The 72,089-nt window shown below is 37.4% G+C and overlaps 2 long non-coding RNA genes across 2 annotated transcripts; one reads left to right on the top strand and one right to left on the bottom strand.

Annotated features, from left to right (window-relative positions):
- Positions 1 to 18,088: 18,088 nt before the first annotated feature.
- On the bottom strand, positions 18,089 to 35,338 carry LOC103664430. The gene is made up of 4 exons (XR_569019.2): positions 35,203 to 35,338; positions 27,378 to 27,593; positions 26,736 to 26,886; positions 18,089 to 18,148 (listed from the first exon to the last, which is right to left on the bottom strand). It is a non-coding gene; the product is annotated as an uncharacterized LOC103664430 (long non-coding RNA).
- On the top strand, positions 33,495 to 35,540 carry LOC121104243. Its single transcript, XR_005836521.1, has 2 exons — positions 33,495 to 33,777; positions 35,251 to 35,540. It is a non-coding gene; the product is annotated as an uncharacterized LOC121104243 (long non-coding RNA).
- Positions 35,541 to 72,089: the final 36,549 nt, after the last annotated feature.

The following is a 72,089-nucleotide window of genomic DNA, read 5'->3' on the forward strand; positions in this document are numbered from 1 at the left end:
ACTAACATAGACATCCTTTAATAGAGACAACCTACAATCATCAAAACCACAGACACAGTCCAGTATGATTAAAAGAACCATCCAGGCATTGGAGCATTTAATTGCCTTTTTAGCTTCTACTTGATCTTGGACAGGCTGCACTTCTCAAGGCATAGGCTGCTACCACCGCAAACAGAAATGCCTCTCTTTATTTGACAAAACTATTATTAAGGAGAAATGAGTGGATGTGTTCTGTAGTGCTTGTGATTTCCTCTAGAAAGAGTCTTGATACATGTAAGGAATTTAATTTAGACTTCAATTATAAGCTTCTCATCTGAAAAGATGCATGCTCTTTTCATTGGTTCTCGTATTGAACCATCATCAGAACAAACAGATGTACGTTGGAATGTGAAGCGAGCCAGGATCCATGTGGAAGTCTGTGTGCTCATACTATCCTAACTGCAGTCTCACAGCACTTACCCCACTGCTGCTTGCTGATATCCTATGAGGGAGAACATTCCCATTGACTCTCAACGCCTGCGTGTCTCAAGATCCCCAGAGAGAAAGAAAATATAAGGAGAGGTCAGAGTATGGAAGTCAGAGTGTACTTACGAAAGCCAGTAAGGAGAAAGTCTTTCCTCAGACATAGACTGTTTACTGGTAGATAGAACAAACATTCTTCTCAGAGTTGAAAGGTTAGTTATGCTAAATTAGATGATGAAACCAACAGCGTTCTCATTGTTTGCCCATCCTGAGGTGGGTCATAGCTTAGAGAAAAATTAAAATCAGATGTGAATTGACAATTTACACTAGGTAAAGCAATAGATGCAATGTTAAAATTAGTCTGGCTAATCATACAATTGCAATTAAAAATTGAGAAATTAATTCACACAGAATGGAATTCTATGAGTTTGTTTAAGTACACAGAAATGCATATCTGAACCTAGGCAAGAAAGTGTAATGCTAATCATTATACTGAAAATAGTGTCAAGAACCTCTGGATTGTTCTTTTTCTTTTGACTGAATTGACCAATATAATAAAAAGACCACTGTTTTTTCTTATTGCAATTTCAGTATAAAAATGAAAATATAGAGACAAGATTTTTAAAAAACCTACAACTTCCCTCTCCTTAGCTCCCAAATTATGAATATTAAAATAAGCATCTACAGCAATAAAAATATTTTTTCTTAAATATAAAATATAAAATAAGCAAATTTTTAATTAGTAATATAGAGAGGGACGCTATGGGTATTTGTCCCATTTCACTAAATATTTATCCAAAAATTGGATTATAACCAAGGCAATAGGAATTTCTATATGTAGTATAGAAGGATTGGAAAGAACAAGTGTCAAAATTAACCTTTTGGCTGCCCTCATACACACTACATAACAGATCTTTAGGTATTTAATTATGAAGGTTAGCAGCATTATTTTAATGTTGAAGTGCCTGCCTATGTTTCTGCTTATCCTCAATATTACTGTTCATGAATAGCTTAAATCTTATATCCTCTTTCTTCCCTGTTCCAGTTTTTATTATTTCTTTGCTTCTCTCTTTTTTCTTTTTATTTTCTTTCTTCCTTCTTTCTCTCTTTCTTTTCTTTCTTCTCTTCCTTTCCTCTTTCTCTCTCTCTTCCTTCCTTCCTTCCTTCCTTCCTTCCTTCCTTCCTTCCTTCCTTCCCTTTCATTTCTCTATGTCCTTCTTCTTTCTTTTTCCAGAAACGCTGAGTATCATAATCCAGCCTAAAAAGGCTTCACATGTTAAAGAAACAGCATTAAGTTTGCCTATGTACCTCAAGAACCATGTTATTGGAAACTGAAATGTTTAATAACTTATATTGTATCTTTAAAATATTCAATAAAAATCTAAATAAGCTCACCCCAGGTAAAGAACACCAAAAAAATTGTTTATAATTTGCTGAGCAGCAATACGTTTAGACATATCTAATAGTTTCTATTTGATAATTTATGCTACAACAACTACTGGATAGAAACTGCTTTTGTATCCAATTTAAAAACATGAATGTTCTTCTCTTTACCCTAGAGCTTAAAGACAATTTACAGAAGTAGGCCAGTATGAAGTATTGCCACAATAAACTGTTCTCTTACTTCCCTTTTGTAGCAAAAATTAGGAAAACACTGCAATGCTGTTGAGTCATAAAATATGTTAGCAATAAAACAAATAAAAGCTATCAAGTTTATTTAATTTCTACTGTTGCCATCATTATTCAGAGACCTTTTTAAAGTCTTTCATATATTCGAAAGTAATTTATTTTGAAAAAATATATCAAAGTTGGAATAATAGATTTTTTCAAAATGCACTCTTATAAACAAAATCATCTTTTATAAAACAGAATATAAGAAAGTTCCTCTACTTGTTTCACTGCAGAAAATATTATCTGAAAATAATTTTATTTTAGAAACATAAATCCCGATGGGAATACTGTGACAACATTCTTAGTATTCTTTTTCAAACAATAGCTACTGTTATTTGTCCTCATTAGATCAAGATCAATTATATGGAGTAATCCTGTGTTAAGAAATGAAATGTATACTGTTACACTTGCCTCAATTGAAAATATTCAGTTGTTAGAATGCCAAAAATCGTCTTAATTATTATCATTTTTGTTTACTATACTATAATTTTCCTATTTTAAATACTAACATTGTGATAAAGTACATTATAGATAAACTTCGTTTTTTGTAATCGACCCAAGTTATAAGAACTGTTATTAATAGAAATGACACAAAGAGTAAAACTAGGGTGCCTGGGTGGCTTAGCCAGTTAAGCACCTGCCTTCAGCTCAGGTCATGATCCTAGGGTGCTGGGATCGAGTCCCACATCAGGCTCCCTGCTTCCCCTCTCCCTATGCCCCTCTCCCTGATTGTGTGCCCTCTCTCTCATTCTCTCTCTCTCTCTCAAATAAATACATAAAATCTTAAAAAAAAAAAAAAACAGAGTAAAACCGTAAGGGCAACAGTCTTACACATTTAAACAATTATTTTCAAATTGTTAAAATGTCATTTTTTAAAAATTAATAACACACTAATATTCTATGGGCTAGTTTCTAGTCAGCCAACAAATACTTTTTTATAATTTTACCAACGAATATATGGAGACTCTATAAATGGCATTCTGTATTGGCTTTATTTTGCTAATTTGTTTCATCAGAAATTACTTCTGAATTTCCTTGGGTAATTAAATAATTTGACAGAGGGTCTCAAATCTGTCAAATGGGATCAAGAAGAACACATACTCTTTTTTGTGAATCTATTAACAGGTGTGAATGAGATAAAATGTGCAGTGAGATAAAATGGCACTCCATTATAGGGAGACAGAAAGGGTTGGTAGGCTTTGAGTAACCTCTAGCTTCTGCAGAAATTCTCATTTTATCAAAAAACAGTCAAGATAGAACACAAACATTCATAAATAAGGTTTCTCTTAATGCAACAAAAGTCAAGAGAGAATGACTGACTGTGAAAGACAGTATGGGGTTTCCTGAAAAAATTAAAAAATTAAAAATAGAGCTACCATATGATCCAGTAATTCTACTACTGGATATTTACCCAAAGAATATGAAACCACTAATTCAAAAAGATATATACACCTCTGTGTTTTTGCAGCATTATTTACAATAGCCATATCAGCAAAGCATCCCAAGAATCTGTTGATAGATGAATGGATAAAGAAGAAGTGATATATATCTGTACGTGTGTGTGTGTGTATATCACTTTACATATATATATATACAATGGAATATTACTCAGCCATGAGAAGGAATCTAGCCATTTGCAATAAGAGGGATGGATCTAGAAGTATAATTCTAAGTGAAATAAGTCAATCAGAGAAAAACAAATGCCATATGATTTCACTCATATGTGGAATTTAAGAACGAAAATGAACAAAGAAAAAAGACAAACGAACACAGACTCAACTATAGAGAACAAACTGATGGTTACCAGAGGGGAGGTGTGTGGAGGGATGGGTGAGATAGTTGAAAGGGATTAAGAGTACATTTATCAGGATGAGCTCTGAGTAATGTATAGAATTGTTGAATCACTATATTGTACACCAGAAACTAATATAACATTGCATGTTAACTATACTGGAATCAAAAAGAAAAAAGAAAGAAAGAAAGAAAGAAAAAGAAAGAAAGAAAGAAAGAAAAAAAGAAAGAAAGAAAGAAAGAAAGGAAGATAAAGGAAAAATTGGACAGAAGAAAGGAAGAAGTCAGCTGTTTGCAAACCAGGAAAAGGGCCTTAAGCAGATACCAAGTTTGCTGGCACCTTGATCTTGATCTTGCCAGCTTCCACAACCATGAGAAATAAATTTTGTATAAGCCATCCACTGTACGGTGTTAGTTACAGCAGCCCTAACTGACTGAGACGGGTTAAGATTTTAGCTACCATGGAATATTACCTAAAAGTAATTTTATTGGGGCGCCTGGGTGGCGCAGTCGTTAAGCGTCTGCCTTCGGCTCAGGGCGTGATCCCGGCGTTATGGGATCGAGCCCCACATCAGGCTCTTCTGCTAGGAGCCTGCTTCTTCCTCTCCCACTCCCCCTGCTTGTGTCCCCTCTCTTGCTGGCTGTCTCTCTGTTAAATAAATAAATAAAATCTTAAAAAAAAAAAAAGTAATTTTATTAAGTACAAATTTCACTACTAGGTCATCATTCCGTAATCAGTATGTAAATAACAAATGCATATTATACTCAGTGACCAATTGTGTCACTCCTCTCAAAGTCTGCGGATGGTCAGTCCCCGCGCAGCTTTTACACGGCACATGCACAGACAGAGAAGTATGCAATGGTGTTGCCTTCTGGCCCACCAGTAAGAAACCAACATGACACGTTCAAAAATGAATAATCAAAAGAGGGAATTGGCCAACAAAGATGAAAGTCCAACAAAGAAATAAAGAGTGAAAGTGCTGCGAATGAAATTGGCCGTGATCAGAAGACAAGTGCCTGTGAAGATTATGACAAGCCTACTGTTCGAGACTCACTCTACAGCCCGAGGAACTGAGAGAAGGCAAACTTACCAACAAAAATGAAGAAAGGGACTGTGACTAAAAGGATGTCAATGTCTTAGAGAAAGTGACACCAGCAAATAATTTCCCATTAAAGTAATTCCTGGAAATAGTTCACAACATCAAAGGACAAAGGACAGATGTCAGAAGCCAATCCAAACTTAGGAAAGAGCATGAAATTTCCCGAGACAATGAAGGTGCTTACTCTACATTGTATTGCATATTATAATGATATATCATTGTTGAAAGAAAAGGCTTTAATTCTTAATATTTCTAATCTCTAAATTACAGTATATGACATAAACACTAGTTTTACACTTTTCCTTTCCCTATATATTTATAACCAATAATAAAAGAGTTCTTTGTGTTTTGACAAAAATTTAAAGATTAAACAACAAGGCAATTTTCCCAGTGGATATTAAGTATGCTTAGTACAGTTTCAGCCTGTACAATCATTTTTATAATTCTAAGTTATTGTGCAAAGTAAGGACTGTAGATATTCATACATTTATATATATATATAATAGATCCATTTCTATATTTCTATATTATATATTTATATAAATGGTATACATTTATATATAGTGCTGTGACAGGCTAAGTTGTTAGCAAATAAGGTAAAATGTCAGTCTCTGCACATTTCTTGACAGTATTAGTAATAAGGATGGGATGGGACATACGTGACTTTCTTTTTTTTTTTTTTTTTAAGATTTTATTTATTTATTTGACAGAGAGAGACAGCCAGCGAGAGAGGGAACACAAGCAGGGGGAGTGGGAGAGGAAGAAGCAGGCTCCCAGGAGAGGAGCCCGACGTGGGGCTCGATCCCGGGACTCCGGGATCACGCCCTGAGCCGAAGGCAGACCCCCAACGACTGCACCACCCAGGCGCCCTCATACGTGACTTTCTGAAAGAGAATGGATGGAGGCCTCATAAGCCAATGGGCGAGATTTGAGAGAAGTCTATCTCATCAGCATTGAAGGTGACCAAACCATATGGTTGTCTGAGCAATACATTTTTTTCACTTGCTTGCCTGTTAATGAAAAGGTGGATGTAGGCTGAGTCCCAGGATAGGTTCAAAAGGAGCTGCCCTGGTTGCTGCTTACTCTCCTCCGGGTAAGGGACTTCCTCACCAACCCAGCAGTCAATCTTGGTCTGCTCCACTGTCATAACTAGTGCTGAGATTTGTCCTCAGTTGGCACACGATTCTGACCTTTTCCAGATAACAGAGATGTGTACCCACACTGCATATGAAAGGAGGGAAATTCATAAGTGTTATAGGCAGAAACTAGGAGAATCATTAGAATATTGACTGGTTCACTTGAGAGAGAAGGTGGCAAGATGCTCGAGTCTTCTTAAGAAAGAATGTCAATCACTGGACAGTGTAACAGCTCGGCCATTCCTACAGCCTGTTATGCCAACATTAGATACACTTCAACTTGAAAATAAAAATGTCTCCTTTTTTTTTCGAGATTTGTTTTGTTTTGTTTTGTTTCATTGTTAGTTTTTTGCAGTGGTTCCTGACTGCTACAAGGGAATTTGGGCTCTCCATGGGAAATTTCCCCAAGAAAGATAAACTGTGGTAAACCAAACATAAAGCATTGATTTGAATTTGGGTCCTTATTTTCCAAATAGGTTTTCTAGCTCCGATGCAGGTGACTGATTGGAGAAAGAAGTGACTCGAAAAGATCTATATAAATAAGTCAGGCTTGCCTCCCTGGAAAATTCCTTTGGTACTTACACTGAAACTAGGCTAAAAAGCAGTAGATGCTCCCAAATAAGTGGAGTCCTCAAGGAATCTCGCTGTTGCACAAGCCAAGTGTGAGTCAGACAGAGGGCTCAAACTCCACAGTCCCCCCAGAGGGCAAAGTGACTGTGGCTGCCAAGCCGTGGGGGCTCCCGAAGTTGAAATAGATATCAGACATGGCATAGAATGCTGAGTAGGCTGAAAATACTAGAGTTTCGTTGGACTGAGTCATAAGACATTGTCATTGTACTTGTAAGAGAATGCAAAGGTGAAACCTTGCTTACTGGCGTGGAACCACTCTCCGTCCATGCCCCATGCTCCCCAATTCCCATAGCTTCTCCCATCACAGCTACTTTGAAGGGAAATTCAAGCCCATACCCATCTGAAGATGTCAGGGAACTTTGGAGAAGGAAGACATTGAAATTCATTGTTCCTTTGGGAAAGATGACCGAGCCACTGTGGAAGGAAAAGTTCCTGGATTTAGCTAATGGGGTCCAGGCAGTTACTCTGGTGTTGTGGGTGGGGCCCTTTGGATCAAGTAAATATACTGATAGTGTTTCTTCTACATTTGAATTAATGGTAGAAATGTATGTGTTTTATTTATATACTTCCCTCTCCTATATAACTACCAAAGAAGATTCTTCCAATTGGGGACAACTGCATACAGGGAAGAATTATTGAGACCGGTAAATCTCTTCCTAACATTAGTCACAGCCCTAAAGCCCCCTTCAAACCGTATAGTTTCTGTGACTAATATTGTTGAAGCCCTAAAACGTTGATACTTACCCTTCCTTCCACCTTATAACGTACCTCCCTAAGATTTCACAGGGTTCTGGCCAATTTGATCTTAGCTCAACTGTTATCTCTTCAAAGGTGCCATGATCTCCAATAAATATTAGCTCTTCATTTCTCCCATCTGTGATGCCACTTTCTATCATATCCTGGGGATTTTCTTCTAGTGATGATATAAATAGGGAGCTTATCCATAGTGTCTACTTATAAGTCACAGTTCCTTGAGCAGTGTCTCACATATGACAGGTATTTTGTAAATATTTATTTAAAACACAAAAGAATGAATTAAGAACAACACAACATAGGCAAAATGAAATGATCTCATTTGTAAATGAGGAAAAGTTCACTGAAGGAGTAATAACAGCACTTAGAATAACTGTGAAAGGTTGTATTTTCTAAAGATGGGGCAACAAAATATTTTTTCCCTCATACTTCTCCTGCCATTTCCTAATCAAGAAGATGAATCCATGTTTCAGTCCTACTAAGATGAACCTGCTGAATGTTGTTATTGCTTTGTTACGTGCAGGCTTAGCCCTTAAACTGGCCTGAAACGTCTGCTTGCTGTTTCTTGGAAGCTAACAACCGTGCTTTCAGTTTTTTGGTTTTTTTTTTATTTTATTTTATTTTATTTATTTATTTATTTTATTTTATTTTATTTTATTTTATTTTTTTTATTTATCTGAGAGAGAGAGCACAGCAGGAGGGTGGGGTCAGAGGGAGAGGGAGAAGCAGACTCCTCTCTGAGCAGGGAGACCCATCCCAGGACCCTGAGACACGACCTGATCCGAAGGCAGACGCTTAACCTACTGAGCCACCCAGGTGCCCCCTAACAGCCGTGCTGTAAGTGAAGCTACCTTGAATCCACCAGCCTCTGAGAAAAAGCTCCACAGTGAGAGCCAAAGGATGAGATGCCACATGGAAAGAGAAAAAAAAAAAGATGTCAAAGAGCTCCAAGGTGCCCGACTTGTAAGTGGGGAAAGCAAAAAAGGGACCCGCTGGCCCCAGCCGATACCATGTGAAATGAGGTCATCCCCCCTGCTTGAGACCTTCCTAAATTCCTGACTCACAAAATCATGAACAATGTAAATGCTAGTTCTAAGCTGCTGTTTTATAAGAATTTGTTACACAATAACTGATAAATACAACAATAACTAACATTTAACAGCAGCAGACACTGTGCTAAGTGCTTTACAGGATTACATCATTTGTTCTTTTCTGCCCTCCTAAAGGTTAGGTCCTATAATTTCCCCTTTTTAACCAAGAGCAGAAAAATCAGGGTTTGAACTTGGGGAGTCTCAGTCCATGCCATGCTCTTAGCCCTGCCATTTATGAAATGGTGGCTAACAAAGGATGGGCAAGAAAATATCTAGTAGTGATTCCAAATGTGCTTGAATGATTTATCTGCCATTTATCCCCAAGTCTCAATAAATGTTGAAACCAACCATGCAGCCGAGGGACCACCACAGCTCTTCAACCAAGCAAAAGAAAGCGTTGAGAAAGAGTAAGGAGGAACAGGCAAGGGAATGGAAAAATGAGAGACAAGTGGTTTCTACTCTCCACCCACAAAACAAAAAAACAAAACAAAATCCCAAAACACAGATTTATTAGGGACTCTTGCATTGTTGCCTAAAAAGGGAAATATATTTTGTTTGTTAACATTTTTGTGGGAAGAAAGCTACATTTAGTCTTTGGACTGTGGTGGTTTTTACTTGTTTTCTACTATTTTCAACAGATCTTACCATATAAAAGCCCACCTCAAAAGGTACTTGAACTCCTGAAAATTCCTTCCTGAACCTCACACTGAAAATTCTTAAAACAGAAGAATTACCTTCTAGCAGCCCTCCACTGACCAACATATTGGTCTGGGAAATAATGGTATTAGTAATAATAGTAAAATTTCAGTGGAGTCGATGATAGGCATTCCATAACTCTTAAAGGGTACAGTGAGGATCTAAAGCCAACCGACCCATTCTCACACTCTTGGCTTTCACAACTGAGTATTCTCCTTTATTTGTTATTGTTTTCTTTGTATAAATAACTTATAGCTGTAGTTTAAGGCAGTTTCCACATAAGCATTAAAAGGTAAAGGCATGTTTAAAGGGAACTAGCAACAAGGCATTTAATGTAGTAGTTTATAGACCAGTCACTGAATTCCTGAATTATAGAATTGAAATTCTGATGAGCCTCTGCCATTTTTCAACTGCCTCTAATTGTTGTTGTTATTTTCTTTGGGTAAAATGATAATATATACTCTGCGGGCAAGGTTTAGGAAGCTTAGAAGTCCACAGAGTCCTTTTGCCCACTGACTTAATTTAAGCCAAAGGCACAGGATTTAATTTTGTAACTGTCATATATATTTATGTGTTCCATATATGAGTGCAAAAACCCTCTAAAATGTATGGAAAATTATAGGTCTCCACAGTAAAGAATTTTGAGTAATGTCAAAGAAAAATTGCACTGGGCAAAGTTAAACAGGCAAGAAAGATCTTATCCAAGATCATTGCAAGAGGAAAGAGAGAGACCACTCAACTGCCCTGAAACAAAGGATTTTAAGAAGAGTTTTCAGAGCCAAGTGGGGGGACATCTTAGGCCACCTGTGTTGGTTGAGTGGACCCAAAGGATATTCAAATTCAGAAGACAGAAGACATTTTTATAATGTGGAAGGAGGTACCCACCACAATTAGGCTTCTACTGTCCCACGGAGACTAGGAGATAGGAGCACGACCCTTCATGATGATTATATTTCAAAGAGATGGTTCCAGGTCCTTGAAGAAGACATTCCCTGGGTCATAAGACTGTCGAGAGATTTTTAAGGGGATTTATGCACATTTCAAAGGGGTCAGAGAAAGAATTTGCAACTACAAGTTTTCTAAAGTAAAAGCTCTAAGAAAAGGGAGGCCACCCTCTGTACTAGAGCCAAGAATAAACCCGTCGGAAGTTTAGTCAAGCTGAGGGGATCAGTAATATATTGATTTATAATCCTTGTAATAGAAAAACCAAAGTGTCCATCATTCTATATAACAAAGAAAATATCTGTGTGCTTGTGCTCCATATGTGTGAAATGAGGAAACTATTAGGAGGGGATTTCATCAAGGAAAGAGTTTGTGGCTGTGACCCAGTGTCTTTATTTTAATTAAGGACCATCTGTATTTGGAATGCAATCCCATTGGAAACTTAACTGCTGTAAGGATGATACAGATACTCTGAAAGTTTTGAATCCTTTAAGAGCAATTAAACCTCATATTTGTTGGTCAGTGAGCTGATGGATCAGAATACAGAAATGGCAGAAATTTTAAAGCCTTTTTATATAGTGGAAAGCACATTTAATGCCAACTCATAACGACTATGGTTTTCCTTTTAGATTTTTTTTTTCTTGGTATGTAAAAAGGGGGATCCTTGATGCCATGGGCTGTGCAGAGCGTCTTCCGCTCCATTCCGTGCACTTATAATCTTGAATAAGTCATTTGCTCTTAATGACTAATTAGATCTATCATCTATTGACCCATGGGGGATCCAGGGACAAGCCAGTAGTTTAATCCCTACTAACCCTTTTACTGGATCTGTAAGCAAAATTTCTTAAATTGAGTTCTCTGTCCTATCCTCTTGTTGATAAAAGTGCTAAGAGACAGACTTAGGTAAAAAAACAAAAACAAAAAATGAGCAGAAGATAAGTGACAAAATAAATTGCAAAAATAAAAATTATTTAAAATAGCTATATTTAACAATCTGAACTCTGTAAAGAGTTACCAATACATAAGGCTCTAGGCTTCTTTCAATGCATGGGTTTTGATTGCTCAGAATAATTCTTAAAATGTAAAATTACTAAATTTTCACTTTCATCCACCTACTCACTTTGTAATACATTCTGGAATCTTCCATTCTTTATTTCAAATAGTTTGATCTGCCTTTGAAAATAATAGTATTACTCTTTCCATTTTTTCCTCTACATTTAAGGACCCGTTTTCTTTTAGCTTTTACTCATTCCTAGGTTTGCTATGTTTTTGTCCATGTAATGCTTTACAAACTTAAAAACAAAAACAAAAACAAGAACATATAAAAATAAGAATAAAAAGAAAAACAAACAGCAGAAAATAACAATAAGAATACCAAGTAGTATGTTAGAGTTACATTTCCTTTTGTATCCACACAATGTCAGGATCTTCAAATCACTCTAGGCTTTTCCTACTAGCAGTGCATTATTAGTATATATGCTTTTAGTGTATAGAATAGTACTGTCAATACTCACTAATAATTTACAACTTGTTCATCTTAAAATATTTTTTAAATACTTGAATTTTTTTTAAAGATTTTATTTATTTATTTGACAGAGAGAGGGAGACAGCTAGCGAGAGAGGGAACACAAGCAGGGGGAGTGAGAGAGGAAGAAGCAGGCTCCCAGCGGAGAAGCCTGATGTGGGGCTCGATCCCAGAACTGTGGGATCACACCGTGAGCCGAAGGCAGATGCTTAATGACTGAGCCACCCAGGCGCCCTAAATACTTAAAAAGAGCAGTGGTGCAAATTTGCTTTTCCTCTTTTTATATTCCCGGCCATTTAAATACTTTGTTGAATTTGGCCATCCACTTCTGTGTGGATATTGATAGAAGGCTGAGATCTGATTCAGACTACAGAGGTGGTAGTAGATATCATTCTCCTAGAGCCCTGGAAGTTAACATCCCAACTTTAGTCAATCAGGATGTTCTGCTTATGAATTTGATTCTGGAAAAAATGTGATACAAAGAAAGAGTCTATTTGAGATAGACTTCTAGGGGTCTTATGAATTAATTCAATATTCACTGGACTCAGCACGAGAAAAACATTCAAACCAGACTTCTGCTGAGATGAACTGAGTTTTTGGTTACCGACTTTTTAATAAATCCCATTTCTATTACATTAAAGAGAATTGGTTTCTTATATTCATAATTAAGTTCCTTGAGTAGAATATTATTCTTAGGGTTTTTTATTCTTAAAATCATGGTTGTTTCATCTATGAATAGGAAATAAATTTTATTATACAATCTCTATATTTTAATCCCTACATTATACATAATTGCAGCTACAATACCTTGAATAATTCTGATAATTATTAATCATCAGTAAAAGAAAAATTATAGTTCATTCTATATGTAGAGCTCAAAACTCCCAACCTGCACCAGCTCAGAATGTCACCCCTGCTCCCAGTCCGAGGACCACCTGAAACTGAGGGAAGAGGTACCAGCTCACCCTCAACAAAGACTCGGGGTGTTGATCAACAGGACACAGCCCTCCAATAACTTTCTATATGTTTTGAGCACGACATTTTCGTGCAATAAGGAATTGAATTAGAGACTTACAATTATTAAGTATTTATTTTATCACATATTCATTATTATTTATTTTTAAATATTTTATTTATTTATTTGAGAAAGAGAGAGATAGGGAGAGAGAGCAGGAGTGGGTGGGGAGGTGCTGAGGTAGAAGAAGACTCCCCACTGAGCAGGGACCCCCCTCAATGGGGGGGCTCAATCCTGGAGCCCTGGGATCACGACCTGAGCTGAAAGCAGAGGCTTAATGGACTGAGCCACCCAGGGGCTCCTTTATTGTTATTTATTAATTTAAAAAAATTTTTAAATTTATTATTTTTTAAATTTTTAATATTTATTTATTTATTTATTTATTTATTTATTTATTTATATTATGTTAGTCACCATACAGTACATACCTGGTTTCTGATGTAAAGTTCGATGATTCGTTAGTTGCGTATAACACCCAGTGCACCATGCAATACGTGCCCTCCTTACTACCCATCACCAGCCTATCCCATTCCCCCACCCCCCTCCCCCAAAGAATAAAATAACACTTAACTCACAAATTTGTCATGGCCATATTCACATTTATAATTGCCATCAAACCCTCTCTCAACAATTTTCTTTTTTTTTTAAACAATTTTTAAATTTTCTCTCTCTCCATGAGTAATTTAGGAAAATTGTATGCATTGTAATTTCCCAATAAATACACTCAAAGTATACTGAAATATAAATATAAGTGATGACCTTAGGGATTTTAAATAAATTAACAAGGTAGTTCAAGATATCAATGGAATATTGTTATTAGGGAGAGGTTAATTTTTAGAAAGACCTATTAGAACTATATGTCACAGTTATGAGGCAATAAAGTTTCTCCAATATTATTGCTATATTTCTGGAAATCTTTGGAATTTCATTCTTGGGATTTAGTTCAAGGTCCATTTTGTGAGCTGGCCATGATGTTTAGTCTTGCTACTTTACTCATATTGTTTTCCTTTGATTTAAATAGTATCTTCGAACTTAATCACTCTCTTATTTAGCGAACTTGACTCAAAATAGGTTATGCGGTTTCCCAAAATTGAACTTGCCTTTAAATGATAAACATTTTCCATGACAGAGAATACTCAAAAGAATGTACTGTAGGGGCACCAGAGTGGCTCAGTCGGTTACGTGACTGACTCTTGATTTAGGCTTAGGTTATGATCTTAGGTACATGGGATCAAGCCCCGGATTGGGCTCCACACTCCTCAGGGAGTCTGCTTGAGATTCTTTCTCTGCTGCTCCCCACAACTCTCTCTCTTTCTCTAAAATAAATAAATAAACCTTTAAAAAATGTACTATAGCGTCTAAAAACTATTCCCAGAGAAGATCCAGAAATATTTCAAACAATGTCAGCATATTTAGGAAAAATGTACAGTCTTGAATTGTCACTGCTCACTATTCTCTCTACTATGCGTATTATAAGGATAAATCTTATAATCCTTCACAATTACTACTTAGAAAAGACAAGTTTTCTCAGCTTGAATTTACATCTAGTTTTAATTTTTAAGGATTTTTTTTTACTTTTGTAAATTCCATGATACTAATAAAGATGTACTTTATTCTTTTGGCAATTTGCACATGTAGAAACAAGAATATATTATTTTTAAAAATTATAGTAAATTTCACTCATTTTGAGTCTGAGGTAATAGTTTGCTCTTTGTTTGTATACTTATTCATTTATTCATCTTCCTATGGATTCCCAGGAACTTAACCCTCACTTGACTTGATTTTAGCTTGTTTTCAATCCATAAATATTTTTTCTATGATTTGTCTGCTAGGTGAATATAATAGACATGATCTTTTTCCTCATTGGAGCTTGCATTTTAGTGTAGGAGAGAGACAAAAAATAAATTAATTAAATAATTCCTCATGCTGATGAGTGCTTTGAAGAAAATAAACAGGGTTGAGAATAAGTTTTCTATTCTAGAAATCCTAGTGATTAAGGAGAGAATCTATGGATTCTGGAGAACAAGAAGAAGCCAATCCAGCATTCTAGGTAACAGAAGAATATTACTCTAGATTTTGAGAAATGGCCAGTATGGATTAATCATGGAGAGCCAATGTTTGGGAAATAAAATGGAGTGATTCTGGACTAATAAGCAGAATCTAGACCATGCAGGGTCCTGTAGGAAAGGAAAGAACTGAGATGATTCAGAGTGCTCTGTCATATGATTTTAAATATTTGGTTGCTTTTAATAACATTGCCAAGAAAGACATTGTGCAGAAAGGCAAAAATAATTTGAGTTTTTTGGACCTGTTAAGTTTTAGAGATTAATATGTCGATACATAGATGTTATAATATCTCTTGTACAAGTGACTGTGTGTGTATAGACAGATGAATAGATATGAACATATATGACTATCTACACATCCTGGTGACTCAACGAAGGAATCTAAAAATATTTATTTGAAAAAGAATGCAATAGTAAAATCACAACATTCTAGTATATTAGTTTTCTTGATAAAAATCAATTGTAACTGGCACACAGATAATGGAGTAATTTTTGTTTGATGCTATATACTTTCCACATAAAGATCTTATCAATTCCCCATGCTTCAACTCTTAATTTCTTGTATTGCTCCAATTCATATCTCACATGGCAACTCTTTGAAAAAAGCACGAAAAAAAATCAATAGTTTATTTCCCTATTGGTCTCTCACAAATGAGTAAAATTTGAAAAGTCTCCCTGAAATATACGTTAATGCCCATTTATTCTCCTAATTTCAGCACTATCAATGAAAAGCAGAAAGAATGTATTTATTTATTTTTAAAACATGAAGGAATAAAGAATCCAATGAACATTCTAAGATATATTTCTGCTGAGTTTCTAAATACCATTGTTATCTTATAAAAATATATTTAATTCAACAATTCCACTCGTAGGTATCCACACAAGAGAAATCAAAGCAGATCCATATGAAAAACTTGAACATGAATACTCATAATAACCAAAAAGTGGAAACAACTCCAATGTACATTAATGGATGAATAGATTTAAAAACTATCTATCCATACAATTGAATATGTTCAGCCATAAAAAGAATGACCTATTAATGCATGTTGCAGCCAAGATAAACCCTAAAAAAATGATACTAAATATTAAAAAAATGCAAAAAAACACAAATTATATTACTCCACTTACATGAAATATCCACAAGAGGCAAATCTATAAAAAGTAGATTAGTGGTTCACTGGGCCTGGGAGTGGAAGAGGAATGGAGAGTGACCACTAATTTGTACTGGATTTTCTTCTCAAGTGATGAAAATGTCTCAAGATTAGATTGTGGTGGCAACTGTACAAGCCTGTGAATATACTAAAACCACCAAATAATGTACTTTGAATCAGGGAATTGAATGGTATGTTAGCCTGTGAATATACTAAAACCACCAAATAATGTACTTTGAATCAGGGAATTGAATGGTATGTTAATCATATCTCAAGCTGTTAAAGATTAAAATTCAAATACACAAAAGGAGATAAAAGAACTCAGACAGATATGATTAAAATTCAAATACACAAAAGGAGATAAAAGAACTCAGATATTAAAATTCAAATACACAAAAGGAGATAAAAGAACTCAGACATTCATATACTACTGTAAAATAAATTTATATATTTAGATGAAATGCTAGTTTTCTAAAAATGTGTGAACCTCCAAAAATAACTTTAGAGGGTTTAGGAAAACTGAAGTCCAATAGCATCTAAATAGAATGAACATATTGTCAAAAATTTCACCCCACTTAAAAACACTGTGAAAAATTATTTCATAGGGCAGTTCTTTCACATTGAAAGAGTAATATACAGTACTCAGGAAAAGTATATACACTATTCAGAATGTTCTACTACATGGAGAAAGAAAGTACAATGAATAAGCAAAACAACAACAAAAAAAGATGATGAATACAGAATAAGCACATGGTCATTTATGACCATTATGACAAATTATAAAGTATTATTCAATTTGATCTACATGTATATTAAGAATATACAGTGACCAAATAAGTTTTACATTGAAGATGCAAGGATAGCTCCATAGTATATTTAGAAAATTCATAAATCCATGGGGGAGCAAGCTTATAATCTATTAATAAAAGACTAAATGACAGATAAATATCAACACCTAATTTTTTATAAATCTCCTCCAAATCTAAGAAAACAAGCAGTATTTATTACTATGATCATTCTCTCTCTTTCTATACATATATATATATATAGAGAGAGAAAGTATATATATAACTACTTATATATGCTATATACTATATATATATATTTATAACTGCATATCAATATAAATTCAATTTAACGCCAATATCACGCTCAATAAGAAACATTGAAAACATTTACAGTAAAAACAAGAACAGGAGTATAATGCTCTAACTCCATATTATTTAACATGGTTCTTGACATTTCAACAACGAATTTTGACAAGAGTGTGAAATATAAGTTATGAGTGCTAGAAACAAAGAAGAAAAATTAGTCATTAAAATACTGGCTCTGGAGTCATATTTTCTGTATTAGAATCCTAACTTCTGCTTTATCTTGTCAGATACTGGTTAAAAACATGTGACATTTCTGTTTTGAAAGGCATAAATATTTGCACACTCAGAGGAAGGGGATGGAGAGGACAACAGAAAAATGTCAAGCTGGTGTTTCAGTTTATCTGGTGAATGCCCGCTGCAGTTTTCCTCACTCTGTCTTGGTCCCAGAAATGTTCATCCTGCCAACTGCCTTCTTGCTGCTTTAGAGATCCATGTACCTGTCGTACACACCGGGTAGGACAGTCGACATATGCGTCTCCAAACATTTTTGACACGTATTTTATTACCTAAAGAGGTGAATGTGAATTCTAATAAATGTATATGCATTTAATTGGGAATTATATCTACGTACTACTGTATTAAATAACAGAAATATGAAAAATTTACAAGGAAGAAACAAGACGAAATAAATAATTTAAGAGATTTTGTTTAACAGCACCAAAACCATCTTTCTCCAGAGAAACTATTATATGTTTATTGAAATCAATATAACTGATAATAATTTTAAATCTCCTTTTCAGTATTTTGTTATGGGATAACACATAAACCTCTGAGTTTAAAAAAAAATAGTTTTGGGGGCGCCTGGGTGGCTCACTCAGTTAAGCATCAAGCTCTTGATTTCAGCTCCGGTCACGATCTCAGCGTCCTGGGATGGAGCCCCACCTCAGGCTCTGCACTCAGGGTGGCGTTGGCTTGAGGATTCTCTCTCTCCCTCTGCCCCTCTCCCCATTTGTGCTCTTTCTCTGTAAAAAAGATAAATAAATCCTTAAAAAAATAGTTTTGATCATTTCACACTGCCTTCCGCAGTATTAAAATTTTCTACTCTTAAAAGACCTGTTCTTATAAAATTAACTATCCATGGTTTTGGGTAGACAGTGAACTAAATCACGTTAAATATACTAAAAGAAATGAGTGAATGTGGGTACTCTTCAGTGTTACTTGAAGATATTTCATAGACTGCTTGACCATGACTCCTCATTTAAGAAAGGATTTTTAAATATAATTTTTTAATGCCTATTTATTTTAGAGTGAGAAAGACAGACTGCATGAGCAGGGAGAAGGGCAGAGGGAGAAAGAAAGAATTCTCAAGCAGACACCCCACTGAGCGCAGGGCCCCATGCGGAAATCAGTCCCATGACCCTGAGATCATGACCTGAGCCGGAAACAAGAGTCAGGTGCTCAACCAACTGAACCACCCAGGCACTCCCTAAATATCATTTTGAATGAACAGAAATTAGAATATGCACATTCCAAACTTGGGGACCACTGACCTAAGTAGTCTTTTTAATGAGCTGAATTTCTACTGAAATCTCCTTTTTATTTTTTTAAAATATTTTATTTATTCATTCGACAGAGATAGAGACAGCCAGCAAGAGAGGGAACACAGGCAGGGGGAGTGGGAGAGGAAGAAGCAGGCTCCCAGCGGAGGAGCCTGATGTGCGGCTCAATCCCAGATCGCCGGGATCATGCCCTGACCCGAAGGCAGACGCTTAATGACTGAGCCACCCGGGCGCCCCTGAAGTCTCCTTCTGAATGTGTCTACTGCAGATGTCCATTGAGCAGAATCCTGTTTTCCATACCCAGGTTCTTCTCAGATATAAAATGAATTGAATTCATACAAAAAGGAATAATAATTGACCCTGTAAATCTTTAAGTAGCCTACTCCCTTCCTTGTAACGAAAGTTTAATAACTTTTCTTCTACAAATGACCACTGTAAGCAATCATTCAGGTGTATGTTGCTACAATTTCTTTTGCACCATGTCAAATATTCATTCACTAACTGGTATACCTAACACTTGAATACCTCCTTTATAAGCATAACTACTTTAGATATTGTAAATAGGTGATCCCTGAAATCCAATCACTGATGAAGCTTATAGCCTCTGGTATTTTCTATGGTTTCTAATTTTATTCTTCAATATGAAGTCAGACAAATGAAGCTATCTTGATATTCAGGCATTTGTAAATTACAGCCATTCATTCATTCATTAATTCATTTCGAGATGAGTGAGCAATAGGAAACAATAGCTATGACTCTATTATCACCAAAATTATATTTTCTCTGAATATTTTATCAGCAAGCTTGTGGAAATTCTAAATCCAGAACAAAGTAGTGGATGAGATGAAATGAGCTTTCTCAGCATTGTTTCACATCACCCTACCAACTGCTGTGTGCCTAGTAAGGCAGACCTCAGTTCCAGAACTCAGGGGATATCTCTAGAAATGTCAAAAGACCCTGATGACAGCTGTTTCACGTTGCTCTATTTTTTACATATATAATGGCGCAGAGGAAGCAGAGGCTATAGTCCCTAATACATCAACTCCTGAGATTCTCTACCCACTGATTCTCTGCTTCCCCTTTTGTAAGAAAACCTCCCCCCCAGGTACATTTACAGCACAAAATCATAAGTGATAGGAAACCTTTGGACATATTTTGTTAGTACAAGCTATGCCAAGGCAAGAGTATATCATGCACCATGTTAAAATAATCAAAGAGAACAATTTAGCTAAGCAAATTTTATTTCACGCTTCATGAAGTGGGCCATGTCCACTCTCAAGAATCCAGAGAACTGCAAACTAAGAAACAGGATGGCAGGCTTTAGGAAGACAATCAGGGAATAAGGAAAGAGTATTTAGGTTAAGTTGATTGAATGGGGTTGTGTATTTGACCTCATATTCGAACAAAGAAAGTATTGCAGATTCTTGGTAATTGGAGATTGGCTGGATATACTGTTTCTGTTTCTAGTCAAGTGAAGCATTAACAAGAACATGAAAGTTATTTAAGTTTTGGTTTGCTGATGTGGTTCCCCAAGCAAAAGAGGCTCTATCTTGGACCTAGAAATTTATTTCAACGGTCATGTGAATTTTCCAAACACTGTTCATTTGACATTTATATCAAAGGCAACTGATGTTTTCAATGCAGGAAGTGGGGAAGATGTCAGTGAAAAACAAAGATCATACAGTCTATTTAACACCTGAGAGGGAAAATTAATTTTAGCCAATAACATGGGATACCAAATGCAGCATATAATCATGCCTTATGACCTAGAAGGGTATATTACTCTTAGTCATATATAAGTACTGAAAAAAGTAGATAAGATAGATAAAGTAAGTTCCACATGAAAGGATTTTGTAAGTTTGAATGCACTGCTTCAGAAATATCCTTGGCACTGTTGTGTTCATCAGAGAGAATAGCTCTCAAGTAAACTAAGTCTTTTGCATTGGATTCTATCAGACAAAACCTATCATTTGCTATTAGTGCTACAAAGTAGGACCATAGTTCTAGCTAAAACACTTCCATGTAGTTAAAAAGTGAGACCACAGCAATGAAACCCTATGTGTAGTTTAGTGAATTCCCTAAATCCCAGATACACTCAACATTCAATAAATACAAAGCAAAGTACAAATGCAATTTCTTTTCTAGTAACAATATTATCATCTTATTCTCGAATTAATATCACTCTCATATTAGACTGGCTTAGATCATAGGCCTCCAGCTAATCTTTATTCCCTTACGGGAAAGAGATGCATTGATCCGTTAGGACTGTGCTGTAGACTCTCTCCCGTCAGTCCATCCATACGGATTGAACGTGTAAGAAGAGGAATTGCTAAATGTGGTGATAAACTGCAGGAAGAATGCATGATGGATGCTCAGAAGAAAACTACAAATACAACATGGCAGTAAAGGAGTAACTGCAGGAAGTCTCTCTGCTGCCTTCTAACAGTTAAACTGTCCTTTCAGTTCATGTTCAGTCTTCCAGAAAAAAATGCTATGTCTCTCAAATAGCCTTGCTCTTTCCTGCTTTCCTCCCAAGATGATCTCTGAAGGAAGTTGTGGCAAACATATTGTTGGTAGGAAAGATTTGGGAGTACTTGGCACTCTGTCTATTGAATGTTCTGGTCCCTATCAGATGATTGCCTGCCTCCATGTCTTGTTTTCCAACCTATAATTTTTTTTTATCATCCCCTAATACCATCTATGCTTCAACCACAGTGAAGCAGACTTGATGTTCTCAAGAACTGGGGCAGAAGAAGTGTCTTTGCTATTCTAGTCCAAGGACAAATCTACGCTGTGACTCTCCTGGTAATAGTAATGATAATAACGCTTATAATAATAACGCTTATAAAGCACGATGCATCAGATGTGGTTCTAAGCACTTTACAATTATTAACTCATGTAATTAATTACTCACCATATTAAATCATGACCTCACACCCCCTTTATTCATTCTGCAACAACTGTGATTCTGTTCCCTGGCAGATGTGTTCCCTAGGAACTAGGATGGAGAACCTAGCTGGGATCTTCAAATCAAATGGGTCAAAGTGAAACTCACATTAAATTTTGATTGACCTTCAATCAAAAAGGTCAAAGTGAAAGTCACATTAAAAATTTCCCCCGAGTTACAACTTTATTTCTCCCCCCTCCCTTAGTGACGTGTAGCCCCATGGTGATCTTAGTTACAAAATACTTGCAGAGGCATTAATAACAAATAGTGTACAATACAGTACTATTACCTCTGCTTCACTTGACCTTCCTCTCAAGAGCTAAGAGCACGATTGCAGAAAGGACAAAAGAGAAAAAAGAGAAAGAGAGAGTGAGAGAAAGATAAGGAAAGAGAGGACACAAAAAAGAACTGGAAAGGCAGGCAGACAAAGTGGAAAGAGACAGGTACAATACAACAGTGATAACACACCTGAATTCCTCATGTTAAAACAAAATTGTGGATTTATTTTGATGTATTTCCTCAGCATGACCTTCCAAATGTGCAGCATCAGTCCCACCGTTCCCTTGTCCCAGAGCAAAGAGAGAAGCGGGGATTTTAAAGTGAAGGGGGCAGAAATGGGGGCGAGATGGATTGCTGGTCTAGGGTACATGAGAAGGAAACCCAGTTACATGGCTATTCCTGGGTCGTGGTGCAAAATGCATGAGGCATAAAGGCCCACATGAATCGGTTTAATTGGTTGGAAGCTGCCTATCATGGGAAGCCACACAGCATCAGGAAACTATCAAGAAAAAGAAACTGAAAGGCTTGGCTTCTGGTTCCTACTGCTACCAGCACTTTGATCTTGGGCATGTCTCATTCCTCTGGATTTATTTTCCTCTTATTAATTATAATCACACAATCTCTTTAAAATACAATCTTCCTGTGTCTCCATTCAGACCTACAAAATACCAATTCACTTCCCTGGGGTTAGAGTCCCAGGTTGACTCTAAATGTGTGACACCACACGGAACATGGGGGAAAAAAATAGTTTGTATCTGCTAACAGATTTGCTGATACATTTCCAGGAGATTTGCTGAGTTATATATATGAAAGTGTTTAATTTGACCAAATGGTACCAGTTTGCTTTCTCATGGCTTCGCCAGTCATTAGCCTCAGTTTCTACACATCCTCACACTGCCAATTTCTGGCATTATTTAACTACGTGTTTTGCCAGTAAAATAGGCCACGGTTTTATTATTGCATTAATATACATTTTCCCAAATATTAATTATTTTAAATCTCTCTTCATAGCCTTTCTAGATTTGAGGTTTTCTGGTTTGGGAATGACCTATTCATAACCTATTTTTTGGCTTGGGATCATGCATTTCCTTGTTAATTCCCAGAAGTTCCTTCTATGTCCTAAATATTCCCTTTTTGTTTGGGGCATTTTACATAAATTCTCACGTTCTTTTGGTTGTATATTAACTTTCTCTATGTGGCCTCCTACTGAAGAGAGATAATATGATCAGATTCAAAATACTTTGCTTTCTGTTTTATGCTTTTAAAAAATTATAGTTTTTTCTTGCATCTAGATTATTCAAGATATTTTCCTATAGTTTCCTCTATAAGTGTTTGCTTCATCTTTCAAATTTAGGTTTATAATCCAGGTAGAGTTCACCTTTGTACATGGCTTTAGGATCTATTTGGGTTTGTTTTTTGTTGTTGTTGTTGTTGTTGTTGTTGTTGTTTTGAGAATTTTTTTAATTCCCTCACTGTTAACATACAGTGTAATATTAGTTTCAGGTGTACAATATACTGATTCAACACTTCCATACGATACCTGGTGCTCATCACAAGGGCACTCCTTAATCCCCATCACCTATTTCACCCATCCCTCCACCTACCTCCCCTCTGGTAACCATCATTTTGTTCTTTATAGTTAAGAGTCTGTTTCTTGGTTTGTTTCCCTCTGTCTCTTTTTTTTCTTTTGCTCGTTTGTTTTGTTTCTTATATTCCACAGAGGAGTGAGAGCACATGGTGTTTCTCTTTCTCTGACTTATTCCACTTAGCGTTATACTCTCTATCTCCATCCATATTGTTGCAAATGGCAAGATTTCATTCTTTTTTTTAATGGCTGAATAATATTCTTTTATATAATATATATATATATATATATGAATTTTCTATATAGAAAATGGAATATATATATTACATCTTCTGTATCCATTCATGTATAGATGGGCACTTGGACTGCTTCTATATCTTGACTATTAAAAATAATGCTGCTATAAACATAGGGATGCACGTACCCCTTTGAATTAGTGTTTTGTATATTTGGGGTAAATACATAGTAGTGCAATTACTGGGTGGTAGGGTAGTTCTGTTTTGTTTTTTTTAAGATTTTATTTATTTATTTGACAGAGAGAGAGAGACAGCCAGCGAGAGAGGGAACACAAGCAGGGGAAGAGGGAGAGGAAGAAGCAGGCTCATAGCAGAGGAGCCTGATGTGGGGCTCGATCCCAGAATGCTGGGGTCACGCCCTGAGCCGAAGGCAGACGTTTAACGACTGCGCCACCCAGATGCCCCAGGGTAGTTCTATTTTTAACTTTTTGAGGAAACGTCATACTATTTTCCACAGTGGCTGTACCAGTTTGCATTCCCGCCAACAGTACACGGAGCATTCCTTTTTCTCCACATCCACACCAATACTGGTTGTTTCTTGTGTTGTTGATTTTAACCATTCTGACAGGTGTGAGGTGGTATCTCATTGTGGTTTGATTTGCATTTCCCGGAAGACTAGTGATGTTGAGCATCTTTTCATGTGTCTGTTGGCCATCTGGCTGGGGGATGGGCATTAAGGAGGGCACATGATGTGATGAGCACTGGGTGTTATATGCAACAGATAAATTGTTGAACACTACAAAAAATCAGCTCTTAGAAGCATAGCTTATATTCAATAAGATGTATGCTTTTAATGTGTAAGGTTCAGAACTTTGACAATGGTAAATAGTTGGTAACTATCATCATATGTATGGTCTCCAAGCTAAAAGTAGTCTTTACACTAACACTTAAGAAAAATCAAAATAACAATAATATTTTGTGACATGTGAAATGACATGAAATTCCAATGTCGGTATGTATAAATACATATTGGAACACAGCCACATTTATTCTTTTGCTTTTGTCTATGGTAGATTTCACACTACAATGGCAGAGCTCAATAGTTGCAGGAGAGACCACGCAACCTACAAGATCTAAAGAATTTACTATCTGTTCCTTCACAGGTATCTGCTCTTTTTGATTCATGCTTTCTTTCTACTGCATCACAAGTAATTATTATCACCTCTTCTCTCAAACCAATAATGCTTCTTACATTCATTTACTTTCAGCTCATGATAGTGCATCCTAGTTTACCAAGAAAATTTAATAATCAGAAGAGAATTTTGACGAGGTCTCATTCAATAAATTTACTTGCATGTAAGCATCTCAAACCACACAACCTCGTCTGTCCGTTATTTTCACCATAAATGAACTAACCAAAAACTCTTAACTAAAAGCCAATCTTTTTACTTGTGAACTAAATTTTATTCTTCTACTTAAAGACTTTGCAACTGCATTTCCCCCATTTCTGCCTATAGAACCAACTTTGGACTTTCCTCTGGTCCAATAAATGATATGTTATTATGTCTCCATTCTTAAAAAATAAAAAAAAACTATCACTGTCATAAGATATGACTACTCACCTATTGGAATAGTTGTGAAAATAGAAACAAAGTATCTGATAATACGGAACGCTGACCAGGATGCAGAGCACCTAGAACTCTCATATGTTGCTAATAGCAAAATATTCTAGGCACTTTGGATAGCAGTTTGGTGTTATATACAACTAATGAATCATTGAACACTGCATCAAAAATTAATGATGTACTGTATGGTGGCTAACTGAACATAGTATGAACAAACAAACAAACATACACAGGGTGCCTCGGTGGTCCAGTCTGACTCTTGGTTTTGGCTCAGGCTGATCTCAGGGTCGTAGGATCCAGACTCCCCTGTGGCTCCACACCTAGTGTGGAGTCTGTTTGGGATTCTCTCTCCCTCTCCTTCTGTCCCTCCACACTGCTCTCTCTGTCTGTCTCTCTCCAAATAAATAAATAAATAAATCTTTTTAAAAATAAAATAAAAGTAAACATATGCTTAACATAAACTCAGAAACCTCACCACTAGGGTTTATTCAAGTGAAATGAAAGCTCACACTAGTACAAAAACACATACTAAATGATTTTGATGGCTTGTTAAGCAAAAACTGAAAACAACACCAGTATCTCACTTGGGGAGACACGTAAAGTCTCTTGCTTGTATAAACAGATTGTGGCATATCTATACAACAGAATACTCAGCAATAAGGAGAAATAAATACTGATACATGAAGTAACATGTATATGCTATAATTTTATCATGCCAAGTGAAAGTAGCCATATCCAAAGCTTACGTGCTGTATGATTCCATTTATATTACACTGCGGAAAGGACAAAGCAATAGAGACAACACATCTGTGGTTGTTCGAGATTGGGAAAAGGGAAATTGTCAACTACAAAGGAACATGAGAAATTGAGGAGTGATGGAACTTTCTATATTGTGATGATTCTGGTTGTTAACACAACTATATGTGTTTATCACAACTTAACCGAATTTTACACAAAGAAGGGCAATTTACTATAGGCAGATTATTCCATAATCACAATGAAATTTCTTAAATGAGCAAGACTTTCAACTTGGGAAAAAATTGTTGTAAAGAAGGCAAAAGCAATTTATCAATCAATAAAATAAAGAGGCCAGAGTCTACCAAAAGAAACAACAAGAAATGAAACAATAAAGGTAATTGTAGAAATCAATGAAACAGTAAACAAGAAACAAACTATAGAAAATTAAATAAACCAAAAGCTAGATCCTTAAAAAGACTAGTTAAGTTATATACACATCCTGGCAAGTTGAACCAAGGCAAGCAGAGAAAAGTTGTAAATAATCCATTGAGTGAAGCAGGAGAAACTACTGATTCAAGAAAAATATCACAACAGGAAGCATTATAAGCTAATATGCCGTAAAAAAAACTTGAAAACATACCTGAATTCGCCTTCCAGCAAAATCATGATCCCCACAAGCTTGTCTGTCACGATGAAGTAACAATTGCCCTGAAATAGCTTGGGTGGGAGGTCTGGGGCGGGAGGTCCGCAGTCCGTGCGAGGGCAGGCTGGCGTGCAGGGAGGGTTACGTGCTAGAGGACATCACACTCCGTGAAATAAGCCAGATTCACAAGGACAAATACCACATGATCCCACTTTTATGAGAAACCTAAAATAGTCAGACTCATAGAACCAGAGAGTAGAATAGTGGTTATCAGGGGCTGTGAGGAGGGGAACATGGGGAGGTGTCGGTCAAAGGGTACAAAGTTTCGGTGTGTCAGATGAATACCTTCTGGCGACCTACTCTATAACATAGGGCCTGTAACTGACAACACCCTATCCCATACTTAAAAATTTGCTAAGAGTAGATCTTCTGTTTGGTGCTCTTTCCATAAAAGAAAAGAAAATTAATTTTAGAAATAATACAATAAAGGTGGCAGGAGGCAATGTTTGAAGGTGATAGATAAACGTAGGGCCTTGATTGTAGTGATGGTTTGTATATCTATTGTCAATGTATATTCATTGTCAAACTCACGGAATCATATGCATGAAGTATGTTCAGCTTTTTGTATGTCAACCTTACCTCAGTAAAGAGGGTTTTCTTTTCTTCTCTTGTTAAGTGCTGATGCATTTCTTCCCATCACTATTGAGTGTTGGGCCTGTGGCTTCTGGGGTTACCTGGCCTGGCAACCTTCTTGCCCGAAGCATTCCTCTCAATGATTCTTGTGTCCCCGCAGAAGTGTTATTCTCTATGCATACCGTGCCGGGAAGAGATTGCGAAGCACTGCCTTTCAGCATCCTGTCAAAATAATAAAACCCTTGGAGACAACGAAGGCATTTTTCTTTATTCTCATTATAGCCATAAGTATTTAATTCTATCTGTTCTTCAGATCCTATGCTGAAAATCAGCTGCTTCCTCATAAACACCCTAGGGCACTCCGAATTCAAATCTATTGTGACAATTTATTAATAATGGGTCTATTCAGACTACCATCATCTACTCACAGCCATAGAACTTTTTTGCCTTTTTTTTTTTAATGCACTCCCATGATGAGAAGGCCCAGGGCCACGGAACTCAGGGCATATGCAGTATATCAGTATGTTTTCTGTGTGCTCACAAATTATCGATTCCAAAGAGCATAATGTTTCCCTACAGAGTCAAACATCTTGCAGCCTTATTTTATGTCCCTTTCTCTGAGCACATTCAAGATATGAAAAAGCCTTCTGTGACTTCTCCTTCTCAGAGTATCCTGGAAAAAAAAATTTCTCTAGATTGGGGACTTTGGGGAGGTTCATTTGGTGGAAACTTAGTTGAAGAGCAGGGATAGTGCCATTTTTCTTTGTTACACTTTCACTTTCTGACATCTTCTATCCACAGAAGGTAGATGGGAATGATTGTGATTCAGTATCTGTGAGCTGCCTGAAGTCCTTGGACAGCACTTCCTAAAAGCTGGGGCATGTCCTAATCTTGTCTAGCATTCCCTGCATGGACACAGCAGAAGCCAACTCTTCTCAGAGCCGCCGTAATCTCTAAGGTGACGATAGGCTTCAGTATTCGAGCTTCAAGGAAACGATCCAATCAATAACTGCCATAGGAAATGCTTTTCAGAGAATAACTTGAGCACATAGCACCTGCAACCCACCCCTCTCTGTGGCTACCCTGCCTGTGCACTTCTGTGTGAAGTGCTTCTCTGCTTTGGCCTCCCCAACTCCAAAGGACTAGGGTCTCGGAAGCAGAATTGGCCGGGTACGTACTCGGGGGGGACCCAGGAGCAATGTATGCCTGGCACCACTCTGACGTTTCTGACCTGCCCTGGAGAAGCCCTCCAACACCCAAATATCCCTCATATCATAGATATTTGCATTTGTGCCAGATGACAATGGCCAACAGTGCCGTTAGAACATGCAAGCAGTATTTATACTGGAACTTAACTCAAGGGCTTATAAAACTGTGCCAATATTTTTCTCCCCTCTACTTAAACTAATCTTTCAATTGTAATCATATATATATATATATATATATATATTTTTTTTTTCCTTCAGTGACTATCAGCATCATGGGAAGAACAATTATTGTGGCTTTTTCAGTCTCTGAAGTGACTGACTATTCTTTCCTCTTCTTCCTTTGTTACAAATTTCAGGATGAGGTGCAAGTTACAAAAAAAAAAAAATCACATTTAATAAGCACTGCAAATTAATCCCTGGCTAAAACAAAACCTCTTTTCAGTATGTCTCAGTAAAAAAAAAAAAAAAAAAAAGAGGAACCATAAATGTGATCTCTAGAAAGACATTCCTCTCCATATACTTTTTTTTTTTTTTAAGATTTTATTTATTTATTCGACAGAGACAGAGGCAGCCAACGAGAGAGGGAACACAAGCAGGGGGAGTGGGAGAGGAAGAAGCAGCCTCATAGCGGAGGAGCCTGATGTGGGGCTCGATCCCACAACGCCGGGATCATGCCCTGAGCCAAAGGCAGACGCTTAACCGCTGTGCCACCCAGGCGCCCCTCTCCATATACTTTTTAATACTGCTTTTTAAGATGATATCTGGAAGCCAAAACTCCCTCTTGTACTCCTCTTATATTCCAAAAGCAACTTGTCAAGTCCTTACCTTTCTGTCTTTATGCCTCACTGAGCTATTTGTCCAAGGAGACCAGTCTTTCCAGCACTTAGTCCTGAAAGTTTATTTGGGTGAAAAAAAGCAGTGAACCGGTGTTTGTTCAGGTGAAGACTATAAGCAATTATACAATTTTCGGTTCAAAATGTTCATTCTACAGTATGTCCATAGTCTGAAAACATAAGTGAGTATAGATAGCAAAATACTGATCACCATTGCGCTATAATACATAATGGGGCCGATGACATTACATGATATGTTTGATGCGCTGTCTTCTACTTTCAGTGCACAATACAACGCACTGTGCAAAGCTGCAGTAAACTGGGTGCCTTAACACCGCATCCCTTCAACCCCTGGGCTGCCTCCGGTGATCTGTGTCTCTGACTTTCACTAAATAGGTGCATGCCTTAGTACACCACTGAAGGGAACTGATCTGTTATATATATATATATATATATAAAATGGCATTATGCTGAGATTACAAGGAAAAGTGGACAGTATTAAAGTGAAACTACAGAATTGAATGGATTGGCTCAATCTAAACAGAGAACACGGCATAGGCAAAGCACCGAACTAGCATAAGAATCTGTCTTCTTTGAGGTGCTGTAAAAGAGTCTAGAATACCTGGGTGTAGAGTCTGGTGAAATGGGTCTGCGAAGTAAGTGAAGGCTTCATGTGGAGACCCCTATCAGCTGCATTAAATGTTTCAGACTCTATAAGAAGAGCAATGGGAATTCATTGGAAATTTTAAAGCAGAACTAACAGAACTGAATTTTAAGTTGAAAATAATGTTTTGGATCAGGGCAACTGGACGCAGGGAAACCAATAGGAGATTATTGCAGAGGTCGGGGCAAAGATGTAACTCACGTTAGCGGCAGTATGCTGAAACGGTATATGGCTTAAAAGACATTGAAGAGGTAGAATTGATCAACTGGATTGGGTGATTGTTAAATGGAATGGAGCATAGGAAAAAGAATCAAAGTTATTTCCAAGATTGAATAATTGCAGGTTATTTGATGAGATAGAGACACCTACAGAAGGGGCAAATTTGTGAGAAAAATTAATAAATCTGATTTTGGACACTCTGAGTTTGAGGATACAATCTGTCCATTAAGCACATAGAGAATGGAATTAGGAAACCATCTGTTGATAGGTCGTAATTGAGCCTGTGGACGGGATACGTGCATGTGGGTATGGGTTCAAATGTGTGACTATTTGTTTTATCCCTTCATGTAGAAGCAGTTACAGCATGTTTAAATGTGGTTGGGATAGAACAGATGAAGGAAAGACTTTAGTGTAGAACTGAAAAGGAATAATTTTGTAGCTGAACAATCTTAGGGGTGTTTATAATATTGCATTCATCCTGAGGAGAGTGGTTTCTGGTAAGTAGAAAATTCTTAGCAGAGAATTCTTAATCTATTGAGTACAAATTGTTATGATCAATATGGTTGCTTTCCACATAGCTGGAAAGAGTTGTAAGGGATAAAGCCAGTATGCATTTAAAAGAAATCTGACTTAGCTCACTTTACTTGCATGAAATAAAGAGAAAGATTGAGATCTAATGCGGAACACCTGGGAGTGGGAAAAGTAGGACCAGAACGGCTGGCTCTTTTTGTACAAAGGAAAGAAAAGGGACATGATGCCGGCAAAAATCTAAAGAGGCTGAGGAATAGATAATAAACCTTTTAAATTGGGTCTTCGAGTGAAGTTCTACTCAGCATTTGATATAAAACTATCCTTCAATTCCCATAAAAATTGTTGGTAACATCATCACTTCTTACCAATACTCTGATATAATTTAATTCTTTGTATTAACTGTAAAGAAGCACCATTAACTGTAAAGAACCGGCATTCTCTGTCGAAGAGGCCCTTGGACCCGTCAACCTACACATCAGCGATTATTATACCAGGTCTTCTATGTGATAGCATGAAGATGGAAGTCAGAAGCAGGTATAAGCGTGGCTCCGAAGGTAAACCACACCTTTCTATTACAACAGGTGGGGGGAATGAAGATGGATGCATAGTGAAGTCAGTTTTGGAAATGGACGAATGAGATGAAGTTAATGCCAATTTAAGAATGATGGGGGGAAACTGAAATAATTATAAAGGATGAGCATGTGAGTTTACAGTGAGATATCAGTGTAAAACTGCCAAAAGCATTGAGAACAGTGAGTGCCAGTCTGCCCTCCTGTGAGATTGTTTCAACAGCGATGACATAGTTGTGGTTGGTTGAGTATCATCTGAAGACTGATGTTTTCCCATAATGGTGGGATGAAAGGACAAGGGGGCCAGGGAACTCACCTACCGATCCGACAATTTGTATTCCTAAGAGTCCAGTCCTCAGAAGAGGACAGTCTTGAGATATTTCATCTCAAGTATGTTTTAAAATACGGTTTCCATTCTGCAGAACAGCAATTCTTTTTTAAAAATAGTAGCTTTCTGGTTCCTAGTTTATGTGAAAAAGGTCAAAACCAAACAAGTACAGATGGATCTCTATTAACTTCACATATGACGCATACGATAAACTCCTTTTTTTTTTCCTGATTTAGTTCATCAAGAGGGCTCGAAACTCTCCACCCTTATTTACCCAGCATTACCAGTGAAAACATTTGCTTACCAGCTTCAATTTTTGTTTTAAAGAAACCATTTTCCTACTTTATTTTCTGAGGCAGTGGGTGGTAGTTTTGAACTTGGAACAATGATTTGTTCAAATGTACATCGCTCATCTCAGGCTGTTAACCACAAGAGCTAGTCAATTCCCAAATAAAACCACAGATTTGGAAAAGCCGGCTTGTGGGGCTTTATGTGCTGCTGCAATATCTTAAGTATTTCTCTAAAGGCCTTTACAAAGGTTGTTACAATACTAACGCTAACATTTAAATTATAAACCAAAAGCCAAGTGAACGCTCTCTAGAAGAAGCCAGTCCAAGAACAATTACATCCTTTCTGCCTTTCCCTTTGTCTGTTTAACAGGATGACTAACAACATCCTGAGAAGCCTGGAAGGAGCACATAAAAATATAAAGCCATCTTAGAAAACACAACCCAGACATGACCCTCCTATAATTGTAAATCCTCGTAACAAAGCAAGAGTTCCTTGTATGTTCCTTCCCTCAGGCTTCTCACCTTTTATCAAATGGCCAAGTGGAAACAATGTTTCCAGTGTTACCCATTTGGAAATTGGTAATCTGAAAATATTTTCATCCACTGCCACTACCGAAAAACAAAGCAAAATGTAAAAATAGATATTCATGGAATGAAAAGACACATTATTTAAATGGCATTGGTCTCTCTAGCCCTCATAGAAAATAACCCATGCTTGTGTTTTTATCATATGGTCCCAGAGCTTTATTGTGGCATACAGTAAGAACCTCTCATGTTCCGAAATGTCTCGCCTGTCTATTGTCCTTTGAAGAATCCTTTCTTCACTTAATGACTTCCTGTAGCAGCAGTAAGTACGGTGATGCTACCAAGCAGGGGGAACATTCCTTCCTTACTGTCTATGTCGCGGTTCTTAAAGCAGCATCCATAATAGATAGAAATACAAAGTGATATTTAAAAATGTAGGTCATCCATCCTTGCAACAGACCAATTAAATTAGAATTTCCCAGTAGAGAGGTCCAGATATTGGTCTTTTAAAAAAATTCCCAAATCATTGAAATGTGCAGTCAGGTTTGAGAACCGCTCACACACACCAACAGTCTGACTGATACACAGTTTCATTTTTGTTTGTTGTGTTTCCTTTTTTTAAATGCTGATTGGGTGTGGAGAACAATTGTTTCCTTTTAGACTCTTAGGTTTTTTGGATACCGTAAGGCCTTGTTGGGTGTTTACATTTAAAAAATACATCATAACCAGTTCGATCAAAAGCACTAAAAGGCCTGTATCAACGCAACTCTTTAAACAATTTAGCTACTAAGAAGTATGCTTTACCGCGTGGCTGTACTTGCCCGTTCTTGAATCAGGTCAGACTAAATCAAATTAAGTCAAATATAAAAGCAGTGTTATAAAAGATCCTTTATATTATCGCAAGAAAAATAAGAGTCAGTTTCCTATCCCAGCCTCACTAACATTTATAAAATACTGGTGCTGGGGTGGACATTGGGGAACATGTGATTCCAACTTCTAAGTTTCAGAGCAGCAATGCTATTTAATACGGAGTTTCAGAGACGGGGTAATGAATGAAAACACCACGGCTGATCCTCCGCACACCAACCACCAGTTTCTAGCTGCGTGACGGCAAACACTGAACCTGTCTGAATCTCGGTATCCTCACAGGACAATGTGGTATTGTTATGAAATTAAATCATGTCAAGTATCTGGCACACGGCAAATCATTCTTGGACTTGCTGCCCATCATTTTTTACAGTGAGTACCTTATCATGTACTGTCTAGTTTTAAAGACAATAGTATTCAAGATAGATCTTGTTTTCAGATAGTTTCTGTTATTTTCTTTAAAAAAAGATTTTATTTATTTGACAGAGAGAGAGCAAGAGAGCACAAGCAGGGGGAATGAACAGGCAGGGGGAGAAGCAGGCTCCATCCCAGGACCTCAGGATCACGGTCTGAGCCGAAGCCAGACACTTAACCAACTAAGCCACACAGGCGCCTCACTTGTTATTTTCTTATATGAGAGGTGAGGTGGCTTTGGTTGGCATGAACATATATCACTTCTACATTAGTAGAATAAGAGTGTTTTCAAAACAGGGCTTCATAAATGAAACAGAATTCTCCCTCCCATCCCTCCTCCTCCTCCCTCCCTTCCTTCCCTCCCTTTTCTTTCTTGTGATAATATGATACACCCATCTAGTAGCAAGAGAGCAAACTCTGACATAAGCTGTATGTGAGGAGGAAACTATCAGCACCAAGCCAAGAAGGAACACAAAGCCTTCGGAATACAATCAAAATGTAAAGGTGGGGGCGCCTGGGTAGCGCAGTCCTTGGGCGTCTGCCTTCGGCTCAGGGCGTGATCCTGGCGTTCCCGGATGGAGCCCCACATCGGGCTCCTCTGCTATGAGCCTGCTTCTTCCTCTCCCACTCCCCCTGCTTGTGTTCCCTCTCTCGCTGGCTATCTCTGTCAAATAAATAAATAAAATCTTTAAAAAAAAATTGTAAAAGTGACACAGTTCTCTTCTTTTTTGAGACTTTAGTTTTTACCTTGACTATCAGCAATATTACTCACGTTCACATGTAAGAATGACAGATACAAATGTATATTTATGCCAAAGTATAAATTGTAATTAGATATAAATAGTACTTTATATTTGTTGCTATTTTTTCATACCATTACTTCCTACTAATTCACAATAAATGTTGATATTTAAAAATAAAATGTGTTTTAATGACATCTGTCTACATTCAGCAAGTAAATATTTATATATCTGCATGTATCAAATTAATTTTTTTTTTTGTATTCCCCTTCAATATCCACTGTATTCGTTACTCCCTAGCTCAGACAGGTGCGCGTCATGACTCCACACGGCAACAGCCGCCTGGAATCCTCTAGTAAACACCGTCTTTAGTCAGGGATCATGTGTTCAAACAAAAACCTTTTTGCTATATTTTCATAATGATGAGGGCGCAGAAGGCTAGCAGAGGACAGGCAGAAGCTGACACCCCACAAGCCCCCACCCCCATGGGATGTACGTGACATTCCTCAGGCCCTCCTGGCTGCCCTAAAGGAAAAACAAATAGTGAACTTCTAGAGATCACAACCCTGCAAGACAGGCATCTCCCTCAGTTTACAAAGTCTTAGCAATTGACAAGAACAAAGCATCTCTATCAATGGCCTACCTTCCAGAAGGAAACGTAGATACAATTAAATGTCTTTTTACTCTGCAGCCCATTGACAGATATTTGAAGCAGGCAAAGCATAATGTTCCTCCAGGAAGCTCCCAAATGTCTTACTGTTCACGCCTTACTAGAAGGGGAAACAACCTTAACTTGACAATGACACGGCCTCCAGTATCCTGTGAGTCTTCTTAACATACAAAAATCCTTTTGAAACCTCCCGTTTCCATACCTCCCCCAGTTCCCAAGTATATAATCAGCCACCCCTCACAAACCTGGGGCAGCTTTTTCTGTCCGTGGTTCCTGTCCCTGTGCTTTAATAAAACCACCTTATTGCACCAGAGATGTTTCAAGAATTCTTTCTTGGCCATCGGCTCTGGACCTCACCCCACCAAACTTCACCTATATTCCAAAACTCCATCAATAAGATTCCACATTTTTTCCAAATCTCACTTTTCCAGCTGCCTTCCGTCTATTCTTGTCTGTGAATATTCTGCTTCCAGCCGCTTGCTGACATACCTCTTTTGTTTCTTCTTCCACCTTTTTTCTCTACGCACACCTAGAATTGAATTCATCCTCCTCTTTAACAATGAAAACTCATGTCACCTTCATTGAAATATTGCAGAAAATAAAAATCAGACCAGTCAGAAACCAAGTGACACTCGAAGAAGTAGGAGAACTCGGATTTATTTTATGCTGGTGAACCCGGAGGAGCTCGCACTTGAAATTCTGGGCCCCGGGGAGCGGAGTTACGGAGCTTTTATAGAGCAGTGCAGGCGCTCAGGTTACAAGGGCTGTGCTGACTGCTGGTAGGTGGGTTTAAACTGGGGGGGGGGGGGGGTTGCTTGAGGTGGGAACAGTGGTGAGGGTAGCGGTTGGGGCAGTGCAGGGAGCTTGAGGCAGGAAGCCTGTTTACAGAAGCAGAAAGGGCTGGTTATCGCTTGCTCCCAGCGGGGCTTCTGGTTATCTCTCGTTTTTTTAGTAACTTCCCATCTTTGGGGGCCTGCCAGCCTGCTCTGTGTAATTTTCATCCTCAATTCTACCCAACTTGCTTCTCTTTTGTAATGACTTCCCTGATTAACCAAACCCGAAGGCTTTTCTTCTACCAATAAAATTCCATAACATAGCCTTCCAAAAAACTGTTTGTCAGCTGGTCCCTGGGACTTGCAGATAGGTTGGCAGAATGAAGGCCATCTCAGAAAGTTCGCCTCCTAATTCGCAACCCTTGTGAATATGCTACCTCACGTGCTGGAGGGGACTTTGCAGGTGTGTTTCAGTTATCTCGAGGTGGGGAGATTTTACTAGGTGGGTCTAATGTAATCACAAGTCTCTCTGTAAAAGGGAAGCAGGAGAGTCTGAGTCAGAAAGAGAGATGTATATGATCCGGCAATTCCACTTCAGGTATTTTTATGAAGAAAATAAAAACACCAATTTGAAGAGATATATGCACACCTATTTACTGCAGGGTTATCTACAATAGCCAAGATATGGAAGCAACCCAAGTGTCCTTTGATAGAGGAATGGCTGAAAAAGATGTGATACATATATATACACATACACATACATACATATATACTGGAACATCGTTTACCCTTAAAAAGGAATGAAATCTTGCTTTTTGTGACAACATGGATGGATCCAGAAAGTATCACTCTAAGCCTCACGGAGAAAGACAAACCCTGTTAAATTTCACATATACATGGAATCTAAAGAAAGAAAACAAATGAACACACAAAACAAAACAGAAACAGACTCATAGGCACAGGAAACTGTTGGAGACTAGAGGAGGGAGAGGCTGAGGGGCTGGCAGTATCAGGGAAGCATATGAAGAGGTCAAATGTTCAGTTATGGAATAGATATGTCACGGGGTGTAATGTACAACACAGGGCATAGGCAATGATATTGTAATAACTTTGTACGGTGCCAGATGGTAACTAGATATCACAGGGACCATTTTGTAACGTATAAAAATATTACATCTAACAGGATATTATATGCCACTTATCCTTCAATTAAAAAAAAAGAAAAAAGAAGAAAGAGATGAGAAGGCGAGAAGCTGAAAAAGGCAAGGGGATGTAGTCTCCCCTGGAGCCTTCCTTTCTGAAGGAATGCGGCCCTTCCAACACCTAGATTTTCGCACAGTAAGACCCATTTAGGACTTCGGTCGTCCAGACAATAAGATATAAATCTGTGTGGCAATTTGTTGCAACAGCAATAGGAAAATAATACCTGGGGTAACCACATATAATAATGCGATGGGTGCTTCACTGTAAAGACGCACATGGAATAAAAGGGACAGGTGTGTCAGCCACCCAACTTTAGTTCATGTGGTGGGATCCAGGAGCATGACCAGCCCCCGCAGCTTGAACTTACGCTGCCTCATGGGCTCCTGAATGTACTTCAAGCCTCTCCATGATAGTGGGAAAATGTTTTGTTTTATCATTAAAATTGAGTCAGTTCTTTTTGTCTTGACTTAGACCCTTCCTGAGCTACTATTAACTCTTCACCTTTTAGTCTGCAGACCTATCCTGCAATTCATGGCTTTTGCTTGATCTTAGCTTCTGTTGACGCATCACTTGCCTCACCTCCTTGTGCTTTTGACCTACATGTCTATCCACCGGCATTTCTGATTATCTTTCAGTTCTGCTTCCAAATGCCTGTCCTTGTCTCCACATCTCCAGGTCAATATACGGAGGAAGAGAATAGAATTGGCCCAGAGTGTACTTGGCGCTTCTATTTGGATTCAGCTTTCATATCAAGTCTCTTTATGAGTCGTAGCTAGTCAACAGTTGCTGGCTTGGCTTTCTTTGGCACATACGTGACTTTCGGTTCACTATATGAACATTTGTGCTTTTTTTTTTAGAACCTGATTGCACTTTGATGCCTAGGACCAAATATTATGCTGTATTCAACCCACCATCACATATCTTGGAGCCCAGATACTGAAGTTTTCATTATTTTGTCGATAGAGTAAGATTGAAAATATTGCCATCAATCCTATTAATGAATGAGAAAATGACAAAATATATTCCTGCCAAATCTGCCACTTCTTCAATGTAAGGTAGATGATGAGGACCACCAACTTCATTCTTGAATATTGTCATCAGTTTCCAGGTATATATGTAACATATATAATAAACACAGATGTGCGTGTGTATTAAATACACACATATATTTATAGATAAATAATTGAAAATATACATTTATATGTATATATAAATGAAAACAGTTTCTATGGTTTATTTATAATGTTTCAAAATGAACAAATATGTATTTCTCACTGACTTCCCAGTTAAAATAATCAGTTAGTTTTTCATTAAGAATTTTAACTTAAGGAGAGCTTAGGTGACTCAGTTGGTTAAACATCTGCCTTCAGCTTGGATCATGATCCTGGGGTCTTGGGGTTGAGCCCTGCATTGGGCTCCCTGCTCAGTAGGGAGACTACTTCTCCCTCTCCCTCTGCCTCCGCACCCCCACTCATGCTCTCTTTCTCTCTCTCTCTCTCTCTCTCAAATAAAATCTTAAAAAAATTTAAGAAAAGAACTTTAACTTAAAAGTATCCATGTTATTAGAAGATATGAATTTTATGCACTTTCCTATAGTATACAAGAAATCTATCCCTATTTATGCATTGTTCTATGGTCGTATTTCTTTTAAATTAATGATAACATGTGTAACATCATTGAAAGGCATATAACATGATAATGTTGATGCAAATATGGACACTGATTATTTTTGCTCTATATTATACTCTACTCATATTCTGTAAGGTCCCATTATATGATGCCTTCCATGTCACTAGAAAATAAATGATCATAGCTTCCTAAACAGTGAATATAGCTAGTTTAGTTTATATGCTTAAATATGTCTAATTTAAAAAGGAGAAATAGACTCTGGGATAAATTAAGAATTGTACTTTTGCCATGGTAAATTTTGTGAAACACATTGGAGAAAAAAAATCTGCTTTACAATAGACATATTTTACATTCATATATAATGAAGCTTAGATTTTGTCTAGCAAATTACATTTTTTTTTTGCCAGAAAAGGAACATGAATTCACATGAAGCACCCATTAGGAATGTCTTATTATGGAGAGTTTTAAATGATAATGTGTTTCTATTATTATTTATCAGGAATGTACCTTTCCTCTTGTACAGCTCAAATACTAGTACAGAAAAGCATATTTTATAATATTATGCACACAGTTAAATTCTTTCTTGGCAGGAAATTCTTCCTGAAAGGGGTTTAAGAACCTTGTTATGCATATTTCCCTTTTGTGCTATCATTTTATAAATAATTGATTAATTAGAATATAGAGCATATGAGATGTCTCATTTTTTTAAATGCATAGAGACTGGAGATAGTTCTCCAGCTTTAAAATGAACCAGATGAGGCAATAAGCCCCATAATGCTTCTTTCAAGTAAGTGGTAAGTAGTGCAGGGAGTGAAATTGATAGTGTTCTCACTACTGCACACAGAACATTATTTTTTTAAGCATGATTGGTCCCTATCATGAAGTGCCTTCTATCCATTCTTTAAGTAGAAAGAATAAAAATACTTTAAAAAAATCTAAAGAGCAACAAACAGTCTGAAAATAACATACAGAGAGTCAGTCTGGAGTTAGTTGTTTTTTTCAAGTTCCTTTTTTACTTCCTGTCAGATACCTGATACAAGGATAAGAAATGGAAAGGGAAATGGGCGCCTGGGGGGCTCAGTCCTTAAGCATCTGCCTTTGGCTCAGGGTGTGATCCCAGGGTCCTAGGATCGAGCCCCACATTGGGCTCCTCCACTGGGAGCCTGCTTCTTCCTCTCCCAGGGCTTGTGTTCCCTCTCTCACTGGCTCTCTCTCTCTCTCTGTCAAATAAATAAATAAAATCTTAAAAAAAAAAAAAAAAAGGAAACAGAAAGTGAAAAATTGCAAATGAGTCGTAAAGGAAGGCCATACATTTGTTGCAATACCCTCTTGATTACACCCTTCAGCTTCAGTGCTTGTGGAGGTTAACTTGTGTTACTTTCTCTCATTCTATAACATACAGGAGCCACGCACCATGTAAAGTCAGTGTGCCCATGGCTTATAGTGCAGCCTTCCCTAAGGGATGCTGTTTTTGTAACTTTTCAGTCACTTAACATCTCAAAAGTGAGTCTCAATGATATTTGCCTACCTGACGGTTACCAGAGGGTAGGGGCTGAGGGGATGGGCAAAATGGGAGAAGGGGAGTGGGAGGTACAGGCTTCCAGGTATGGAATGAATAAGTCACGGGGTAAAAGCTGGAGCCTAGGAAATAGTGTCAATGGTATTGGAATGGTGCTGTTTGGTGGACAGATGGTAGCCACACTTGTGGTGAGCACAGCATAACCTTTGGAGTTGTCGAAGCACAGTGTTGTACCCCTGAAACTAATGTAACATTGTGTGTCGACTATACTTCAATTTAAAAAAAGTATTGTTTGAAGTGACTGGGTGGCTCAGTCTGTTAAGCGGCTGCCTTCGGCTCAGGTCGTGATCTCAGGGTCCTGGGATGGAGCCCCACATTGGGCTCTGTGCTCAGCAGTGAGTCAGCTTCTCCAGTCACTGTCCCTCTGTGCTTTCCTCTCTCTCAAATAAATAAATAAAATCTTGAAAAAAAAAAAAGTATTGTTTGTCTACTCATTCTAGATTTACTACAAGATTAGTACAAAAGCAATAGCTTCTTGGACTCAGTGCCTTATAAAAGAAAATGCACTGTTTAAAGTCAAATGGTATTGCATGAACTTATGGCAACAACTAGAAATAGAACAGGGAAAGTAAGTCTCTGTGAGTGGCATGTTTTATTTCTCTTGACTAGTCAATTTTATAATCATCAGTAATAATGTTAATAGCTGCTGATATTTAATTAGAACTTAGGAATCATGATAGTAAACATTCCCATGTATGTTGTCAAAAACTTCTTTAAATAATTTTGTAAAATAGATCTGAGAAACTAAAGCTTGGAAAGCTCTGTGTACATTTATGGCCTCTCAACATGACTGTAGTAGCTGTGTGAACAAAGAGAGGGGACCGCAAAAGTAGAGATAAGGTCGGAGAAGTGGCTGCTGCACTGAAAGCAGACTGAAGCAGAACAAGTGTGAGACGGAGAGATCACTGAGAAGCTCTTGCAATAACCCACGTGGAAGATGATGATAGCTGGGACACATGGAAAAAGCGGGCAGAAACAGGAAATATTTAGAAGGTGTCTCCCCCAAGAATTACTTATAGCTTATATGGATTGTGAGAGAAGAGCCAAGAATAACACTATTTTTGCCCCCAAATAATTGGAAGGATAAAATTGCTTTTGCGAAAAGCACAAAACGCATCTTCCAGTGGTGTCTCCCTTGTTAGGCTCCAGTCACACTGACCTGCTTTCCTCTTATCCAACAGATATATCTCTGTCTCACTTCGGGGCTTTTGAACTTGCTGTTCAGTTGCCTGAAATGCTTCCCCTTTTCCTTTAGCTGGCTTTTGCGTGCCCCTCAGCATTGAACATTAACTCCCCAGAGCTATGTTCCCTGATGGCCCAATCTAAAGTAGAACGTTCTGTTATCTGTTAACTCACCTACTTGCCTTATAGTACGGGCATACATCACTGCAGTGTATTTGGCTATATTAAACTTCACAGATTCTGCGTTTTTGTTTTTGTTTTTTTAACAAATTGAAGATTCGTGGCAGCCCTGCATTCAGCAAGTCTATTGGCACCATTTTTCCAAAAGAATTTGCCCATTTCATGTCTCTGTTTCACATTTTGGTAATTCTCCCAATATGTCAAACTTTCTTCTTACTATTATATTTGTTGTGGAGATCTGTGATCAGCGATCTTGGATGTTACTATTGGAATTGCTTGGGGGCACCACAAAACAGGCTGATACCAGATGGCAAACTTAATCAAGGACTGTTAGATGTGTTCTATTTCCCATCTCTCTCCCTCTGCTCAGACAACCCTATTCCCTGACACATAACACGAGTGAAATTAGGCCAGTTAAGAACCCTACAATGGTCTCTAAGTATTCAAGTGAAAGGAAGAGTCGCACTGTCTCCCACTTTAAATCAAAAGCTAGAAATGACTAAGCTTAGCAAGGAAGGCATGTTGAAAGCTGAAACAGGCTGAAAGCTAGGCCCTTGCACCAAACAGTTAGTCAAGCTGTGAGTGCAAAGGAAAAGTTCTTGAAGGAAATTAAAAATGCTCTTTCAGTGAACACACAAATGATAAAGTGAAGCAGCCTTATTGCTGATACGAAGAAAGTCTGAGTGGTCTGGATAGAAGATCCAACCAGCTACAACATTCCCTTAAGCCAAAGCCTAATCCAGAGCAAGGCCCCAGCTCTTTTCAATCTGTGAAGGCTGAGACAGGTGAGGAAGCTGCAGAAGAAAAGGTGGAAGCTGGCAAAGATGGGTTGATGAAGTTGGAGGAAAGAAGCTGTCTCCATAACAGAAAAATGCAAGGTGAAGCAGCAGGTGCTGGTGTAGAAGCTGCAGCAACTTACCCAGAAGCTCTGGCTCCGGTCGCTCATGAGAGTGGCTACACTAACTGACAGATTTTCAATGCAGACAAAACAGCCTCATATTGGAAGACAGTGCCATCTAGGACTTTCATCTAGGAAGTCAATGCCTGGCTTCAGAGATTTAAAGGACAGGCTGACCCCCTTGTTGGAGGCCAGTGGGGTTGGTGACTTCAAGTTGAAGCTGATGCTCATTGACCATTTTGAAAATCCTAGGGTCCTTAAGAATGATGCTAAATCTACTCTGCTTGCGCTCTTTGAATGGAACAGCAAAGCCTGGTCGAGAGCACATCTGTTTACAACATGGTTTCCTGAATACCTTAAGCTCACTCTTGAGAACTACTGCTCAAAATAAAGATTTCTTTCAAAATATGATGGCTTATTAACAATGCACCTGGCCACCGAAGCTCTGTTGGAGATGTATAATAAGATTAATGTAGTTTTCATGCCTGCTAACATGATATCCATCCTGTCGCCTGTGGACCAAGGAATAACTTTGATTTTTCAAGTCTTATTAAGAAATACGTTTTGTAGGGCTATGGCTGCCATAGATAGTGATTGCGCTGATGGATCTGTGCAAAGTAAATTGAAAACCTTCTGGAAAGGATTCACAATTCTCGACGTCATTAAGAACATTCATGATTCATGGGAAGAGGTCAAAATATCAACATGAACAGAAGTTTGGAAGAAGTTGATTCCAAACTTCATGGGAGACTTGAGGAGTTCAAGACTTTGGGGGAGGGAGCGATCGCAGTTCTGGCGAAGACAGCAAGAGAGCTCGGATTGGAAGTGACCCGTCGATATGACGGAATTGTCACAATCTCACGAAAAACTTTAATGGATGAAGAGTTAGTTCTTATGGGTGAACATAGAATGCGGTTTCTTGAGATGGATGTACTCTTGGTAAAGATGCTGTGAAGATTGTTAAAATGACAGCAGACTATTAAGAATATTAAATAAACTTAGTTGCTAAAGCAGTGGCAGGGTTTGACAGGATTGATTCCAATTTTGAAAGCAGTTCTACTGTGGGTAAATGTTATCAAACAGCATCCTGTGCAACAGAGAAATCGTTCATGAAAAGAAGAGTTAACGGATGTGGAAAACTTCATTGTTCTTTTAACAAATGGCCACAGCCACCCCAGCCTTTAGCAGCCACCTGATCACTCAGCCGTTAACATCAAGGCAAGATCCTCTACCAGCAAAAAGATTACGACTCACTAAAAATTCAGATGATGGCTAGCACTTTAAAACAATAAAACATTTTAAAATTAAGGTATGTATATTGTTTTTTTAACATAATGCTACTGCACCCTTAACAGACTACAGTATACTGTAAACAACACTTTTATATGCACTGGGAAACTAGAAAAATTCATTAGACTTGCTTTATTACAATATTTGCTTTATAACAGTGGTCTGGAACTGAGCCGCAATATCTCCAAGATATGCCCGTGGATACAGACACACGTATGTACCTACCTACATACATATGCGAATATATTTGAATACGTGAACATATATACATTTATTATATTTATATGTATATGAGTATTTTATAAACACACTTGTTTATCATATGTTTATTAGATTTTTTGTGTATTCATTCAATTTAATGACCGCAAGGATAGGATTTACTTCTGTATTCTTAAAATTTAGTGCAGCCTTTTGATCATAGAATATGTGGATTAATTAATTAATTTGTTTTAGTGATATCTTGTTCTTCCTTCAGTAACCACCGTCCACTTCATTCTTTATTAAACATTCTTTATTAAAAGCTTAATCTGCTCGATCAGACCTTAGTGCCACCCCCTTTCTAGATGACTCAGCAGAACTCTGCTTTGATTTTGTATATTTATAGTCTGCCATTTTACTACAGGAGGTAATTTTTTTCAATATCTAAATTTAGCAAAACACCTGTACCAGTCATTAGCTGATTCTATCACCTAAATTTTAAGTCAGGCTTTTTTGATGTGACTAAAAGCTTGAACACATTTTCTTCACTCTGGCAAACTGGTGTATATTGGCGGACACTGGAATGCGTAACTACAGCCACAATGCACATACTTTAAAATAGTTGGAAGAACGACTGAAATCTTTATTGGTAAAACTGTCTGACTCACCACTAGAGTCACAGTAATTTCTCTCTAAAGTAATCCTGCTGATTAATGCGAGATTAACAGAATCAGGAGGTTCCGTTTACTTGATTCTTGGGTTCTGCCTCTGAATAAGGAGAAGATTACATCCAATTTCTTTTTATTAGTAACTATTTAATTCTTAATTCTTTGAAAATTGAGGATCATTTCAGATAATGACAATATTCAGTGCATGAGAGCATTATTTTCTTTACCTCCCACACTTTTTCCTACGCTAGCCAACCATTGGGAAATCACTGAATTAGTGTTAAAATTTTGAGGTCCTTTGTGAGCCCAAAATAGGTTATGTGGGAAAGATAAGGGAGGGTAAGAAAGACTCTTAGTCTGACTTTTAAAACTATATTGATTATTATATTTAGATACTAACATTAAGGACGATTTATTTCAGTAAAAAGCAGAAAGTATAAAAGTGTTGAATAAATTAAATAGGTCATGGGAGCAAGGAGAGGGATGAATTATAATTAAGGTATATGGGAAACTTCTTTTTTAGCAGTGATAATTTTATTTCAAATTTCCATCGTATGCTCACCTTTTCCCGTATTCAGAGAGAACATATGTGATAACTAATACAGAAAATTACTGGTACAAATGAGGTGAGCTCCTGCCTAAGGACCAGCACTAGAAAATTCTCTCACTCCATTTTCTCTTAATGAAAGAAAATAATTCCTGCTCCTTTTTTCTCTGGAAATATCATATGTTAAAACAGATTCCTTCTTTATTGTTCCAGCTCTCATTGAACACATTTGTTCAATTATATCAAACCGCATTCCCATCTCTGTAGGTAAAGGTTGATCAAATTTCTTTGTAACTTATATAAGAGTCTTAGGGTCACTTCCTTGAACAGCTGTTTAAGATCACACCCTGTATTGTTTAGTAGACTGGCTAAAGGCAAAAGTGGTCTGTAGTTTGGAATTAAAAACCAGTTTGTTTTATTGTATTCTCCTTGACAGCTCTCTTTTAGTAAAAGAAAGAAAATTTTATTTAGCTGAAAGGTCTAGCTGTTGAGGTTTAATAATCAAAATATTAATGCTAACAGAAATATAAGATATACTTTGATTCACAATTTTCAATTAATATAGGAAGATATTAATTATTTTTGTGTTATCAATTATTTCCATAGAACAGAAATATAATTCGAGATCACTAATACATAAAATGTTCATCTAATTTGGGTTTGACAGGTGCAGTAATAGTAGAGCTAAATTAATACTATTTAAGAGTATGTATTTAACTTAGGATTTTACTGAATCCATCTTTGGGTTCCCATATCCTTTGTCTCCGACCTAGGTTTAGAGATGTGAATCTTGCCCTGATTTTCTGACTTTGGTTTGGCAACCTGATTCCAGACACAAAGAAACATGGTCAGGTGAGACATGGGAAAATTTACCACTTCAGCTTCTTCTCCCTTCCCGTCCCACATAACCCTGAACATCAGCCCTAATGCTCTGTCATAAAATCTCTACTATAAGAACCTTCATAACAATAAAAACCCATTCAGACTCTGTTTGAAAATGTTCAAGCAGGAGCCAGCTGACTTCATATTAAATGCATGACCCACAATCTTCTGTTGGAAACACGCTTTGGAACCAACGCACTATGTTTCAGCAGCATCTGAGCTCTGGTCCAGCGGGGCACACAGACGGTGTCTGGACTCCACCTCGCACTCCCTGTGCTCCTCACTGGGTGGCCTGAGGCTGAATCCTGATCGCTACAGCTCTGAGAGGCTCAGGAAGGTCTGTGAGTGCTGCAGGGAACACGCTTACAGTTTCCTCTCCCTTCAGTGCCTGCCATAGAGCAGGTGGTGAATAAGAATATTAAGTAATTCTCACAATGTATCAGAGAGAAAATGTGAAAAATCTTAATGCAGTCATATCCACATGAGAAAATGCTTTCTAAATGTTTGTGTTGTGGAGACGAGTGTTTAGGACAACTATAAATAGCCGCGTTCTGTGATAACGGCTTGTAGAAACCGCAGGTCCTAGCTCTCCCATGGTTTCAGCACGAAAATGGAACACTTGTTTTCATAACCTCTCTGCTCAGGTCATTCATGTGAAGAACAAATGCAGGCAAGTACAATTTTTTACTCGGAATCTACCACTGTCAAGTCCCTATGCTACAAACGTGGAAACAATGATAACACTGTGACTCTACCTTCAAAGAGCTTCTAGTTCAGTAGGATTGATAAAGATGCTCACTGGCGGCTGCGACACAGACAAGATTTCAAGAGGCAATGCGCTGTGTAAAGACACAAAGGAAGTGATGATGTCTGACACGGTCTTGTGACAATACCTGGATCCCTGTGGAAATGTGGAGCTATGATTACAGAGACATGTATAAGGGGCAGCCATTGTAATAAGGTTGTTTTTTTTTTAATTCAAAAATGCAGTTTGGTGACAAAAAAGTAGTAGTTCTTTTTTCTTTTATATCACTCTTCTCTATAGATCTCAAAAGAGGGAAGGAGTTAACATATCACTGATATATTCATGAACATACAAAACTCAAGCTCCTAAGTAATGACAGCCTTGACAATTAACGGCTTTTTAACATATGGATCATTACTGATTTCATCTTCATTGATAGGACACGTTTCTCTACACGCTGTAGCAACATTCGGCATTGTGGTTTTACTCAGAATAAATAGCTCAAATATCTGACAATATAATTTGGGGATATCTGTCAGTCCAAACTAGAACTGATCACTCCTTTTTCAGCATCAAAATAGTTCGAACTTGTAGTGATGGAGTGCAAAATGATCTCTGAATTAATTGAACTTTTTCTATAAATTATATGTTCATATCAAACAGAATATGCCATGTCAGCTTGGACAACAATTTTATAAACCTCTTTTTCATATAAATATTTTAATTTACACAGTAAAATTTATTAACTATAATTTTGTGTTGAAACAACACACTTTCCCCATCACTGAATAGCAAATAATTTTCGATCCTCCTTTAATGAAACAAGATAAAATGGACCCTCTCTTGGCTAGTTTCTGAATGTCTTGCAGTTCAGTTACTCCATAGATGATGTTTGATTTCCTTTTCTGAATATTGCCAGTAACACATTCCGTGATTTTTTTTTTTTTTTACCAAGATTCAAAATAGCACAGCATTGAAATGAGCAGTAGTAGTGGTTGACAAAAATGACATCAAGGAATCTCAGCTAAACTAGGGCTTGTATCAGAATGATCTAGGGAGAGCATTTAAATTAACTAGGCCCCCCACCAACAGTGTTCTTTTTTACACACACCCTATTCCATCTCCCTGCTTCAGTCAGCCACTCTTACTAACAGCACATTTATTACTTAGGTGTGTGGGGGGACAAGCAAATATTTGAGAACCCTTGGATTATAATACATTAAAAACAATTCCATACTTAGTAAAAACAAGTCACTTCTTCTAATGCCATCATAGTTAGGCAATTTTCATAGACACTGAAAGTAGACACAAATTGTTTCTACCCCATTCCAAAAACCGATGTAATAGATAAAATGGTTCTTACTATTCATGTTTATTCTTTGCAGGAATGTTGCTACTATGAGAGCATATATACTGAAATTGTGTTTTACGAATGACTCTGAACCTGGCCAATTTCCATTGTTAGCTTTGGACGTATGCACAGAAGAGTTTGTGTGAGGCCAAAGAACCTTCTTTTTTTTTTTATAATTTTCATTTTGTTATGTTAGTCACCATACAGTACATCCCCAGTTTTTGATGCAATGTTCCATGATTCATTATTTGCGAAGAGCCTTCATTTTTCATTAACACTGGCCCAAATGGTTCGTGCCTCATACATGGAGACACATTGCCGTGAGAGTTGAGTTCAAGGTCTTTGGAGCCATACTGTTTAGTTTTGATTACTGGATCTACGACTTAAGCCACCTCAGGCATTAATTTAATACAGCTAAGTCTCAGTTTATTTAACCACAAACCAGGAATAATAATGGTGCTTATTTCTAGGTAAGGATGCAATGAAGTGATTCACGCAAAGCATTTAACTCTGAGTCTGGCACTAGAAGGGAGACAGTAAGTTCTGCTATCATCACCGTCATCACCTAACAGTCATAGCATAACTTTATATTAAAGATACTGAGGAGTAGCTTCCCTTGGTGCTTACGATTTCTTTTCATAGTATACATTTTAAAATTTGTTTGTTTGAGTTGTTTAAGTTTTGTTTTGTTTCTTGGTTGATCATTTTCTTAACATATAAAATCTTTAGAGCTATTTTATGAAAGCAATTTGCATTTTTGTAAATATTGCAGATTGCTAAGCCATTTTAGGGGAGCAAAAAATAAAATATCAAAATATGTCTAGCTGAAAAAATTCAGCTGAAATGTCTAGAAAGAGTAATTTGTTAATCTTCAAGAGTGAATTTATATTTCCTTCCTTTTGATGAAAGCACACATTATGCTAAGTGAAATAACTCAGACAGAGAAAGACAAATACTGTATGATATCACTTATATGTGGAATCTAAAAAGACAAACTCACAGAAACAGAGAACAGAATGGCTGCCAGGGACTGAAGGTTGGGAGAAATGAGGAAATGTTAGTCAGAGGGTACAAACTTCCAGTTATAAGATGAGTAAGTTCTAGGGATATCAGGTGCTGGTTGTAGTCAACAACACTATATCATATACATGAAAGTTGCTAAGAGATACATCTTAAATGTTCTGACCACACACACACACACACACACACACACACTCACAAATGTGTTAACTAATTCTGGTAAACATTTTACAAGATATACTGGTATCAAATCATCACCTTGTGTACCTTTGACTTATATAATGTTATATGTCAATTATATCTCAGTAAAGCTGGGAGAGGGGAAAAAAATATCTCAAGAGAGTAGAAGTTCTTCTACAGAGAGGACCCACCCACACAGAGAGCTCTACTCACTTGCTGTGCCACACATGGGAGACAACTGATAAAATGGAGAGACACCCTGTCACATAGCTAAACTGCATCTGTCCTGCAGCTGGGTCTACCAACAACGCTAAAGACCCCAGGAGAAGACTTGTGCCTTCAGACCAACAGATAGATAAAGTCTATTTGTGCTTAAGATTAATGTTTCAACAAGAGATACCGGTTGAGAAACACCGAAGTAAGTGTCATATTGTTTCAGGGGGCTTATTATTTCATTAAATGTTCTATGTTTTTCACCCATTTTCTCCATTCAGGGCATTCATGTGCACAACACAGTCTCATAAGTGACACTCTAAGGACAGAGCTAAGACATATACCTCCCCCAATGTGATTTGTGAGGAAGGATGCTTTTTGAACTATACTTAACCCTGGCTCTTCTCATATTTTCTAAATAAGGTTTTCCCACTTTCGTATATACCCTGTCCCCTTAAAAAAACAGATAATGCAAAAAAAAAAGTATAAGGTAAAGATTACCTCAAAGTTCCTGAGGTAATGGAAACGTTATGTATCTCATTTGGGGTGTTGGCTTTATGGGTGTATGCGTTGGTAAAAACTCACTGAATTACACAAATAAGATCTTTGCATAAATTCCCCATATATAAATGTTCATCAATTAAAAAGAGAGTTATCTATGTTGATGTCTTTTGTTTGCATTTGAATATAGAGTTTCACACGGTCATTTTTTTGTGTCGTAAGTTATATGCCTACTTCTAGCTCAATCAGAAAAGATGAAACATTGAAGTCTAAACTCTGTGGCAATATTCTCACCTAGTAGCAGCATACTACCAATGCAAAAATGAGATTTACAAGAAAAATTGCAACACATAGCCACAAACAATAGAAAATCATGGCTTCTCAAGGATATCCTCTTTTAGTTACCACGGTTCCGAATATTCTGTATCTCGAGACCAGTGTAAGCTTTTAATCTATGAAGAGTATCCTGGATTTGAAGGGACCTAATAAACATCTCTGACCACAGCCAACATCCTGAACATTGAGAAAAAGACCAAAAAAAGGCCAATATATCAGCTTTCCAAGGCCACCTTGGTGGTTACAGTTTAAACTAGAGTCAAAAGGACCGACCTCTGTTCAGGCTGGGAAAGGGTGGTCTGTGGCGCAAACACCCTCAGTCTGTTGTCTGTCTTCCACACACTGCTTTGAAATGGTGGTGGCAGAGGAGGTGAAATTCCCAGTGCCTATATCTTTTGATGGAGAAGTCAAATGGAAAAATTCATAATCCTACATTTCACCCAGCAACCAGACAGTTGTCTTTACCTATATGAGCAAAAGTAAGTGGGGAAGAAGAAAGACATGTTCAGGGAACGTTGAAATCGGGAGTACAACAGAGGGTCCTTCCCTATTTCAGAAAGAGGTAAAATACATAACAGAAAATATGTGGCATCAGGATATGAACTGTAGGCATCGGGGGCGGCGGTCTTGGACCTCATGTAGCACAGATCACCATCACTGGGTTTTGGTGATGTACAAATTCATCAAAAAAGTTCTTTGCAGATTTAGACAGATTAAAAAAAAAGTTATTACAATACCAAATATCAACATGAGAAATTAATAAAAGTATAAAGCAATTCATCTAGTAATGCTTGGTTAAAAAGGTCTTTGTCAATCTCTGTATATTGTTCTCCAAACCATTTTCAAGGGCACACAAGGCTATCTGCTGCTGGGCAAGGACAAGGTCGGAAGACTTGTGTATATCTGATAGGATTATTATTACTTGGAGGTAGAAAGGAGTAGAGAAATCACAGAAATCAGTGATGGGGGAGGACACAGAAGCCTGCTTGTAGGTATACCATGACTGACGAAATCTCCAGGCTTCTTGTTGCTTGTCGAAACTTTCCAATGGCTTTTCATTTCGCTCAGCATAAAAGCCCAAACACTGCTAATGGTCTACAAGATCCTGTGTGATAGCCTCCCTTTACCTTTCTACCCTAATCTAACACGACTGGCCCTGTTGCTCACTTCACTCCAGACACACATGCCTCCCTGCTATTCCTCAGACACAGCAGGTATGACCCCACCTCACAGTGTATCTGTTTAGCTCCTACCTTCACTTCCTTCAAGAGTTTTTTTAAATGTCACCTTCTCAGTGAAGCCTAATACTTTACTCAATACTTCTGGACCCCCTTGCCCTATTACTTGTTTCCCATGGAATGCAGCACCTATCACTGTATAATATACATGTTTATTTTGTGAGAGTTTGATGCCCCTGACTGGAATAGAAACTCCAGGAGAGAATGTCTTTTTGTCTCTTTTATTCACGGCTCTATCTGATGAATGAATGAGTAGTCACACGTAGGATGACAAAAGCAAAGGGCATTCAGGCTTCCCCGGAGCTGGAGGATACAAGTCTTCTGTCTGCCCTACTCTACTGGACCCCTGACACATGCAGATGGCTAATCAGGGAGCTAGGAATCATCCAGAAGCAGAATTTGTTAGATATTTTCCCAGGATAACACTACAAAGGCCCTAGTGCTCAGCTGTGTCTCTGAACCTGCCCGTTTGGTGCCTGACTTCACGCTTGAGGCCAGCACCTCAGCTTTGGTCCCTTCACGTCGATGACTGGTTTGGGCTTTAGTCGAACTTCTTGCCCTTTCGTCTAGATCTTTGTACCACATCCACGCTCACCTCCATCCAGGGTCACCTCTAATCCTGCACGAAGGGGGAGAACTAGAGAGCAGCCTGCTTCATTTTTACATTTTTAAAATATGCAGCCTTGGGCTGGTCATTTGCCACCTACAATTTTGTACTTATGGCCATGTCTGCAATTTTTAAAATCTCAGATATAGCATGCAGAACATAAGGAGGAGAGGCTTTTTTTTTTTTTCATTTTGATCATATTATTTTTTCTGTTCTTCCACTTTCCTCTGCTCTCTTGAGTTATTTTATTTTCTGCTTGCCTTGAGGTCTCTCTTCCCAGACAGGATCCTAGGGGCCTTCTTTGCATGGCTTGCCTCTCTGTATGTTAAATCCCGGAGGCAGGTGCAGAGCTCAGGCTTCTGAAACACGTCATCCACCGACAAGGTGCAGCGGTGAATACTGGGCAGAGGCCAGGGATGAAGCAGGGGTGGGGCTGGAGCCAGGGAGAAACTGGCTTATGACGCTGAAATGTGGAATAGAAGTCACAGAGCCAAGAAAAAGAGCCAGATATAAACTTTCCACCATACTAAGGTTTTCATTCCGGGAACAAGAAAGATTTATTTTTAAGTCCTAGCGTCATCATTTGCTAGTGGTGTAAGACTTGAGAGAAGATTCTGCTTCAGCTGTTTTCATCTGGGGCTGAAAAAACCTATCTCGACTGAATCCAGCTGACAAACCCTACAGTCCCTCTGCTCCCACGCTATGATCCCGGCCAACCGCGGCGCATGATTTTGTGGGAAACTCTCCTGAGTGCGGCCAGGACGGGTGACTTGCTTCTAATCAATAGAAGCTGGCAAAGGTGCATGATGGACGTACTCCTGTGGTTACGTTACGGGACATAAACGCCATGTAGCGCACTTGCTCTAGACGCTCCCTGTTGGCTCGAGCACGTTAAATGGCATTCTGGGAACGCCAGCGTGACTAGGAGCTGTGGCAACCTCTGAGAACCACAGCAGCCTCTGGCAGGATGACCTCCCACCTGTAGCCAACTAGACTGAGGGGCACTCAATCCTACAGCTGCAAAGAAATGAAATCTGCCAAAAACCTACGTGTGTTTGAAAAAGACTCTTTCCCAATCAAGCCTCCAGATAAGACTACATCTCCAGCAGCCTTACGACACCGTGATTTTTGGTTATTATATCATTATAAGCAAATAGTTTATAACTTTTAAGGGAATAAGGTAGTTAAACCGGACCCAGACTCCCAACCCATAGAAACTTTTCAGATGACAGTTTGTATTGTTGTAAGCCTGTACATTTGCGGTAATTTGCTCCACAGCCGTAGTTAGTACACTGCATTTGCAAACCCTGGTGGTTTCCCCATGGTAAAACACTAGGGGATGTCGTCATGACAACAGTCCTTTGTGATTTTTACCAAAGGAAGCCATTTTCCCTACTTTCCCAGCCACGTTTTGCCATACTAGGATTGGGCAACTCCTAGTTCCTAAGCTAAAAGATATGACTTTGGTAATCCTTCTTGAAAACTATGCCAATTAGAATTTCTTCCTACAGCTAACACTAAATAGAGCCCTAAATGTCTCACAGATTTTTGGGAAGAGGATCACGTTTGAAGGCATAAGTGAATATGTTTATTACAAGATACAATTCTGTCCACATGTAAGGTATTAATATTTTATTCTCATAATTTTCAAAATAAGAGGTACCTAAATGTCAAATACAGCCTTCACAATTTATGCAAATTTACATTGTGTTGCTTGTGTTGCTATTTCTTTTTTTTTTTTTTTAAAGATTTTATTTATTTATGTGACAGAGAGACAGCCAGCGAGAGAGGGAACACAGCAGGCGAGTGAGAGAGGAAGAAGCAGGCTCCTAGCGGAGGAGCCCGATGTGGGACTCGATCCCGGAATGCCGGGATCACGCCCTGAGCCGAAGGCAGACGCTTTAACGACTGAGCTACCCAGGCGCCCGCTTGTGTTGCTATTTCTATGTTAGATATATTTTTAAAAAATCTTTGGTAATGAATCCACATGCTAGTGAGAGATATATAAATCAGAATCGTTTTAATGGAAAGAAACAAAGATAGCATGGGACCCCTGAATTTAGTGACGTATAAATATTTGTTACTGGCAAAATGAGTGTTTAAAAAGTGCTGAGGGTATAGAAAATAAATTTGTGATTTTATTATGGTTAACCTTGGTAGAAATCTAAAATCAAGTCTTCTTAATAGCAGTCACATAGTATATCTCATTTATTTAGTGTTTTTAAAATAATAATTGTTCAGTACTGCCAATTATAGCAGGTGACAGGTGCCACTGAGAAAAAGGTGGATGAGACACAATACATTTCATCAAATATATTACACTTAGAATAATAAACATTATATATCTCAAACATGTTTCTTTCAGCCCTTAATATAGTTGTTGAAATCAAACACCACATGCTTCAACTATTATTGAGAGACACTGGAAGGAAACTTTGATATTGTATTTTAAAATGTAACATTGGATAAACATTACTTTTTTAATAAAGAAGGAAGAGACATTACCAAATATAGCTGTCACAGTAAAATCTACACTTACTCTCATCAGAAGGTTGAATTCTGTCTATTTCAGTTAATAAATTACCCAAGACCAGTCCTAAATGATTGAAAAGTTTCCTTTCATAGTTCCAGACATTTTTGACTTAGTACTTTGATAATATAAATACTTTTTGTAAGGAACTAAGTGTGTTAAAATATCTGTTGAGGAGGGGCACCTGGGTGGCTCAGTTAAGCATCTACCTTTGGCTCAGGTCACGATCCCAGAGTCCTGGGATCGAGTTCCAAATCGGGCTCCCTACTCGGTGCGGAGCCTGCTTTTCCCTCTGTCTGCCACTCCCCTTACTTGGGCTCTCTCTCTCTCTGTCAAATAAATAAATAAATAAAATCTTTAAGAAAAAAAAATATTTGTTAAGGAAATAATGACCTGCTTAAACTAGTAAACAAGGTCACAGGATTTTGGCAGGATCGTAACCTGGGAGCATGGAGAAAGGGGGCCAACAGAAAATAGAAGAGCGGGAGATGGTTATTTTTTGTTTTGAAGGATAATCCTCAGTTGAAAAGCAGAGAAGGAATGACAGGAAAGACAAAGAAATATAAAAGAATGGTCTATTGAGGGCTGAAATGTACCTTTAATTAAAGTATGTTGTCACCTAATCTATTTGAGAAGGTTTTTCTCAACATTTGTGATTTATGGTACAAATGCTTTAGTAATATTCTTACTCTAATAAACTAATGTCTCTTTTCTTTCACAATAGATCTAGAGTAAAGATCCCATAGAGATTTTATAAGCAGTGTAAAAACACTGGGCGTTACATGCAAACAATGAATCATGGAACACTACATCAAAAACTAATGATGACTGGATGGTGACTAACATAACATAATTAAAACAAAAAACAAAAAACAAAAAATGAAAAACTTCTAGACAAAAGTATTATCTGGTACTTATATAACACCCTAAGGCTGGTTATTTAACTTAAGGAGTCGTCCTAGTCCAGTTGATGGAGAAGTCATGTACTTAAAACATTTTTAAAAAACGTACTTTGTAAATGGTAATTTCATCCTGAATTCCTAGAGGGAAGGTTTTGTGTAACAAATACTTGTGGAAGAAAATATGGAAAACCCAAACAGTTCTCCAATCGTTACTAATAAAGCATTGAAGGTGCAACATACACATTAACGTGATGGTTAATTTTTATGTGTGAAGTTGGTTCTGTGATGGTGCCTAGGTATTTGGTCAAATGTTATTCTGGAGGTTTTGTGAGGCTGTGTTTTTGATGAGATTAACATTTAAATAATTAAATTTTGAGTACAGCGATTACTTTGTAATATGGGTGAGCCTCATCCAATCAGGTGAAGGGCTTAAAGGAACAAAGACTGACCATTCTTGAGCAAGAAGGAATTTTGTCTTTCATTGCCTTTGGATTCAGGTTGCAGTTCTGCCCTGGATCTCAGGGATGATGGCCTACCCTGGAGGTTTTAGACCGCACCTCCACAATTAGCCAATTCCTTAAAATCTTAAATTTTCTCTCTGTTTCTGTCTTTCTCTGGAAAACCCAGACTAATACAATGGTTTCTGTCACAATGAATACTTAATCACTCTGAATAATAAGCTCCTTACCCATAAAATAAAAGAACCAGACCACATGACTTCAAAATTCCTTATAGTCAGACTTCCTATGAGCTAAAATTTAAGGTCATGTTCTCAAAGAACTGTGAGATATGAAATCTTAGATGAGCCACATTCTATTTTCACAGTGTGCTTAGGAGTTAAAATTACATACAAATTAAATAATCATGCGTATATACCCTGTTTCTAAGGAAATAAGTTATGCCCATATGATACCAGTATAAATGGCAAGAGAGAGGAAAAAAAATCTAGATACACAGAGATTTTTCCCAAAATATTACCACTTTGTTATTTTTTTATACTGTTTTTTCTTTCATGAACTGACCAGAACAACTAACACTTGGTTATTATTTTAGTTGAGTTATTGCTTTGATTGAAATTATGTTTATTTTCAATGGTGACTCCATCTTTGCAATGTTATTTGGCCTTTAAAAGCTAATGATCTACACAGACTTCACATGCATATATCATCAAGAGCATTTACATAAAGACACAAAATAATGTATTTTCTTGATAATCCGTCCATGTTGGCAACTATGTTTTTTAAACAGATGGCACTATGGTAAATTATCCAGTATGTAGACATCATGGCATGAATCTGGAAACTTTGCACAGATGCTTATAATGAGATGTTCGTGATCACATAGTGCTTACACGTTCAGAGAGTGACAGAGCCTTCTGTTGTGAAAGACACTTAGACGGTGAGGTTTCTTTTAGTACTGTGCAGTGATGCTGCTTTACTTTAAGGGTGATGCGTTCCCTAGCAAGTAAATATGTCCAGGGTCTCACTCTTTCAGGAAAATATTCCTAAGAGAAATTTATGATGGCAAAGATCAATTTAGAATTTATTCATTTTAATAAAAAGAGTTGAAAATACTCTGGCTTAAAGGAGTTTACAAAGTTAGCTTTCCAGACCCCAATACGATTTTAATTTTCAACCACAGCGCTCTCCAGGCTGTCAGAAGAAAAACTTCAATTTGTTATAGGGAGAAAATATTGTTTCGAGTGAAGAATAAAATGTTGATATCAAGATATATGAATTATGATGCCATGTTAATTCTCCTTGAAATACAGGTCACAGAATAGCAGGTTAACTGGACCACTCTGGAAAAAATCTTTTATTCCAAAGGCACAGAGCCACTCAGCTTGAGTTGTAAAGGACTTTAAGATGATATTAATAGGGAGCTAGTGACCTGGAATGTTGAGTGATGATTCCCAAGGAAGGCAGATAAATCACTTGACATAATATGAATACAAATAACTGGCGGAAACACGGATCATAACAATCTATTTCTTGGTTCTTTACTACTGAGATATTTAAGTCTCTAATATTCTAGGACCTGAGTCTCAACTCCAAACACAAATTCTGACTTTCTCTGATATATATATGGAGAAAAACACATGGATCCTAGCATAGTCTAGGCCCTAATTTACTTATATTTACTCTCTGTCTCTGTACCTTTCTGTCTGTGTCTCTCATATATATACCACATGTACGTACAAACACGCTTTCTAAAAATTCAGTAGAGCAGATATGGGACCATAAGGAACATGCACAAATATTACTAATTATTTTAACTTCATTTTCAACTTGATATTTCTAAATTATACATGCGAAATCTCATCTGTCCACATATTTATCATATTGGCAGTCGTTATTGAGCTTTACATCTGGAAACCAATGGTGATGAATTACAAGCTAAATTAGGTGCCACCTGTCTTTCAGTCATATATTTCTAGACTGAATTATGAACACGTCTTACCTACGCTCACTTGAGAGTTGCTTGAACAAGGTACAAATTTGATTGATGTACAATAACTTCTATGTCTCTTTTATAAAAATTTTAAATCTTATCGGGGACTTTCCTTGAGACAACTGGTGATAGTCAATGTTAAAACTGGAACTTACAAATTCCACAGTATTTTGATTTCTCTTATGGGGATGATAAATTGTCCTTTTCCGATTAAGAAGGATATAATAGTCTCTTACTGAATCAATAGAAAAATGTAGGAGCTACTTTTTAATTCCTTGAGTTTATTGTATTTTTCTTCATTTTCCTCTCTTTCACTCTTTACTTTTACTTATTTTTCTTTTGTTGAGGTGTTGTGTTTAAGGGCTATAACAAAACAAGAAAACTATCATGAAATAACCTGGCCAACATTTTCAAAATACGGTCTGGGGATCCCTGGGTTTCTAGGAGAATTTTTCAAAGGGTACCATAATATCTAACTACTTTCATAACACTGAGACTTGATTTGCCTTTTTCACACTCTTTGTCTCATGAGCGTACAGTGGAGTTTCCCAGAAGCGACATGGCAAGTGATGTCACAACAGATTGAACGTGGAAGCAGATGTGAGAATCTTACTATCTTCTATTCAGACAGACATTAAAAAGGTTTTCAAAAATGTTAATACCACTCTTTTGACTAAATTGTTTTGCAATCTACGAAGTCGAGTTATTTGGTTTAAAAATGTATTTAAATGAACATGTGATGGGTTTATTACTATTTTAAATGAATTAAGATGTATTTTAGGGGCGTCTGGGTGGCACAGCGGTTAAGCGTCCACCTTCGGCTCAGGGCGTGATTCCGGCGTTATGGGATTGAGCCCCACATCAGGCTCCTCCGCTATGAGCCTGCTTCTTCCTCTCCCACTCCCCCTGCTTGTGTTCCCTCTCTCGCTGGCTGTCTCTATCTCTGTCGGATAAATAAATAAAAAAAAATCTTAAAAAAATAAGATGTATTTTAAACATTTCTCTATTTTAAATTCTAACACTGTGAATATTAATAGATATAACTCACATAAAAAAGCTACTTGAAATCCTCAATTATTTTTAAATATATAGAAGAATCCAAAATTCTAAAACTTTAAGATCCTCTACCGTAAATGAATCTCCAATACCTGAGATTGTTGCCATTTTCCACAAATGTAAAAAAACGAAGGTGGCCAGGATGCCCTAGTGTATACATCTACCTCTTCTGTTAATTTACTCAATTTTTGAAAAATTGAGGTTTATAATATTTAAATCGCTGTGCTAAGCACTGGGCCTAGAATGATCAGTAAGACCCTATGTCTATCACAGAAGGAAACTGTGTCCTGGATTATCATGTTCTTACAACTAAGAGGTATCCTCTTGTGAAATTGTAGCACGCATCTGTTTTGAAGCATCGTTTACTGACTACTGCTCTTTGCATTTTTATATTAATTATTATGCCTTAGCTACTCCATATCCAGAACTATAGCAATGAATCAACGTGACTGCTTCCTACACCTAAGGTCATGTTGCCTTAGTTACAGAAGGTCCAGACCACACCTGGGCTATGCACACCACCTTGAGAACATTTATTACGGCAGGAATAGAAAAAGAAAGAAAAATATCCTCACAGTACAAACTTTTGAGAGTTCATTTTAAAGTCAAAGCATTTGATTTATAAATTCTGGCTTTGTTAAAAGAATAAAGTATTCTTGAAAAGCAAAAGTGAAGGTTCTTAACATGGCAGAACATAAGCTTCTGTCACAACGAGAATTGAAGAGCTGATAAAGGACGACTTGTGACTTGACCCCAGGAAGATGTAACTTAGCTGGCATGGAATGGGGTTTAGATGACACTGTTGTAAGATGAGACTTAACGGAGGCCATGTATGGAGAAGCAAACACAGCACCCTAAGCCTGGCCAGCGTGGCTCACACCACCATCATAGAGCCACATGGGACTCATACCCACGCTTGAAGCACGTCAGGTCCCACATTAGCATGTGCTTTGTGTGTGCTGGGCCGAGGAGTCATGTAAGTTATACTTCTCATCATTACCTGGTAAGGGCCTTCATCAACAACTTTCTGCAGACTGCTCATGAATCATCTCAGGGAAGTGATTTTCACCTATGCTGCACGATTTTTTCAGGGCTTCGTCCAAAATGGCCAACACAGTGTTCCAGTATTTACTTCTGGACTTCTTGTAAGCCTTTTGAATAACACCAGAGAATTTATGAAGTTAGAATGATATGAAGGGAAAGACCTTAGCTGCTACTGGACACAGGGGTGTAAACATTCCAGACCTGTTACTTATGGGGTTATGTTGGCACTACAGAGGCATTACTAGTTCCTGGGGGAGAAAAGCAGAAAACTAGTCATTTGAATCCAAGGTCATTGACCCTTGAGGGGAATAAAGATATCATGCCAAGGAAGAATCAGGTGGGGGGGGCAGGGGGAGAAATGAAAGGGGGAAAATAGAAAAGGAAAGGGAAGGGAAGGGAAGGGAAGGAAAGGGAAGAAAAGGAAAGAGCTCAGTCAGTTAAGTGTCTGCCTTTGGCTCAGGTCATATCCCAGGGTCCTGGGATCGGTGGAGCTGCATGTAGGCTTTCTGCTCAGAAGGGAGCCTGCTTCTCCCTCTCCCTCTGTCTACCACCCCCCTCCTTGTCCTGTCTCTCTCTGTCAAATAAATAAATAAAATCTTTTTTAAAAAAAGAAAAGAAAAGAAAAAGGGAGGACATAGAAAACAACCTTTAAACTTCATTCTTGGAATTTGAACTTTCAAAATACAGTACCTCTTTTCAGGTACAGAATACAAATTTCCACAGCTCAATCCCTGAGTGTTTTGGTCTACAGAAAATTTACTCTCTAGACCAAAGAGGTTGGGTTTTGTAGGAAAAGATTGGTCTTTATAACAAGGCCAACGAGAAAATGTGCTGCTGGTCAGGTGGACACTAAGTCACTCTGGAGATGTCTTGGGAAGTCAGAGAAGAGTCTTGTCATTATTTAGGATGTGAGGACACCTGCATTCCTCTGGAATCAGATGCAGTTATGACTCATAACCGGAAAATGATGCGTAACTGCTCAAAGAAAGCTTTGCCTATGCTGGTGGCATAGCTACTACTGAAGGAAATGAACATTCTTGGACCCACTGCAGACCTACTGAATCAGAAACTTTGAGACTAGGTCCCAGGAATTGTCCTCACCAAGCCCTGCAGGTGATTCTGATGCAAATTGAAAATCACTGAAAATCAGGGTTCTAGGGCAAGACTAATGTCCTCTAGTGTTCAGATGGAGAAATGGCAAGTGATAGAAAAATCAAGTTGGGCAATACTTAGCTTTCAACTTCTAGTACAAAATGGCATAACATTATGTGTCTGTTCAAGGAAACAGAGTTTTACTGGGGTAGGGTGAAATTGAGGTAACATTTTTGCAGAAAAGGTGATAGCATTCTATTCCAAATAATCTCACTTGTGCCCTGGCTTCCATATCCATTGATTATGCATTGTGTCAGAGGAAGTTTAAATTCAGTCTGAATATTTATTGATTAATTTTGAGTTTCAAATTAGATATTTTTAATCTACCAGAAGATGATAGACTGTGGTATTAATTTTTTTCCTACATTTTAAGAGCTCCTTTCCAAATACCAATATAAAATCTACAGGTCTGAGCACAGCTTTTTGCTAAAACCAAAGTGTAGAGAGAACATAGTATATAAATGATATCAGGACAGCTTTTCTGTGACTCAGAAAGGAAATAAATGTGTGTAACAGTATCAGGAATGTAAGTATATAGAAGAGAAAGCTTATTAAAATATTGATTAGGTCTCTGATAAAGGACCAAAGCCCCCACTTCGGGGTGAGGAAAAGATAAAATAGACACAAGATAAGGCACAGAGCAACCTGAATGCAAAGACCTGGAAGCTGGGGCACATTATAACCACAGAAAAATAGAAGCAGCAGCTTGACAATTCGTAGGCAGAAGGAGAGCTGGAGATGGTGCCACAAGGATCTATCTCGGAACTTTCTTGAAGCAGGCAAGAGCTACAGAGCTCTGCAGCCACTCTCTGGGCATGGGCATGAAAACATGAGGTAACTCTGAGAACTCGTGACCTGCCAGGTGCTTCAAGTTGGAATAAGGGAGCAGCAGAATCTGGTAACCTTGAGATATGAGGTGTGGAGAGCTGCCCCATCATCATCAGTGAGAATCAGCCAGATAGTCAAAAATCAGGCCAAACCAGGTGCACTGAGCAGTCATGGGTTCAGGAGTGACTGTCAGGGCAGAGGTCACGGAGGACAAGAAGGTGTGTGCAGACAGTGCCTTGCACGGAGATTAGAAGGTTTCATTTGAACCAAGGTATCAAAACAGAAAGTCATGGTGAGAAGAGACCTTTTGAAGGAGGAAATAGCCCTGATAGTATGCTTAAACTTTTTATGGATGGAATATTTGAAAGAAAGCAACTATTTTAAACCAGAAGAGATCAGATTACACTTAATAAGTCAACATAAGGTCCACTCCTCTGTCAACACCATTAGCAGGAATATATGCTCCAAGAGACCAGAAGTCAGTTACAGGTAATAAAATCATATCTTCAGAGTTAACTGTGTAACTAAACACAGAAAGAGCAGGATTCTGCTCTTTTCCAATAATCTTCTTAGATATTCCAAGTAAAGCCTTCCCTTGCAGCAAGTGAGGTATTTTGGTAACATCTCAGATAAATAGATCAATTCTGTGTCCAAAGTGGTATTATATTTGCACTTGAGTAAATGCACACTCTTTATCTGAAAAAAAAAAAAAGAACAGTTACAGACAGTCCATGCATTTTAAATTACAGCAGTTAATTGTATTTGTTGAAGTAGAATTTTCGCTATCTTACTAGTATCTCCTAAAACAAATTTAAGAAGCTGCAACAAATGAGAAATTTCCCAAGAATATTTTTGAAAAAACAATATGACTTATTTCCCAAAGCTAAGGTGAGAAGTCTGACATGTGTGCTTTTCAAATATTGACATCCATTCTAAGGCCATCAGATATAGCTTATAGCCCATGTTTGAATGCAAACAATGCAAGATATGCTTTATAAGATGATGCCAAATACAATAATAAATGACTCTGTAAAAATAAGACTGACTCATAAAAGACATTCTTGGTGGACAGATAACTCATGCTGAAAAGCTTGTGAATTCCAGAATTCTTCAGGCAATACTTCCATTGGGTATTCTCCCTGGCCCAAGTTTACAATGTTAACTGACCATCGCAAGAAGGTGACTAAGAATGCATTTTAAAAAGAGTTTGGATAATTTTGGATTTGCAGTGTTGACAACAAAGAGCTTTACTAGGTTATATTATCCTTCTAGAGGCATAGACAAGAGGATTAAGCAGTAAAAAAAAAGATTCCAGCAAAACATGCATGGTTATACAATTAAGATTGTAGCCTTAGCCTACAAACAAAAATTTCCAAACAGCACATGGAAAAAACGCAGCCATAAATCTACTTAAAGGGCTTCTTCATTCAGGCCTGCAAACGTAGCATTGTCTTTGTCAATTTGTCTGTAGTCTGTTCTGGTAGGTGACATTGTTCTTGAGTACTAATCAATTGATGTGTCCGTGCCATCTGGCATTTTGTTGCTATAAGCACAGCAGCAACACTGTGAGGTGAAGTGTGAGTGGCAAGAAGCAGGGTTTGTGTTCATCACGATGTCACAGTCCAGACTACGCAGTCAATAAGTCCTCGGTATGCCAGGCTTATCCTACCAAGTGAAGAAATGCCTTGGCAATGCATTGCAGAAAATATGATGAAAAGTAATCATTCCAATGAGATTTTGAAGATCTTGATTTGTATCTAGAGTGACCTCCAAGAAAGGATACTGTTCTTTCCTTGGGACTGAATACTTAAAACTTATTAACATCTGTATCACCACATAAAAAGATGGTACTGAAAACTCTGAGTTCTTATTTGCTTCTTTACCACTTAGTGTGGTAAATATATTCAATATTTCTCATTGACTCATTTTTATCTATCAGTAGGGCCCTATATTACTTGTTTTTAAACTTCTGAGAGTAAAAGGCAACATGCAGGGAAAACGGGCATATGCCAGGAGTGTCCCAGACAATGTAATACAAGTCTACAATTCAAGGAAATGGAGTCCCATTAAATATTGTGTCATATAAGTAAAAACTACAGTTCTTATCAAAATGTTTCAAAATACTACTAATGGTTTGCTTTCAGAACATCATAAATAATCAGCTGTTGTTAAGCTTGGGTGGTGATATTTTACACAAATCTTCCTCAAATAATAATAGTAAGGTATTGATTTCAGGGATAATTACTCATGCATTTGATCAATAGTCACATTGTACCTACACATTCCATGAAGTTTCTCTTTGCAATTAGGTTTCATAATACCACAGTCACATTCCTACCACCTCAGGAATATACCTAAGTTCAAGAACATCTTGAATCTGATCTTCCAAATCTCCTATTGCATTCCTTAGACAAAAGACACATGACTGACTTTCAAATACTTTGCTGTACTGAGTGTATCCAGCTGGAATGGAAGGTGTTCAGAAAACACCTTCGGGAAAGGTAGTGATAAATTCCTGTAGTAGATAACCACCTGTAACAGTTGAAGGTTTCAAAGGTATCCCCAGCGCTGGGAAACATTTCTTGTTTAAAAAAAGAAAATGTAGTTTCTCTTTCTAACAATGAAACTCTTAGAGAAATAGGCACACCAGACCTTTAAATAGTTTTGAGTACATTGTTCTAAATATTTTGTAGATTCATTTATACATTCAAACAACTACCAAATTTTTATACAGGATTGACTATATGCCAAGGAATTTGCAAGGTGCTGAGAATACAAAGATAAAATTACGATAAACTCAAATACAAGAGGGCACCACAAGAAAATTAACTTAAGAAACTACGGTAAGGTATTTACTCTGAAAGCATGCCCTCTCTTTTTTTCTCTGGCCACTTACCCTGGCCTATTCAGATGTTTTAACTGAATTAATCAATGAGTGTAACACTCACTTCAAAATGACTGCTTATTTGAGTGATATCAAAGGGAAGAGAAATAGAAATAGACTGAACACCCATCCTTCGATTTTTACATCCTCGCTTCAAAAGTAATATATCCTTGTGATATGGCCATCCTTCCTCAAGATCGTAGTGACTGCCCTTAATTGTGGTTTCGTTTGCCCCTGTGCTTTGACATTGCTACTTCTGGAAATCCTCCAGTGACGGGTATTATAACAGAAGCAGGGGCATTTCTCACTTGTGTAAGGCCAAGTGTAAAGAGTGGCACTAATCATTATTGGCGCTACAATTTTATTGTGCTTTGGGAAACAGAGTATGATTATCAATAGAAATAAAAATATTTTCTGATTATTTACATTTATAAACCATAAAATACAGCTATGTGATAATATGATAATTTATCACATGCTCTCCATGCATCACTTCATGTGATTTTTCCCAAAATCAAATAAAATAGACAAAACAGAAGTACACATGTCTCTGCTGAGGGCTCTTCGGGTCTTTTCCATGCCTACTGATACAGATTTACATGAACTTACGCGTCCTTCAGTTTAATAATTACTGCATAAAAATAAGTTAGATATTTATAATCTGTTCGTAGAAGAATACTTTGTAAGGTTACAAATAGGTTGCCCTTCATATGATGTTTCTTGGAATTTGTAGCACTAATTTATGTTTTATGTCATGTCGATTATTTAAACAGGGCAGGAAAATTTGACATCAGAGGAAGGATTACACAGAGAAGAACTGAAGTGCCACGGGATGGGTTTAGGGAAGAAATCAAAGGTAGAGCCCTTGCTTAGAAGCAGCAAATTATTTTAAGTGTTCTCGTTGCCAAAATAAGCTTCTCCATATTTAAGAATATACTCTGAATAAATTTCCTTTATATGGTCAAATTATTCTGTGAATGTGATCACCAAATATGAACAGACTGAAAAACAATATTAAGATGCAGGTGGTACTAAGACATGGTAAGATTAATTTTTATTTGCCTGATTATATTTAGTAACTGCAGTAATGCTCCAGCAATCCAGCATTTCGCTAAATGTCAGGCTGTCTTGGCATCCCATCCGTACTCCAGTTCCACAACAAAGGTGAATCTCAGCAGTTTCCATTGTGGCTTTTGCTTCTCTTTCTCCCCCATTCTCTCCAAAAATAAGGTTTAAATACTGGTATTTGAAAAGTCATCCTGAGGTAATAAAAATAAAGTTGTTGTTGTTGTTGTTGTTTTTTAAAAAGCAGACAGAGGCATCTGGAAATACTCCAAAGAGGACGAAGGGAAAGAAGACACAGGAGACAGAAGTTAGGGGGGAGAAAAGCTGAGGAGAGATGATCCTGGGAATGAAGGCAAGATCCTGCTGGGGAAGGGGCCACCAGTGGTTCTTTTTTAACTCTTGTCTCTAAAGTCCCTGTATGACTCCAAAATGTGCTCTTATAATGATCAAAATTATTTTATAAGAAGTTTATTTATTATTTAAACATGTTATATGCAAATTAGGAAAATTTTCAAATTATGGAAATGAAGAAAGCAAAAGGTTACAGTTTCCCATCTCAGATATATAGTAGCGTAACTGTTTTATCTTATAGCCCATGAATCTATGTCTGTTCCATCTCAGGCCTTGCTCTGCAGATTTTGCGGCCAGTGTCTCTCTACTACTTATACACACACGCACACACACACACACACACACATGCACACTCACACACACATGCACACTCACACACACATTTGCTCCAGAATCATTGAAAAACAATGTTAGTCTGAACTAACAAACTCAAGGATTCTAAGGACACATTTACACCTCACTACAAACATCATCCCTTCCTAAAAGTCTTTCTTACACACCCAACTCCACATCTGTACTCTTTAAGGCAGCTCCCCTAATCTCTCCCCTCCTGTGCTCTTTTCATCTTACCTTACCCACCCTAAAATCTCCTTGCTCTACTTCTTCAAACTGCAGCTTCTCTTTTTCTTTTTGTTGTCTTTAACTTATTTTGCTATGAAGTTTGTATTATTTTAATAAATATCCAGTGGGTAGCTTTTCCTGCTTCCAATCCTCTGAACGAGTTATCACAGCTGAAGTCTCGCTAGATCACATGAGGTCCAGGGTAGAATTTCTTAACTGTTATTTAAATTTGACTCTCTAACTGGTCATATATAAATAATGATTATAGGATTACAGGAACCATAGTTTTGCATTACAGAAAACTGGAAAACAGAAGCAAACATTTAGAAGTTAATATTATATATACTCACTATACAGCAAAAACCACCATGAATACCTTAAGGCTTACTTATCCTTCCAAATCTCTGTGTATGTGCACAAACCACGACAGCATCATATTTTCATAATGTTCTGTGACCCACTTCTTTTAATCAAGAATTTCCACCACAATTATTCTCATCTAAGGGAACACCAGTAATCAGATTTTCAAAACTCACCCTCAAAATATCCTTTCTGTTATTCGAACCCATTTCTAATCTGCACTGTGCACTGCATCTGATTATGTCCCTTACTGGTTACCCAGTCTTACGTAACTGAACCTTTCTTCACTGTTTTGTTGAAATGACCAGGCCCGAATGTCCCTCTTTTGGGAGTTGTCTGGTTACCTCGTTGTGATATAATTTATTTTTTCATTCACTTTCCTTATTTCTTCATTTATTTCTTTATATAAAGTATAAGTCATATCTTAAATCTTGATGATAAAACTCAATTCAAAAATTTTTAGGTAAACTAGGTATTGTTCTATGCCCAATATTCCATTGATCCCACTGTCTATGATGCTAAATTTGACCCCCTGCTTAAATTATGAAATTCTGAGTGTAATCTGTGTGGTTTCTCAGGAATATCAAATATCCGGTTCTTCATCAGTCATACACCTAATGATTTTGATATCAATTGTTAATTCTTGCCTGACTCAATATGTTCATCAGGGTTTGTCAAATTTTGGTTTCTAGCCTATTATTCCTTCTCTGTTTATTGGTTGCCCTTTTTAAAATTAGAGTCGTCCCTTAATAACAGAGCTGTTTAGTTTGTGTTCTGTTTGTCAGATTGCTGATTGAACTCGCTTCTATCTACTGCCAGAGAGCAGGTGGACTTCCATAGAACTTACAGGAGTGTTTAGGGATAAAGGATTATGAAGACAGGAAAGAACACTGAAATAATTCAGAAAAAAAATAAGAGGTACATATGTGTCTATACAAATATATGATCATATACATATATATAAAGAAAGAATGATATTGAAAATTAACATGTGAATCTGGGTAAAGGTATCTGAGAATTCTTTATACAGTTTTGAAACTTTTCCATATATTTGAAATTATATCTAAGTAAAGGTTACATTTCAGAAAACTAATAAACACATGAAAATATATAGTTGTGGGGCACCTGGGTGGCTCAGTCGGTTAAGCGTCCAACTCTTGATTTCAGCTCAAGTGATGATCTCAGAGTCGTGGGATGGAGCCCTGTGTCAGGCTCCAGGCTCAGCAGGAAGTCTGCTCAAAATTCTCTCTCTTTCTCTAAAACAAATCTTTTTTTTAAAAAGAAAATAAATGGTTGATCATAGCAATAAGCAAATGAACTAAACATAGAATATTTTATCACATGAAATGGGAAAATAATCACTTTTCTTTTGAGCATTAGAAAAGAAACATTTTTTAAAAATTGCAGTGGAATATTTTGTGGGGGTTGTTGGTAATATATATCTTAGTCATAAAATGTACATTACTTTTAAGCAATTCTGATTTAAATAATTATCCCATGAAAAAGAAGAAATATATAAAAATATTTACAATTGTTATGTCATTTTTATATTACTATTCCCATGACAAATTTAAAGCAATCTACCTATACAACAAAAATGAGTTAGTAAAATAATAGTACATCCATAGAAATGACTAAAATACAGGCAATAAAATTAAGTTGAAGAGAAATACTTGATAGCATCAATTATATGAAAGCCTATTACAAAATATTATATTTGACATGTTTCCAAATTAGCTTAAATTTAAAGTATAATTGCACATGAGTAGATGGAAGGGAAAAGATAAACCATACATGTGCTAGGGTAACAATTTCTTGGGGAACCCAGCCCTGGGACTCTGCCTCTTAGAGTGTGGTCTGTGAACTTCCCTAATCAGTCTCATATAGGAGGCTAGTTTATTTAATTATTTCTTAATTCTGTATTTAAATTCAATGTAACTAACATATAGTGCATTATTAGTGTCAGAGGTAGAATTTAGTGACTCACCAGTTGCATACAACACCCAGTGCTCATCACATCGAGTGCCCTAAATGCCCGTCACCCAGTTATCCCATCCCCCAGCCACCTCCCTGCAGCAACCCTCGGTTTGTGTCCCACAGTTCAGCACCTCTTTTGGTTTGTAGGAGGCTAGTTTAGAAGATCCCACCCCAGATCTCCTAAGGCCAAAGTCCAGGATGGGGTCCAGGAATCAGGATTTTGAAAGAGCCCTTGGATTGATTCTGTGGCGTGTTAATGTACAGTTTTTCTGAAAGTAGAACTCTAGGATTAATCAAATGTTTGGCAAGAGTAAATTTAAGCCAATTCAATAAATCAGATTATAAACAAAGAAGGGTGCGCCTTCTTTTCTCTCTTTCCTCATGCTTTAAACAATGAGTTTCTCTTTCTTTGCTCAAGCACTGTGTGATTTAGGTTCAGAGTGTATTTCCTTACTTTAATTCTCTTACCCTTGCAATTTCCATGAAAATCAGTTTGGTACCACATATCCTCAGAAGCCATGTATTCTTCTTGATTTTAATTATCTTCTTAGAGTCTGATATTCGAGATTCTAACCAAACTATTGGTGCCTATAAACCCTTCTCCAGAACTCCTTTACACAAACTCCCTGTATGCCATATAAATAGCACAGGGCTACTTCGGACTCCTCAGCATTCAGTGTTTCTTAACTCCAAAAGATCTTTGCTGCATCTCCAACCACCTGCAGGCACTTCCATATTAGCTGCCACTACACTCTTAAATAATTGTATTGTTTGCAGTGCAGGGGCCGCTTCTAAAATCTGTCCAGAAATCCACATTTAATCAGCTGTCACATCCAAGTATGATTGTATAGTCCCGTAGCTCCAGAGACTTTGTCAGATTTATTCTAAGATTTCCCCTTTTTGCCAGAATAGTTGGAAACAGTCTACGGAGGATCTCAAAAGATTGCAAAAACAAACAAACAAAAGCCAAACAAACAAAAACTACTTTGTACTAGTCATATTCAGTTATTCCACATCTAGGAAAATAGAGAAAATTTACACGTAAATATCCATACACAAAAATGCCAATTGTAATAGTGCTTACATAAAAAAATATTAAAAAGTACTTTCATTACCTGTATGATTTTTGACAAGTTACTTAAACCCTTTGTGGGTAAACTTCCTCAACTCTAAGACAGAGATAATAATTATACTTATTCAAAAGGTGGTTTTGAGTTTTAAATGAGTTAATATATTTAAAGTACTTAGCACAGTGTTTACAAATAGTAGTTATTAGCTAAAATTATTATCATAAATATAACAAATGATGCAATAAATTATGGTATACTCACTAAAATACAGCACTCAGTCATTAAAGTAGTTAATAAAAATTAATATGAAATAAAGTAAAAGACAGGAAACAAAGTTGTGATAACTATTTGGCTATTGCTATGTATAAATCTATAAGTATGTACATATATTTTAGAAGGATAGAATGAAATACATCAAATGATCTTTTTCATCTCTGTGATATGTAAAAGGTAGAAATATATTTTTTGTAATCCATATTTTTTTTAGAGAAGGTATTATTCTTGTCAAAAAAACACAGGAGATTAGTAAAAGATTAGGGTGTCTTGTCGCATCAATACGCCTAAGGAAGACTAGTGTATAATATGGGATTAGTATTTCCCACTCTTTCAAATCTCCCTTGACTGCTGCTATCTAGAAAACAACCAGCTCAATGGTAACTAAGTTACAATACAAGCTTAAAAGCAAAAAGCCACCATGCTAAGTGAAAATCAGCACAGAGTCAAGACCGTAATGATTGTCTTGCCTGAGCTTCGACATATGGCGGCAAAATCTGAGTAGTGTTAATGCTGTGTCGAGACTCTTATGGTATTTTCACAATGTCGCTTATGAGGCACACCCGACAGTGAGCAACACGATCTTCATCATCCAGGGTGTCAGGTAGCAGAAAAACACTTCCCTAGCCCTGAAACAAGACTCTCACGGCCTTCGACCTGCACGGTCTGCCGGATATATGTTGAAAGAAAAAAAATGGTGATGTCACAGAAATAAAACAGCTGTTGTATATTGAGCCACAAAGTAAAAGACCCTCAAATAAAACAGGAGGAAAAATGCACTGAAATACTGCAGCAGAAAATGTGGCATCGCTGAGAAATCAGAGAAAACAAACTAAAGGGGTGGTAGCCCCTAACGGCAGTCCACCCGAGCAAAGGTGTGGAGCTGAGGGAAATCTGCCAGGTTGTGTAGTCAGTTGGTATTGCTAGTCAGCCAACTCAAACGCGTTAAAAATAAAAATCTACTTGTAACGGATTATTTTATTGTTTAGCTTCCTATTTGACCATGAAAAGGAAATATGGGTATATATGTGATATATTTTACATGGTGGCGAGTTGATATTAGAAGCGTGCGAAATCCTCTGCCAAAATTCACTGACATCAAAAACATCCCATGACAATTGCCGGATTTGAGAATA

Source organism: Ursus maritimus, unplaced genomic scaffold (assembly GCF_017311325.1).
Source record: "Ursus maritimus isolate PB19 unplaced genomic scaffold, ASM1731132v1 scaffold_20, whole genome shotgun sequence".
NCBI classification, from domain to species: domain Eukaryota; kingdom Metazoa; phylum Chordata; class Mammalia; order Carnivora; family Ursidae; genus Ursus; species Ursus maritimus.